The sequence below is a fragment of the Callionymus lyra genome, chromosome 10, assembly GCF_982586985.1.
Source record: "Callionymus lyra chromosome 10, fCalLyr1.hap1.1, whole genome shotgun sequence".
In the NCBI taxonomy this organism is placed as follows: Eukaryota; Metazoa; Chordata; class Actinopteri; order Syngnathiformes; family Callionymidae; genus Callionymus; species Callionymus lyra.
In genome coordinates this window covers 1,552,192-1,624,280 of record NC_141827.1, presented here as the reverse complement: position 1 = coordinate 1,624,280, position 72,089 = coordinate 1,552,192, and the positions used below count along the sequence as shown (strand labels likewise).

At 37.3% G+C, this 72,089-nt stretch overlaps 4 protein-coding genes across 6 annotated transcripts; 1 reads left to right on the top strand and 3 right to left on the bottom strand.

Moving 5' to 3' along the window:
• Positions 1-3,547: 3,547 nt before the first annotated feature.
• On the bottom strand, positions 3,548-7,215 carry tada3l (transcriptional adaptor 3 (NGG1 homolog, yeast)-like). The gene is made up of 9 exons (XM_087800641.1): positions 7,107-7,215; positions 6,623-6,862; positions 6,305-6,546; positions 6,139-6,244; positions 5,534-5,669; positions 5,372-5,475; positions 5,203-5,309; positions 3,972-4,163; positions 3,548-3,908 (listed from the first exon to the last, which is right to left on the bottom strand). Exons 2-9 carry the CDS (start codon positions 6,830-6,832, stop codon positions 3,716-3,718), a joined length of 1,290 nt encoding a protein of 429 aa, XP_087656767.1. The 5' UTR covers positions 6,833-6,862; positions 7,107-7,215; the 3' UTR covers positions 3,548-3,715.
• A 390-nt stretch (positions 7,216-7,605) lies between these two features.
• On the top strand, positions 7,606-13,851 carry LOC148069863 (actin-related protein 2/3 complex subunit 4-like). Its single transcript, XM_087801037.1, has 6 exons — positions 7,606-7,685; positions 8,103-8,221; positions 11,282-11,393; positions 11,873-11,968; positions 12,044-12,214; positions 13,710-13,851. Exons 1-6 carry the CDS (start codon positions 7,683-7,685, stop codon positions 13,713-13,715), a joined length of 507 nt encoding a protein of 168 aa, XP_087657163.1. The 5' UTR covers positions 7,606-7,682; the 3' UTR covers positions 13,716-13,851.
• Positions 13,852-24,241: 10,390 nt separating this feature from the next.
• On the bottom strand, positions 24,242-35,770 carry LOC148069862 (6-phosphofructo-2-kinase/fructose-2,6-bisphosphatase 4-like). 2 transcript variants are annotated; one of them, XM_087800456.1, is made up of 14 exons: positions 35,643-35,770; positions 30,506-30,622; positions 30,342-30,438; positions 30,215-30,281; positions 30,060-30,134; positions 29,942-29,998; positions 27,671-27,792; positions 27,401-27,608; positions 27,198-27,344; positions 27,022-27,126; positions 25,476-25,605; positions 25,354-25,416; positions 24,649-24,713; positions 24,242-24,584 (listed from the first exon to the last, which is right to left on the bottom strand). In XM_087800456.1, exons 1-14 carry the CDS (start codon positions 35,677-35,679, stop codon positions 24,525-24,527), a joined length of 1,350 nt encoding a protein of 449 aa, XP_087656582.1. In that variant the 5' UTR covers positions 35,680-35,770; the 3' UTR covers positions 24,242-24,524. The 2 variants fall into 2 exon arrangements, with proteins under 2 accessions (XP_087656582.1, XP_087656581.1); XM_087800455.1 differs by lacking the exon at positions 35,643-35,770 and adding an exon at positions 31,668-31,827.
• An 8,258-nt stretch (positions 35,771-44,028) lies between these two features.
• On the bottom strand, positions 44,029-70,127 carry mapkapk3 (MAPK activated protein kinase 3). 2 transcript variants are annotated; one of them, XM_087800408.1, is made up of 10 exons: positions 69,802-70,127; positions 55,804-55,943; positions 53,022-53,086; positions 52,871-52,950; positions 52,691-52,817; positions 52,551-52,626; positions 48,550-48,674; positions 48,403-48,488; positions 48,266-48,346; positions 44,029-45,559 (listed from the first exon to the last, which is right to left on the bottom strand). In XM_087800408.1, the coding sequence occupies exons 1-10, from the start codon at positions 69,994-69,996 to the stop codon at positions 45,404-45,406; spliced, it is 1,131 nt and encodes a 376-aa protein (XP_087656534.1). In that variant the 5' UTR covers positions 69,997-70,127; the 3' UTR covers positions 44,029-45,403. The 2 variants fall into 2 exon arrangements, with proteins under 2 accessions (XP_087656534.1, XP_087656535.1); XM_087800409.1 differs by having other exon boundaries at positions 48,266-48,343.
• Positions 70,128-72,089: the final 1,962 nt, after the last annotated feature.

Genomic DNA, 72,089 nt, shown 5'->3' with positions numbered 1-72,089 from the left:
TTGAAGTGCTCACAACAAAAGTGAGTTTGTGACGGAGCAAGAAAAGTTACTCCATCGAGTACTTCCTGGAGGGACTTTTCCAAAGTACTAAACATCAACTGAACATCTCAGAGCATCTGGTCCAGCTCGGTCTCCTTGTCCTTGTTTCACAGAAGAGTTTTGAGTCAGATTTCGTCTGAATTTTCTTTAATTTTTTCTCCCCTGGTCGGTTGATATTTACAAACACCATCTCTTGTTTAGACTTCTGTGTATTAAATATTAACTTTTGTTTTAATTTGGTTTACACTTTGTGTTTTAATATATATTTTTGTATCATTTTATTTCTTTCTATTATCACATTTTTCCCTTTTTTAATGGAGAAACTCTTGTTAAAATAATATAAAGGAACTATATCCTGAATTTATTTAAAAGAATATTATTTTCAATACAATTGGACAATAAATATTTACAAAAACTGTTTAAAATAGGTATAAATAAAGTTACCTAACCTAACCTATAAAATAGATGTAACTACTATTGTAGGGGAAAGAAAGATACAAATAATAGATTGTACTTATAAAAGTAAAAATGTTCTAATGAATTAATTTCACATTATTAGAATGTTTATTCACCGTTTATTATAATAATAGAGACTAAATGAGTCGAATATGGATATAAAAAGACGTGTACAATTGTTGAAAACGATGCCTGAGGGTTGAAATCTCCTTGAATCAAAGTGAAACCATTCATGGTGGTCGACGGTGAAAAGGTGTTTGAGGAAAGAAAAGCACCTGCGCAGTGAAACACACCTGAATACAGATGTGCAAACAGCCGACGAGCATCATGCAGCGTCTGGACACAAAACCCACCTGCCCTTCAGTTTTGGACGAACGACAACAAACGCAACAAAAGGCCTGGTGTGTGTTACGCCCAACCTGGAGGGCCGTCGCCATTCAGCCCCTGGTTCACCTGCGGCGCTCAATGGATCTGCAGGTTATTAAAAGCCTCGTACGGACGAGATCACAGCTTTGTGGAGCAGACAAAACCCTGCAGCGAGGAAAGTGATTGGGCTTTTGTTGAGTCCAGAGTCTGGCTGGAAGGCACACAACAGTGTTTATCTACTGCACATACGATCGTGTCGTTCTCTGCAGGTTCAACACCGAAATGAAGCAGAAACGACTCAAATGTTTGACGTTAAAATAAAAATACTGAGAAGAAACAATGGTTTATATATTTAAATTTGATGTTATGTTATTTTTCAGCCTCAGATGAGCCACGACTAAATAATACTTTAGCATGTAACAACAACTCAAGCATTGGCCTTATCTGAGATGTAGCCATGGGTGATTAGCTCTCTAGCATGTAGCAACAACTTTTTAGCAAGTAAAGATCAATGACTTTTTTCTTTTTTTTTCAATGTATCCTGAGCTTAAAGCCCTTTTCATCCGAGATCTTTGAACATGTTTCAACACATATTACAGTAATAATATCTCTCTAGCATGTAGCCACAACTCGTAAATGTTTAGCATTTAGCTATGTAGCCATAGCTCTATAGCTATTGTGATGTAGCCATAATTGAATCGCTTTTTATAATGTAGCTAAAACAAAATACCACCTATGGCCACAATGTCGCTTTATCTGAGATTTAGCATGTAGCAATAGGGGAATAGCTCTTTAGCATGTAGCACAATCAAAGTTACATTTTAGCATGTTGCCATTGCTGTATAGCTATTGTGATCATTTCATATTATGGCTGTCTATAATGTAGCCATAACAAAATACCCTATGCTGAATACCTCTTTAGCATGTAGCTACATCTCATAAATGTTAGCATGTAGCCTTTTCTGAGTGTAGCCATGGATGATTCGCTCTCGAATATGTAGCAATAAAGACAAAACTAAATAGCCCTTTAGTATGTTACCAAACCAGGAATATGTTTTAGCATGTATAAGCTTTTTAGAATGTAGCTATAGCTGTGTACCGCTTTCACCATGTAGCCACACCTCACAACCATTGTCTGAAATTTAGCATGTAGCATTAAATGGTTAGCTGTTTAGCATGTAGCGACAGGTGAATAACTGTTTAGCTCCTTTATCTGAGAAGTGTTTGAAAATGTTGCAAATGTACAAATGATTATCTCTATAGCATGTAGCCATAGCAGGACCTCAATATCTATTTACAATGTAGCCAAGGCTAAATATCTCTTTAGCATGTTGCCTCAACTTACAAGTGTTAAGTATGTAGCAAAGTCAAAGATTTATTTTAGCATGTAGCCATGGATGATTTGTGCTAGCATGTAGCCATCGCTGTGTAACTATTGTGATGTAGCCAGAAATAAATAGCTATTTATAATGTAGTGAAAGCTGAACACCTATTAGCATGTAGCCACAACCCAAAAGTGTTGTTAGCATGTAGCCTTATCTGAGATGTAGCATGTGGCAATAGAGTGTTAGCTCTTTAGCATGTAGCGACAGGTGAATAGCTATATAGCATTTAGATAAACCTTTAATCTGAGAAGCGTTTTCAGCACACTGTAATTAAATAATATCTGTTTAGCATGTAGCCATAGCCAGACCTGATTAGCTATAGCATGTAGCCACATCTCTCAAGTGTTTATCATGTAGCACGATCAGATAGATTTGCTTATGATTATGACATGATTATGATTTGATATGATTAGCTCTCATGCAGTGACAAGTAAATAGCTGTTGAACATGAGCAACGATGGATGTTAAATGATCATTATTGGTATAGTTTAGATTATTTAAAAGAATAACAATATGTAGCTGAATGTGTTGCATCACATGTAGCTGTTAGCATTTTAGCAGGTGATGCTAGCATACATTTAGCTCCAACTTCAAGAAAGTTAGGTCGAATTAAGCTCATATCTTACACTCACGTTCTTCAGGTATAACAAGTAAAAGTAACAAAGGCGTGTTGTGGGAAACAACTGTACAAAGTCGTCGTTGTTTCTGTGGAAGTGAGAAAGTGCGTCGTTGATGATTAACTGGTGATACGATAGGCGTCCTTCACGCTGCCTGAGCTGGATCAACAAAGACTTTTTCAGGAAAAACTCCACAAATCACACAGATAATGGATGTGAAGCTGAAGCTGCTTCTCTAGAAATATTTTTAGAAAAGAAGAGAATGTGTATTTATTACGTTTTTTTTTCTTTTTAATGCGTCACGTGATCAGCTTAGAGTATACATGTCAACACAAGGTCAACGTAAACTCAAGCCTGACCTTTAACTTGACCTCTAAGCGTTAGTAACATATCGAGCCATACTATTTGATCATTTATGATCCAGAACCAAACCTTCAAGAATTTATCATGTTCTCGTTTACAACTCTTGAAGATAATTTGAAGTGACGTCACGACTATGTTGCGATCACACAAGGAGATGTACTGCCACCTGGCGGATGTCTTAGGAACGGCTTCAGGTCAGGTGAATAAAAAAGAAGAAACGCATCAAGAAATACTTGTAATGAAATTTAAATTCTTAACATAAACCTCACAGAATTATTTCTTTGAGTGACGGATTCAAAAGTAAAAGATGTAAACACTTGATACAACACCAGGTTTTAATAATGTTTGAAACACTGATACATAACAGGTTATTGAAAATAAAAAAGGATACACAGTGAATGTTACAGACGAGATGCCCATCACAACAGAGGGACCCTGATAGTCTTTGTTGAACACGTGGCACATGAATCACAGCATGATTGACACCTGTCATCCGTCCAGGAGCTTGAGGATGCTCTCTCGCTCCTTCAGAGCCTTCCAAGCCTGATCCTTCTCCTTCTTGGTGGGCGTGCGTTTCTTCTGCCGGGCGGCCATGATGCGGCGGAATCCTTCCATCACCTCGTTGTCGGACACTCGCACCCTCTGCCTCAGCTCCTGCTTGCGCATCTCCTCCCTGGCCAGCCTAGGAACCAGAACCAGAGTCGTCATTGTTGGGTCCAGGCCACGACCTGAAGATGTCGCTCACCGGAGAAGCTCCTGTTTACGCGCCCGGTTGTGAGCGCTCAGAGCCTTCAGCTCCGCCTGGCGCTTCTGCAGCTCGATCAGGATCTCGTCCTCCGAGTCGCCCCCTGGTCCTGGTCGCTCCTCCGAGTCCAGGAGACCTTGTGCCACCAGCTCCTCTTTGATCCGGGCTTCCAGAGAACGTGTGTGAGGAACACTGAAGGACAAATGATACAAATAAATACAATTAACTTAGTAACACTGAAACCCATCAGGTTCAAACTGACGTAGACATCGATTATAAAGAGATTTCCAACAAGAGCGTCGAAGGAAATGTATTTGATGGCGTTTGGTGAAAGACAGACAGAGATAAAGACATTTGAGATTGATCGAGTCCGACTACAATCAGTTTTAAACCTCCTATCACAGATAGTACCGTATTTTCCGCACTATTAGGTTCACCGGATTATAAGGCGCACCTTCAATGAATGGCTTATTTTAGAAGTGTTTTCATAAATAGTTTGCACCGGATTATAAGGCGCATAGAATAAAAGATACAGTCAAACGACTGGGGTTGTGTTATCATCCACTAGATGAAGCTGTGCTAAAGGGAATGTCAACAAAACAGTCGGATAAAGTCAAACTTGATTAAGAGTTCTGACAACTGCGTTCTCTCCCATGGTAACGATGTTCAAATGATGTTTAAAAGACTTCAAGCAGCAGCGCGTGATCTGGTGTTGTGAGCAGACAAATGTTGAGTGAGCAGCAGTGAAGTTGAGCGCGTGTATGACAGCTAGAGCACGAAGCAGAGTGATTTTGAGTGTACAACAACCACACACTCGCTCAAAACGGTGCAAGTAATCTTACTCCATAGACGTCAGCCATTATTTGACGTGAGTCATTAATCCCACCCGGTGATGACGCAACGATGTAATCCCGCCCACGGCTTGTCGGATCAGAGTCATGAAAGTGTTTGTAAACAAGTCACCCACCAGATAATGTACATATATAAAGTGCTCCTGATTATAAGGCGTATTGTCGTTTTTTGAGAATATTAAAGGCTTTTACGTGCGCCTTATAGTGCGGAAAATACGGTAAATGTAGATTTTGTTCAACCCACAAACTCCATTAAAACATTAAATCATTAAAAGATTTTCGGCCATTTTGTGATTTATTTGGACACATCTGGAAAACTGCGTCTAAAACTAATAAACTGGAGGAATTTGTGCACAAATACACAAGGTCACACTTCTTACCTGAAGGACTTTGCTTGACTTCTAGGTGACGTTCCGGCTCCATCGTTGGCATCTTTGCCGGAAATGTCTGGAATGGGAGAATCCTCCATGGGGGATATAATGTTCTCCTGCTCAGAGAGAGACAAACGTTACTATAAATACTGAAGGTTTACGTCAGCGGTGGACGGACCTCGACGAGCGCCTGCAGCAGACGCTGGGTGAGTGGACCGAAGGGACAACCGTCCTCTGGAGACTCGTGCTGGGACTCGGACTTCTTCAGCAAAGAATCGAAATCTGGGAGGACAAAATGAAGTCACGTCTCCTTCCACGACCAAGTCTGCACGGATTCTACCTTTGGCATCCAGTTCCGACAGCGGACCTCCCATCAGGCTCTTCTTCTTGTCGTTGGCTCGAGCTCCCTCCCTCTGCTCCTCCAGCAGATCCTCCTGAGCCCAGCGCTGAGAGTAGTGTTTGCCCAGAGCTGGAATCTGAAGATCATCATTTCAACATCAAATCTCAACCAATCCTGAATCAGAGGCTTTATACCCTGAGCACTTCTAGTAAGTAAGTGAGTAAGTAAGTAAGTAAAGGTTATTTGTGGTGCAGACAGTCGACTGGAAGCACTCGCAATAGTTACTTCCAGTCTGTATCGCTTATTATTCTTTAAACTTTACTATAAATGAGCGTAAAATATAGACTAATTTAAGTTTTTTCAGGAAAAATTCTTCATGTCTTCAACACAAGAGGGACGTTACAGACGAGCAGTCTGGAGGTATTTGGATGTTTTTAAGGGTCTTTTTTGGACGAAGACAACTGAACTCCAGTTGCTACATTAAAAGGAACAAACATTTTTGTCCATAACTCCAAAAAAACCTGATTACTTAATAATCCCAAGTCGACATGAAAAGAAAAGAAAGTATTCTGGGTAAAGTATGAGCTTTAATAGTAGCCACATACCTTGAAGTACTCCGTCTCATCCTCCGGTGCCTTCAGAAGATCCTCCAGTAATCGGACTTCTTCGTTGGTGATGTCGGCGCAGTACGGCTCCACCGACGCCCAGAATCTGAAACAAGAAACCTTAGTCGTCCAGAGAGTTCACCCGAGCAGACCAAGTGTCGCGGACCTGTTGGGGGCGTCGTTTTTGGGCGTGCGAGGAATGTCTTGCGGTTCTTCTGGGAACTCTTGGACTTTGGGCTGCAGGTTCTTAGACTTGGGTCTGCCGGGACCCGGACCAGGGACGTGGCTGACTTTGCCCTCTAGTTTGGGTTTTTTAGGTTTGGGACGAGGGGAGGCGGCGGGGTCCGGGTCTTTCCCCATCTTCAGGAACCGCTTGTCGCCTTTCTTGTCCTGCCAGTCGGTGAGGATCTGAAGCACAACAACAACAACAACAACACGTTTGTTTACGTTTCTAGAGATGACAGGAGTTTGTCTGCGCAGGAACCTGTCTCTGCTCCTCCAGGGCCCGGAGCCGGCGACTGGCCGACGACAGAAGGGTCTCCAGCTCCAGCTGCAGCGTGTCCAGCTCCTCGATGCCGATGCCATCGTCCTCCGAGCGGCCGAGCACCGCCGTGTACCTGGGACACACCTTCAGGTGCTCCACAGGCTTGAAGTCATAGTACTTCAGAGGCGGGCAGTCCTTCAGCTCGTTCATGGTTCACGAACAGCTGCTTTAATACTCGAGCTGCAGCACAAGAAGATCAACACAAACCAGACTCAATTAATAACATAAATTAAACCTGCTCGTGCATGTGCGCGCACACGCAAACAAACAATCAATGATACTGAGAACATCGTGCGACGTTAGCATCGACACATTGAATCTCGTGGTGTAGAAACAAGCACGTGGTATGAATGACCGAACGAATAAACAGCAGAACACGATTTAACGGCGACATTAATGCATATTAAAGAACAACGATATCTACCTTTAGTGAATGGCGGCCATGATGGAAGAGTCCATCTCGCTTGTAACGAGAACGAGATAATTCGGATGAGAGTGTTCCGCATTTAAGAGTAAAATAGCATCCATTAACGAAACAAATGTAGTGTTCTTCAAAAATATAAAATAAACAACACGCGCGGATGTTTTATTAACGGTGTTCGTTGCTGCGTCGACACAGGAATGGTACGCTCCAGGAATCAACCAACATGTTTATTTGTCGAAACTCGAATCCAAGTCCTTCATGTTTATGAATAAAATAATTAATCCGTCACAATAATACAAAAAGATGGAATGGAAAAAAATGAAAGATGACAAATCAAACATATTTAATAATCACACCCCTACGAAGTCGACGAAGTGGTATGCGCTGTGTAGCGCTCTATTTCTTTTACCTTTACATCTAGCGTGGGCGGTTCCATCAGAAACACGGTCCATGCATACTAACTAAGCTCTATTTTGAGTAAAAACAAGCGCGCCCTCTCTTTCGCAGACGGCGCAGGATTTGCGGAAGAGGAAGACCAGGCGTGGCTGTGACACTTCCGTCTTTAGCAGCGCAAAAATGGTGAGTTCCCTGCTCAGAATCTACGATTTACCCTTAAATTCACGTTCGTAAATGAATCATTCGGGTTTATAGACGTAAGAACTGTGTCTTTCTTGAGCTGTTTAGTTTCTCCTGGACGTGTTTTGTCAGTAAAATGAAACATATTCGACCTCGTTTGTTTCTCTTCCTTCTTCTCTCTCCGTTTAATTATTTTTAACATGAAATTGTTGTGTCTGTAAAATACAACTGTTTATTCTATATATGATGTTTCTAGACGAGTTTTGTTGTAGAAACACGCACAGCAGTGATGCTTCATTTTATTACTGTATGTTTCTTACACTGGAAATGACGTGAAAATGGTCGCGTGTGTTTGTCCAAGTGTCTCCTGAGGACTTGTTGTTCCTTCATGTCCACCTGAGAACTTCTCTGCTCCCTCAGACAGCGACTCTGCGTCCGTACCTGAACGCCGTGAGAGCGACCCTGCAGGCGGCCTTGTGTCTGGAGAACTTCTCCTCTCAGGTGGTGGAGAGACATAACAAGCCGGAGGTGGAAGTCAGGTATGTTCCTCAGCAGATGTTAGGTATGTTCCTCTCAGCAGATGTTAGGTATGTTCCTCTCAGCAGATGTTAGGTATGTTCCTCTCAGCAGATGTTAGGTATGTTCCTCTCAGCAGATGTCAGGCATGTTCCTCTCAGCAGATGTCAGGCATGTTCCTCTCAGCAGATGTCAGGCATGTTCCTTCTCTGCTCCTCTAAACTTAGGAAAATGTTGTCACAACATGATCTGGATCTTCATGCGTTTGTATCTTCTCGCTTGGACTATTGCAACAGTTTATTTTCATGTCTTAACAAGAAGGATGTGTCTCGCCTGCAGTTGATTCAAAACTCTGCAGCGAGAATTCTAACCCGCTCCAGTAGAAGAACTCACATCTCTCCGGTCCTTAAAACTCTTCACTGGCTTCAAGTTTCTTTCAGGATCATTTTAAAATTCTGGTTCTTACTTTCATATCTATTCATGGTCAGACTTTCCATCAGTGATCTGATCCAGACTTACACCCCAGCTCGGGCTCTGAGGTCTGTGGATCAGAATCTACTGATTGTTCCTGAACTTCAGGACCAGAGGAGAGAAATCCTTCCAGACTGTTGCTCCTAAGCTTTGGAACCATCTCTGTGTTTGATGATCTACTGACTCCTTCAAGAAACATGTGTGTTTGATGATCTACTGACTCCTTCAAGAAACATCTGTGTTTGATGATCTACTGACTCCTTCAAGAAACATCTGTGTTTGATGATCTACTGACTCCTTCAAGAAACATCTTAAGACTTTTTAATTTGTTCAGGCTTTTCCTTGATTTTCTGGAACTCCTGTTGTGTTATCAGTTTTATCTTGACCTTCAAAGTATATACTTTATTGAATATTATTTTGATTGTTTAAGCGCCTTGTGACCTTGGTCTGGAAAAGCGCTATATAAATACAAATAACTTACTTACTTACTCTCAGCAGATGTCAGGTATGTTCCTCTCTTTGCTCCTCTCAGCAGATGTTTGACGAGTCTGGACTCGTGATGGAACGAGAGACACGAGCGTGGACACGATCCAGGAGCTTATCATTCTTGCAAAACAACATTTAGATATTCAAGGGTTTAATTTTATGTTTGCATCTTATCTAAATGTATCTTCTCATGTTTTAACATCTACCCTTGAACTACTTTAGTATCAGATAATAATAATACTTATTTATATCATAAGTGCTTTACATTTATAAGAGCAGAATTAAAAACAAACAGGATTCATTAAAAAAAAACTGCATTTAATAACCGCATTGAACATTATTTTTTTTAAATAAAAACGATGATTGATTCTACGAGGTATTAAAATGGCCCTGTATGATGAAATATAATATTATAATAAAATATAGTAAGTAAGTAATAGTCACTAGTAAAGATCTTTCTAGACCAGGGCCACAAAGCTCTTGAACAATCAAAACAATACACAGTTAAAATACATACTTTAAAAGACAATATAGATACAAACACAGATGTTTCTTGAAGGAGTCAGTAGATCATCAAACACAGATGTTTCTTGAAGGAGTCATTAGATCATCAAACACAGATGTTTCTTGAAGGAGTCAGTAGATCATCAAACACAGATGTTTCTTGAAGGAGTCAGTAGATCATCAAACACAGATGTTTCTTGAAGGAGTCAGTAGATCATCAAACACAGATGTTTCTTGAAGGAGTCAGTAGATCATCAAACACAGATGTTTCTTGAAGGAGTCAGTAGATCATCAAACACAGATGTTTCTTGAAGGAGTCAGTAGATCATCAAACACAGATGTTTCTTGAAGGAGTCAGTAGATCATCAAACACAGATGTTTCTTGAAGGAGTCAGTAGATCATCAAACACAGATGTTTCTTGAAAGAGTCAGTAGATCATCAAACACAGATGTTTCTTGAAGGAGTCAGTAGATCATCAAACACAGATGTTTCTTGAAGGAGTCAGTAGATCATCAAACACACATGTTTCTTGAAGGAGTCAGTAGATCATCAAACACAGATGTTTCTTGAAAGAGTCAGTAGATCATCAAACACAGATGTTTCTTGAAGGAGTCAGTAGATCATCAAACACAGATGTTTCTTGAAGGAGTCAGTAGATCATCAAACACACATGTTTCTTGAAGGAGTCAGTAGATCATCAAACACAGATGTTTCTTGAAAGAGTCAGTAGATCATCAAACACAGATGTTTTTTGAAGGAGTCAGTAGATCATCAAACACAGAGATGGTTCCAAAGCTTAGGAGCAACAGTCTGGAAGGATTTCTCTCCTCTGGTCCTGAAGTTCAGGAACCAACAGTAGATTCTGATCCACAGACCTCAGAGCCCGAGCTGGGGTGTAAGTCTGGATCAGACCATGAAGGTCTGACCATGAATAGATCTGAAAGTAAGAACCAGAATTTTAAAATGATCCTGAAAGAAACTGACAGCCAGTGAAGAGTTTGAAGGAGAAATGTGAGTTCTTCTACTAGAGCGGCTCAGAATGGATTCCACGATGTATTAAAAAGGCACGGTAGTAAAAATACATTACGTTAAAAACCAGTGACAAAAAGATAGATGAAGATTCCAGTCACAGCAGCCGACAGAACAAAAAAGTCCAAACGGATCAATTGGAGCAAACAGAAGAAATGAATACAATGAAAAAGAATATTAAGTGATGTTTGTAACACAATCTCATTCTTTAGAACTGAGAAACTAAATTGTTTCATTACAAGTAGCTTGAGATCTCTTGGAAAAGGTGGATCATTGCAACTCATTTGTTCACATAGTCTTTAATAATCATATATTTAAATAATGTCACATTAGCACCAGAAGATAGTGATCTGGTTCATTATTTTTACAATTCTATGTTCTCGTCACACGTTATTACACTTTATCTCACGGTATTAGATCATTTCTTTGAGTAACAGACAGTTGAGAACATGATGAACATCATGATCAGATGTTTATCATCTAATACTATCAACCCGTGGATCCATAGAAACTTTGTACAAGAAGCTGCTGAAGATCCAGAGAAGGTCGTGTGTCAGCAGACGACATGACGTCCACGTGTTTGTGTTCTCAGGAGCAGCAAAGAGTTGCTTCTTCAGCCCGTGGTCATCAGCCGCAATGACAAGGAGAAGGTTCTGATCGAGGGTTCCATCAACTCTGTCCGAGTCAGCATCGCTGTGAAGCAGGTGAGCGAAGATCTTCTATATGTGGATGTGAGAAGAAGATCTTCTACGTGTGGATGTTGATGGTGAGTGAAGATCTTCTATATGTGGATGTTTAAATGAGACGAAGATCTTCTATATGTAGATGTGAGAAGAAGATCTTCTACGTGTGGATGTTGATGGTGAGTGAAGATCTTCTATATGTGGATGTTTAAATGAGACGAAGATCTTCTACGTGTGGATGTTGATGTGAGACGAAGATCTTCTACGTGTGGATATTGATGGTGAGTGAAGATCTTCTATATGTGGATGTTTAAATGAGACGAAGATCTTCTATATGTAGATGTGAGAAGAAGATCTTCTACGTGTGGATGTTGATGGTGAGTGAAGATCTTCTATATGTGGATGTTTAAATGAGACGAAGATCTTCTACGTGTGGATGTTGATGTGAGACAAAGATCTTCTACGTGTGGATGTTTTACTTGAGTTTTACTTGTGCTCAGGCTGACGAGATCGAGAAGATCTTGTGTCACAAGTTCATGCGCTTCATGATGATGAGAGCCGAGAACTTCTTCATCCTGAGGAGGAAGCCAGTGGAGGTGAGTGAAGGAACCACAGAGGTCACCTGGTGTGTGTGTGTGCATGACTCACCTGTGTGTGTGTCTCTGATGCAGGGATACGACATCAGCTTCCTGATCACCAACTTCCACACAGAGCAGATGTACAAACACAAGCTGGTGGACTTTGTCATTCACTTCATGGAGGAGATCGACAAAGAGATCAGCGAGATGAAGCTGTCCGTCAACGCCAGAGCTCGCATCGTGGCCGAGGAGTTCCTCAGGAATGTAAGAACCTCACACGGAAGTCAGAGCTTCTCTGTTTCTGTGAGGAACGTCTCGGTTCTTCTTTCACTGCGTCAGTGATGTACAGTTCGTAGATCTAAGACACGCCTCCTCAGGACCTCTGGTCTGCAGCTACAAATGACACGAAGCAAAGTCATCAGTTTTTCTCAGGAAGCGTTTCTTCCTCTTTTAGTTGCAGTAAAACGTCCTGCCACTAGATGGCAGCAGTCACTCTTTCCTGCAGATAAAGGTAGAATCAAATCCTGGGATATCCCTGCGATGACTGAGGACGAGAGGATACAGTGAGTCCAGCAGTTTTTAAAGCTGATGTTTGGACATATTTAAGTTTGAAAACGAATGAAAGCAGTTCCTACACTATCACGATATACATCACTATATATATCACTATATGTCGCTTCTTAAGATTCATCAGATTCTCAACGATACAAACTTATTCAACAAGCTTTGATTAATCCATCCATGAACCTGGAGAAAGCAACTATCAAATACAATCATCTTTCATCCGCTCATGGAATCAACGCCTGCAGCAGGTTGTTTCTACTCTAAACACGTGTTTGTGGTGCAACAAGTTTTCACGAACATTCATTTGTGTTCGTGTCGTAAACATGTTTCCTGCTGTTCAGAGAAGAAGAGGCTTTGAAATGGATTGTGTCGCACATTTCTCAAGAATCATGTGATATCATGTGTAACGATTACAGGATCAACAATATGATATATATTAATATATAATATAGTAACAAGTATATAGGTGTAGTATTGTCCAGTACTTGACTCTGGTGTTGTGATAGTGTAGTAACAAGTATATATGTGTAGTATTGTCCAGTACTTGACTCTGGTGTTGTGATAGTGTAGTAACAAGTATATATGTGTAGTATTGTCCAGTACTTGACTCTGGTGTTGTGATAGTGTAGTAACAAGAATATATGTGTAGTATTGTCCAGTACTTGACTCTAGTGTTGTGATAGTGTAGTAACAAGTATATATGTGTAGTATTGTCCAGTACTTGACTCTGGTGTTGTGATAGTGTAGTAACAAGTATATATGTGTAGTATTGTCCAGTACTTGAATCTGGTGTTGTGATAGTGTAGTAACAAGTATATATGTGTAGTATTGTCGATTACTTGACTCTGGTGTTGTAGAATTTACATATTTGTTTTCAAACATCAGCTTTAAAAGCTGCTGGACTTACTGTATCCTCTCATCCTCAGTCATCTCCAGGATCTTGCAGGATGTAATTCGTAGTTTTAGCTGTGGAGGATGTAATGACTGCTGCCATCTAGAGGCTGGAAGTTTAATTGGAACACTAAAATGTACAAATGCCGTTAATATTTGAATTCTAAAAAAATACAGTGATGTTGATAAAGTATCGTAGAAAAAAGAACACATAAAAAATACGACTTAACACGAGTCTGAAATCTATTTTACTGCCTGTACTTTAATAACTAGTACATTTAAAATGATCTTCTCTTCCTCTCAGTTCTGAAGACCTCAGGAAGCAAAACGTTGTCGTGGCCAATCAGGACTGGAGGACCGCGAGAGTTAACAGCCAATCAGAGAAAAGAAGTGGAGAACGTGACCAACCAGGGGCGACGACGTCTCAAGTATTTCTGCCGTGGCGAGCACGGATGTATATAACGGATGATTCACCAGATATTTCTGCCTCGTATGACAAGCCTGGTCGAGGCGGGTCCTTAGAGTATTAACGAGGCTGGTCGCCATGACGACGGGCGTCTTGAGACCGATCTGTCGCGAGTAACAGCATTTTTGTACGAGTGTGCGTCTGTCACTGTTGTCAACACCAAAAGTTACACAAATAACCCCCCATGAAAGATGCCAAACATTTCTTGAAATGAACAGGAAATAAAAAAAGTGGTTTTTACATGTTTGTGGACTTTTGTTCTGGAAGAAAGATATCTTCCACTAGATGGCGCCCTTTCTTTTAAACTTCGATCTATTCATCTTTTTGAAAGCAAGAGCGCCCCCTACAACTGACAGGTCTTTATTTAATTCATTATTGAACTGCAGCGAAAGAATAATAATTCATAATATTTATTTTGCTTTAATTATTGTCAAAAAGTGGTTTTATTTTGGTAATAAAGGGTCTTGTGTTCTGAGATGTTTTACGCACAAAAAAACGTTCTGAGACACTTTTTACGTCAAAGTCCACATCAATACTGAAGCGTTAAAAACTTCGTAGGTCGCACCAGTCGTAGTTCATTCACCAAATTGATGATCTGTATTTATTGAGACAACATCGATCATTTTATGATTAATATTTTAATCCACTATTTTATGCTTTTGAGAAAGAAAATGAAAGGAATTATTATCATCATTTTCATCATCAATACTCTAAGTTACTCATTTACACTTTTATTCTCGTTAAACTAATTTTGAGACGTTTCAAATAAGCCCCTGATCATTTATAACTGTATTTAAAATATAAACATTTACACCCGAGTAAAGTTTACTAATAAAGCAAGTCTTTAAACTAGCGATAATTTGTAAAACAAAAACACCGCTTCGCTATTGGTTTATCCTCGAGGCCCCGCCTCGTCTCTGAGAAAGCTAGATGAACTCCCCACCCAGCAGGGGGCAGGCCACTTCCTATAAAGGCAAAGGGAAACACCCACCAACTGAAAACTCAGCGAGAACGGCGGCTGCTGGGTGACGAGGTTAGAGGGCTTCGAACCAATTCGTAGAACCTGAGATTATGAAGATAACTCAGGGGTTCTACTTCATATTGGTGCTCCGCCCTCTAACCGCTTCGCTATAAGTTTAAACCCAAGGCGAAGCCCGACGGGATCAATGTACCCCCAGATAGACGCCGCTCCTGACAGCAGCATCTCTAGGGCCCCGCTGGCCGTGTATCCAAATCCATTGGGGCCGCGGGCCTCTGGGGAATGGAATTGCTTAAAAAACAGTATGAGCTACTGATCCTGTCGCCATGTCGAGGCTCTAGCGAAGGCTGAGGTGGACGCACAAGAGGCTCCCAAGACAACACCCCGTGAAAGAGCCACTGAGGCTGCCACACCACGGGTGAACTGTGCCCCTGATTCGCCTGCTGACATCACATGACGTCAAGCTTCCAGCAACTGTGTTGTCAACCGGACTAATGGAGAGAGCACAAGGCTCGCTCGCTTTCTTCGTGGAAGTCTGTACCAGAAGGAGCGAGCCTCAAACAAAATGTCCAATGGGACTTGGTCAAGAGGCTCAAATTTCAGGTCTGCGAGAGAATCCAGCACCAGCTGGAGATCCTGCCGAGGGCTGGAAGGCCTCACAGGAGGTCCAAGCCTGTAGGCCCCGGTAAGAAAAGCACCACTAGAGGGTAGGTACGCGCCGAAGCACCAGACATGCCTTGTTGCTATGGCTGATGTGAAAACTCAGTGTCGCCACAGTCCGTCTGTTATCCAGCAATGCTGCAGGAAAATAACAGGACAGCAGAGACCAATCAGGAGCTGTGGTCCAGGGACCTGTCTGCATTCCAGTGAGAGAACATCCCTCATTTGGAGGCATAAGCCTACGTGTAGACGGGGGGCCAGAGTCCCGCTCAGCTTGTTCTATGCAAGAGCCACACTTTTGACTGGACCCTGGCGATTCACGTACGCCATGGCGGTGGAGCTGTCCGATAGCAGTAGGATGTGGGACTATGACAGTTGGGGAGAGAGAGGTGAAGCAGGACGTTGTGAATTGCTTTCAACACTAGCCAGTTGAAGTACACCGGTCTGTTCCAGACACTGCTGGCGTAGGTCTGACCCGAGGTGCCTCCCCAACCTGTTAGGGATGCGTCTGTGAACACCCAAGTGTAATGAAGGACGCTACCTAATGGAACTCTCCTTCTGAGGTTGGTTAGAGGGTTCCAAAAAACTTGATGTCCTGCAAAACCAAAGCTGGAGGCTCACTTTTCGACCTCGGTCCCGCTCAGGGTCTAGCTTGAGACGACCAAACCATCTCTGGAGATCCCTCATATGCAGCAAGCCCAGCCGCACTGCTGTGTAAGCTGCTGCCATGAGCCCCAGGAGGAACATATCAGCGCCTGCTGCCGTCCTTCTTTCTTCTTTTTACATGACGGCGAGCTTCCAGCAACTGTGTTGTCAGTTGGAGAATGGGCTGGATACTCGTGTCCGGGAGGCACGCATATCCTTCCTCCCTGTTCAGCAGTACCCCCAGGTAAACTAACTGCTGGACTGGAGTCAGAGCGCTCTTGCTGAGGTTCACCATGAACCCCAGGTTGGCAATTTGGCTCAACATGTCGCCAAATAGGTCAGATCCTCACCCATTTGCTCTCATTGGTTCCAGTGCTGCCTCCACACACTTGGTGAAGGTCCTGGGTGCCAGAGAGTAGCCGAACGGGAGCTGAGTGTATTGACACACTCGATCCTCGAGGGCGAGACGCAAGTACTTCTGATGTCTCTCGACTATCAGAATGTGAAAGTACGCGTCGGTCAGGTCGATAGATGTCATCCAATCTCCTGGACTTACATCTACGAAACGGGCGGGTGGCCATAAACCTGTTCAAATAGCTGACCCACTCCCTGTTCCGCCACTCGTGTCCACAGACAAACGCAGGCTTGACGGTTAACTGGAGCGCATAGCCTCGCCTGATTACTTCTCTCTGCAATCTGGAATGAAGTAAAACCAGGCAACTCCAAGCCGAATATGTTCCGTCAGAACCGCAGCCCTGACGAACTTTGGGTTGTCCTCCGGCCCTCCCCCGCCATTGTCACAGGGTGGGCCGTTGACGAAAGGGCATCACAAGAGTCGCATCTCCATCTCCTGAACCAACAGCATGTACTCAAGCTGGATTCACTAGAACCCCCACTCTCGTACATAAAATCCGGCTCTGTGGGAGAAACGCGCAAGAAACCTCAGATGCGTCCTGCATGTACCCTCTTCCACCTGGAAGTCTCCCCAGCTCCCCGAGCACTCCTTAGTGTCACTGGAGCTGACGAAACCCGATATGTGGAGGGATGTGCTGGAGAATTTACCCAGAGCTGATGTGAGTTCAGAACAGATGACGCGTACATCGGCACCGCATCACTCACCGCATCCAGTACATTCTCAAGCTCTGCTGGCTGTCCTGACTGCACCCAGCTGGGTGGCGAGTTCATAAGCTTTCTCAGAGACGAGGCGGTGCCTCGAGGATAAACCAATAGCGAAGCGGTTAGAGGGCAGAGCACCAATATGAAGTAGAACTTACGAACCATGTTGTTGCAGAGAAACCAGACCAGGGATCTTGAGTCAGTCTTATGCTGACAAGAAGTCGGATCTTGTTTTTTAATCTGAAATCTTAATTTGTAAAGATGAATTCATCTGGTTTGTGATGTAAATACATACGAGGTCTCATGATTTAAACATTTACAAGAATATTTTAACGTTGAAGGAACATCAGTCGTCAAAACAAAATGTAATACAGGTTTAAAAAAATACAATTGAGATGATTCCTGGATTAAAAAAGCAGAATATATGTTGATTAAAATATGTATAACTGGATTAAACAGTTACTTTATTGTTCATAATAAGAGGAAGATGATGAAGACGCAAGAAGAAGTTAATGGTTGGAATTAAAAAAAATTCTAAAAAAGATGAAATGAAATCAATTCTGTCCATCACATGTCAAGGTCGCAGGCGCAGCAGTTTAGATAAAAAGTCCCAGAATTCCCTCTGTCTCCTTCCCACGAGTGTCTACACTGATGACCCTTTATGTCACTACACAAACATCAACACAACTTTAGACACGAAGTGACACAAACAATTGTGTGTAAAAAAAATAACGTCTTTATTTTATTGAATTTGAATCACAACACACTGTCATTTCTACAAGTGGTTTTAAATATAGATATAAAGTCACGGATCTGTTACACAACGTTTCACCCTGAAATAATGTAGTAGCTTCACTGGACTGCGGAGGTTTTTCAACCTTTCTATTGCACATTGAACACAACATTTAAAACTTTATCGATCGAACACATTTGGTTCAAGTGCGGATTGTCAAACACCAAAGAATCTTCTTCATAATCCTAACTGTAGGAACGCTGGAGAACCCAGAGGAGGAAGAACTTCACGAGAGACACGAGAAGACGAGGCACTTTCAAACAGACCAGACTAGTCGTGCAAATGTTGGGGGGATTAGCAGTGAGGGGGGACGGTCTGCAGGGCGTCCAGAGCGCTGCGGTGGATGGTGACGTTCTGGAAAGAGACACAGATTAGATCCTGTGTTGATCCCACTCCAGTGTTTGACACTTGATTGATGAGCTGCTCGTTAATGTTTGTGTCTCAGTGAGGGTTGTGTTGATAAAGTTATTTTACAGATATCAACCTTTTATTATCATAAACTGGTTATTATTCGACAAATGTCAACCTTTTATTATCATAAACTAGTTATTATTCGACAAATGTCAACCTTTTATTATCATAAACTGGTTATTATTCGACAAATGTCAACCTTTTATTATCATAAACTAGTTATTATTCGACAAATATCAACCTTTTATTATCATAAACTAGTTATTATTCGACAAATATCAACCTTTTATAATCATTAACTAGTTATTATTCGACAAATATCAACCTTTTATTATCATAAACTAGTTATTATTCGACTAATATCAACCTTTTATCATAAACTAGTTATTATTCGACAAATATAAACCTTTTATTATCATAAACTAGTTATTATTCGACAAATATCAACCTTTTATCATAAACTAGTTATTATTTGACAAATATCAACCTTTTATTATCATAAACTAGTTAATATTCGACAAATATCAACCTTTTATTATCATAAACTAGTTATTATTCGACTAATATCAACCTTTTATCATAAACTAGTTATTATTCGACAAATATCAACCTTTTATTATCATAAACTAGTTATTATTCGACAAATATCAACCTTTTATCATAAACTAGTTATTATTTGACAAATATCAACCTTTTATTATCATAAACTAGTTATTATTCGACAAATATCAACCTTTTATCATAAACTAGTTATTATTCGACAAATATCAACCTTTTATTATCATAAACTAGTTATTATTCGACAAATATCAACTTTTATTATCATAAACTAGTTATTATTCGACAAATATCAACCTTTTATCATAAACTAGTTATTATTCGACAAATATCAACCTTTTATCATAAACTAGTTATTATTCGACAAATATCAACCTTTTATCATAAACTAGTTATTATTCGACAAATATAAACCTTTTATTATCATAAACTAGTTATTATTCGACAAATATCAACCTTTTATTATCATAAACTAGTTATTATTCGACTAATATCAACCTTTTATCATAAACTAGTTATTATTCGACAAATATCAACCTTTTATTATCATAAACTAGTTATTATTCGACAAATATCAACCTTTTATCATAAACTAGTTATTATTTGACAAATATCAACCTTTTATTATCATAAACTAGCTATTATTCAACTAATATCAACCTTTTATAATCATAAACTAGTTATTATTCGACAAATATCTACCTTTTATAATCATAAACTAGTTATTATTCGACAAATATCTACCTTTTATTATCATAAACTAGTTATTATTCGACTAATATCAACCTTTTATTATCATAAACTAGTTATTATTCGACTAATATCAACCTTTTATTATCATAAACTAGTTATTATTCGACAAATATCTACCTTTTATAATCATAAACTAGTTATTATTCGACTAATATCAACCTTTTATTATCATAAACTAGTTATTATTCGACAAATATCAACCTTTTATAATCATAAACTAGTTATTATTCGACTAATATCAACCTTTTATAATCATAAACTAGTTATTATTCGACAAATATCAACCTTTTATAATCATAAACTAGTTATTATTCGACAAATATCAACCTTTTATTATCATAAACTAGTTATTATTCGACAAATATCAACCTTTTATTATCATAAACTAGTTATTATTCGACTAATATCAACCTTTTATTATCATAAACTAGTTATTATTCGACTAATATCAACCTTTTATTATCATAAACTAGTTATTATTCGACAAATATCTACCTTTTATAATCATAAACTAGTTATTATTCGACTAATATCAACCTTTTATTATCATAAACTAGTTATTATTCGACAAATATCAACCTTTTATAATCATAAACTAGTTATTATTCGACTAATATCAACCTTTTATAATCATAAACTAGTTATTATTCGACAAATATCAACCTTTTATAATCATAAACTAGTTATTATTCGACAAATATCAACCTTTTATTATCATAAACTAGTTATTATTCGACAAATATCAACCTTTTATTATCATAAACTAGTTATTATTCGACAAATATCAACCTTTTATCATAAACTAGTTATTATTTGACAAATATCAACCTTTTATCATAAACTAGTTATTATTCGACAAATATCAACCTTTTATAATCATAAACTAGTTATTATTCGACTAATATCAACCTTTTATAATCATAAACTAGTTATTATTCGACAAATATCAACCTTTTATTATCATAAACTAGTTATTATTCGACAAATATCAACCTTTTATTATCATAAACTAGTTATTATTCGACAAATATCAACCTTTTATTATCATAAAGTAGTTATTATTCGACAAATATCAACCTTTTATCATAAACTAGTTATTATTCGACAAATATCAACCTTTTATAATCATAAACTAGTTATTATTCGACAAATATCAACCTTTTATAATCATAAACTAGTTATTATTCGACTAATATCAACCTTTTATTATCATAAACTAGTTATTATTCGAAAAATATCAACCTTTTATAATCATAAACTAGTTATTATTCGACAAATATCAACCTTTTATCATAAACTAGTTATTATTTGACAAATATCAACCTTTTATCATAAACTAGTTATTATTCGACAAATATCAACCTTTTATTATCATAAACTAGTTATTATTCGACAAATATCAACCTTTTATAATCATAAACTAGTTATTATTCGACAAATATCAACCTTTTATTATCATAAACTAGTTATTATTCGACTAATATCAACCTTTTATAATCATAAACTAGTTATTATTCGACTGATATCAACCTTTTATCATCATAAACTAGTTATTATTCGACTAATATCAACCTTTTATTATCATAAACTAGTTATTATTCGACAAATATCAACCTTTTATTATCATAAACTAGTTACTATTCGACAAATATCTACCTTTTATAATCATAAACTAGTTATTATTCGACTAATATCAACCTTTTATTATCATAAACTAGTTATTATTCGACAAATATCTACCTTTTATAATCATAAACTAGTTATTATTCGACTAATATCAACCTTTTATTATCATAAACTAGTTATTATTCGACTAATATCAACCTTTTATTATCATAAACTAGTTATTATTCGACAAATATCAACCTTTTATTATCATAAACTAGTTATTATTCGACAAATATCTACCTTTTATAATCATAAACTAGTTATTATTCGACTAATATCAACCTTTTATTATCATAAACTAGTTATTATTTGACAAATATCTACCTTTTATAATCATAAACTAGTTATTATTCGACTAATATCAACCTTTTATTATCATAAACTAGTTATTATTCGACTAATATCAACCTTTTATTATCATAAACTAGTTATTATTCGACAAATATCAACCTTTTATTATCATAAACTAGTTATTATTCGACTAATATTAACCTTTTATTATCATAAACTAGTTATTATTCGACTAATATCAACCTTTTATTATCATAAACTAGTTATTATTCGACAAATATCAACCTTTTATTATCATAAACTAGTTATTATTCGACTAATATCAACCTTTTATTATCATAAACTAGTTATTATTCGACAAATATCTACCTTTTATAATCATAAACTAGTTATTATTCGACTAATATCTACCTTTTATTATCATAAACTAGTTATTATTCGACAAATATCAACCTTTTATTATCATAAACTAGTTATTATTCGACTAATATCAACCTTTTATTATCATAAACTAGTTATTATTCGACAAATATCTACCTTTTATAATCATAAACTAGTTATTATTCGACTAATATCTACCTTTTATTATCATAAACTAGTTATTATTCGACAAATATCAACCTTTTATTATCATAAACTAGTTATTATTCGACTAATATCAACCTTTTATTATCATAAACTAGTTATTATTCGACAAATATCTACCTTTTATTATCATAAACTAGTTATTATTCGACAAATATCAACCTTTTATTATCATAAACTAGTTATTATTCGACTAATATCAACCTTTTATTATCATAAACTAGTTATTATTCGACAAATATCTACCTTTTATAATCATAAACTAGTTATTATTCGACAAATATCTACCTTTTATAATCATAAACTAGTTATTATTCGACTAATATCAACCTTTTATCATAAACTAGTTATTATTCGACAAATATCTACCTTTTATAATCATAAACTAGTTATTATTCGACTAATATCAACCTTTTATTATCATAAACTAGTTATTATTCGACTAATATCAACCTTTTATTATCATAAACTAGTTATTATTCGACTAATATCAACCTTTTATTATCATAAACTAGTTATTATTCGACAAATATCTACCTTTTATAATCATAAACTAGTTATTATTCGACAAATATCAACCTTTTATTATCATAAACTAGTTATTATTCGACTAATATCAACCTTTTATTATCATAAACTAGTTATTATTCTACAAATATCTACCTTTTATAATCATAAACTAGTTATTATTCGACTAATATCAACCTTTTATCATAAACTAGTTATTATTCGACAAATATCTACCTTTTATAATCATAAACTAGTTATTATTCGACTAATATCAACCTTTTATTATCATAAACTAGTTATTATTCTACAAATATCTACCTTTTATAATCATAAACTAGTTATTATTCGACTAATATCAACCTTTTATTATCATAAACTAGTTATTATTCGACTAATATCAACCTTTTATTATCATAAACTAGTTATTATTCGACAAATATCTACCTTTTATAATCATAAACTAGTTATTATTCGACTAATATCAACCTTTTATTATCATAAACTAGTTATTATTCAACAAATATCTACCTTTTATAATCATAAACTAGTTATTATTCGACAAATATCAACCTTTTATTATCATAAACTAGTTATTATTCGACTAATATCAACCTTTTATTATCATAAACTAGTTATTATTCTACAAATATCTACCTTTTATAATCATAAACTAGTTATTATTCGACTAATATCAACCTTTTATTATCATAAACTAGTTATTATTCGACTAATATCAACCTTTTATTATCATAAACTAGTTATTATTCGACAAATATCTACCTTTTATTATCATAAACTAGTTATTATTCGACTAATATCAACCTTTTATTATCATAAACTAGTTATTATTCGACTAATATCAACCTTTTATTATCATAAACTAGTTATTATTCGACAAATATCTACCTTTTATAATCATAAACTAGTTATTATTCGACTAATATCAACCTTTTATTATCATAAACTAGTTATTATTCGACTAATATCAACCTTTTATTAATTATAAACTAGTTATTATTCGACAAATATCTACCTTTTATAATCATAAACTAGTTATTATTCGACTAATATCAACCTTTTATTATCATAAACTAGTTATTATTCGACTAATATCAACCTTTTATTATCATAAACTAGTTATTATTCGACTAATATCAACCTTTTATTAATTATAAACTAGTTATTATTCGACAAATATCTACCTTATATAATCATAAACTAGTTATTATTCGACTAATATCAACCTTTTATTATCATAAACTAGTTATTATTCGACTAATATCAATCTTTCATTATCATAAACTAGTTATTATTCGACTAATATCAATCTTTCATTATCATAAACTAGTTATTATTCGACTAATATCAACTTGTCATGATCACAAAGAGGAAAATAACTGATGAAATACAGCAGGTTTGGTTGAGTCGAGTTTATTTTCACACAAAAACATTCGTTTACGGACGGAGTCGTCGACATGTTGATTCGAGGACATTAATAAACTGTGCAAAGGTAAGAATTGTCGAGGTTCTGGTAAAACAAACAAATAAAAAGGTGCTGATAGTTCGTCTTCATCGTTTAAAAAAAGAAGATATTTTTCTCCTCAAAGCGGAGAAAGTGCAACGACTGCATGATCTAAAGTGATCAACTGGATTCCAGTTCACCGGAGGATCTAAGGGTCGGGGGTCACTGGTGAGCTGGCACCGTTAGCAGAGCCTCCTCTGACATCCGCGAGACCTCAACGTTCTGTCCAATGAAACACAGGCATGGGTGGTTGGCCAGGTGACCTTCATAACGTGGTGATACATACCTCTGGTTTCTCGCGGTGCGTGTTCACGGCCTCCACGTTCAGACTGATGGACTCGACCTTACAGCCTGAGGACGACATGACAGGTGAGGGGTCAAGAGGTCGTCGCCATGGAAGTGAATGATCACTTTTAAATATCCATGGAACTTTTTTTAAAGCATTGATTAGTCTTTTAAAAATAATTGAATACATTTATATTTGTATTGTGGAATGTTAGGTTTGTTTTTCTTTATTCAAATGTTTTACATTTCAAATACTGTATATATTATTATATTTTTTACACAGTTTGATTTTCTAATTCCATTAATTCAAAAATAAAAGTTTTAAATTCAATTTTTTTTTTTAAATCATAGTCTTTTAAATTCAATATAAAATGTTGGGATGATTGTGTCGCCAGACTAAAGCAACAGAGCGCCGAGCTCCTCGATCAAACCATCAGCCAATCGTGCGACGAGTAGACGATCATGTGACGACGCAGAAGCTCTGGTTCGATTCCAAAGCGACAGTAAAATAACAAACATTTACAACTAAATGTAAACGTTAGAGCGAGTGACTCGTCTGGTAAGATGGAACTATTATATCAACAATTTTATATTGAATTAAAAAGATTACGAATAAATGAATAGTTAATTTAGCAAATGTATTTTTGAATGACTGGAACAACAACATCAAACTATATATGTTTATATTCTTCTCAGAAGGTCGTACCGTAGGCCACCGGCGTGAGCTTCAGGACGGTGTGAAGAGCACACTTCAGGTACGGCAGCTCCTCTGCAGACACACTCGTCAGGTGATGCTCGTCAGCACAGGTGCGCGAGTCGAACTCTCACCTGCCGTCTTGTCCAGGAAGTACGCGAGGAGGCAGCGCATGACGGCCTGGTGACAGACGACCAGAACGTTCTCCTGCCGCTCCAGCTCCATGATGACCGGCTCCAGGCGCTGGACCAGGTCTTCGTACGACTGAGGAGGTCGAACAGAAGCGTTAGTATCAGCTGCACTTAACCCTTGTGTTCTCTTAGGGTCAAGGTGACCCACAGTATTACTTCACCAGAGTATTACTATCAAGCCTCACGGACAATTACTACGAAGCCTCACGGACAATTACTACACAGAATAATTCCCAAGAAGCCTCGCGGACAATTACTACGAAGCCTCGCAGACAATTACTACGAAGCCTCACGGACAATTACTACACAGAATAATTCCTACGAAGCCTCGCGGACAATTACTACGAAGCCTCGCAGACAATTACTACGAAGCCTCATGGACAATTACTACACAGAATAATTCTTACGAAGCCTCGCGGACAATTACTACGAAGCCTCGCAGACAATTACTACGAAGCCTCGCAGACAATTACTACGAAGCCTCATGGACAATTACTACACAGAATAATTCTTACGAAGCCTCGCGGACAATTACTACGAAGCCTCGCAGACAATTACTATGAAGCCTCGCAGACAATTACTACGAAGCCTCACGGACAATTACTACGAAGCCTCATGGACAATTACTACACAGAATAATTCTTACGAAGCCTCGCGGACAATTACTACGAAGCCTCGCAGACAATTACTATGAAGCCTCGCAGACAATTACTACGAAGCCTCACGGACAATTACTACACAGAATAATTATTACGAAGCCTCGCGGACAATTACTACGAAGCCTCGCAGACAATTACTATGAAGCCTCGCAGACAATTACTACGAAGCCTCGCGGACAATTACTACGAAGCCTCGCAGACAATTACTATGAAGCCTCGCAGACAATTACTACGAAGCCTCATGGACAATTACTACGAAGCCTCATGGACAATTACTACACAGAATAATTCTTACGAAGCCTCGCGGACAATTACTACGAAGCCTCGCAGACAATTACTATGAAGCCTCGCAGACAATTACTACGAAGCCTCACGGACAATTACTACACAGAATAATTATTACGAAGCCACGCGGACAATTACTACGAAGCCTTGCAGACAATTACTATGAAGCCTCGCAGACAATTACTACGAAGCCTCGCGGACAATTACTACGAAGCCTCGCAGACAATTACTATGTAGCCTCGCAGACAATTACTACGAAGCCTCATGGACAATTACTACACAGAATAATTCCTACGAAGCCTCGCGGACAATTACTATGAAGCCTCTCAGACAATTACTACGAAGCCTCACGGACAATTACTACACAGAATAATTACTACGAAGTCTCACTGACAATCACTATGAAGCCTCGCAGACAATTACTACGAAGCCGCAAAGATAAATACTACAAAGACTCGCGAGTAATACTACGAAGCCTCTTATAGTTAAGAGAAGAACAGAACAGGCTGATGAAGAACAAATACAATACTGAGGGGTTCACTGACCTCTCCTTTAGGGTACCGGTAACGATATTTGTCCTGGTCCCTCAGTGCAAACTCCAGAGGATAGTGGTCCTGGATCTCTTCGTACATCATCTCCTCACATTCTCCCTGAAGAGGAACTCGTGGTCACATGAAAACCATCTTTGATCTGAGATGCTGAGACGAGCGAGGAAACGTACTGCGTCGATCTCATTCAGAACCTTCCACTGTTCATACGGAACATTCAGAGCTTCTGCCGTCTGGATGGTCCTCTTCATCTGGCTGGTCCACACCTTCAGGTCGCTGATGCCCTGCTGCTGGATGAACTGGCTCAGCTTCTTGGCGAACTGAGGAGACCAGAGTTTTAAAGATGTTTCTACAGAGTCAACAGATCCACGAGCACCTCTTTCCCTCGAGGCGTGAGTCCGGAGTCTCCGCCGATGCAGCCCTTCACGTTCAGCTCGCTCTCGCCGTGACGACACAAGTAGATGCAGCGCGGCGTGATGTGGATGTTCATGAGGTAGTAGACGATGCGACTCTGCACGTGGTCCAGCACCCGGTTGACCAGGAAGCGCTGACCCACGTCCATGATCTTGATGTAGGAGAGATCCCTGAACGGAAGCAAGTCTTCAACGCGGCCACTCGTGAGGAAACACAAACATCTCCATCTCACCGGTCCAACACCTCGTCCAGGGTCTCGTAGGAGTTTTCATAGCACTTTATTCTCTTCATGAAATCTTCCACGGCTTCCTCCGTGTTGCAGTTGGTGTAGTCGGGACTTTCCAGCTTGACTTGCTGCAGAAACAAATGTTTGATACAAGTTCAGGTTAAACACTTTGTAGTAGAAATAATTTCTCACTTTAACGTCACAATTTTTTTCCTCCAAACTCATTGCATATCGGGTGTTATCCCTTTTACTAATGGTGACCTAATCAGCTCCCGTAATGCTTGGCCGCCCAGTCAACAAAAAAAAGCCTTTGATAACTTTTGACACAACAATATAAAGCATAACTTTAATACTGTAATGTAGCGAACATTAGATATAGAATATTATTGATCCGTCAGGTGGTCTCCTTCGGGAGATTGTTGGTATGTTATTGTTGAATTGTTGTCATCAATCAGCCATCACTAAATCCAACTGTGTGTGTAGAAAGGCATCATGGGAGTTCACTTTTTTGTTGGCATCATAAATAAGGTACGTGGTAATTAGAGTCTGGCACTAAGTCTAGTTCTGTGGTAGAAGTTTATTTGTTGCTCAAATAAATCACATGTTTGTAACAGAGACAACAAACTGTAGTGTCATACAATGTCATATCATGATGCAACACTAATAGACTCAGGGACTCGTGATATTTGATTTTACGATTCTGAATTTTGGGGGCAGGAGTGAAGCGAAAGTATAAAGTATCATGACATTATATTCTATGTTAATCTTTGTATCCTCTGTCTTTGATCTATGTTCTTTATCTTTAGACTTAGATTCTGTCATCTTGTACTTTCTTTTTGTAGAAACTTTGTTCATGTTCTTATTTTTTTAATGAATTTTCGTCTGTATTGCTGTGTGTAATTAGAACAACAATTTCCTGAAGGAGATCAATAAAGTTCTATCTATGATCTCACTGTGAAAGATGAATTGTCTTGAGTTTTACGAGTTAATTTTAATCATTTAATGTGAAGATTTGAAAGTTTGACAAGTCAGTATTGTTCACAGGAGTTTTCTAAACACAAATTAACGTAAAAACTACGGCTGCACGATATTGTAAATATGTGCGATATTCGATATTGGTATTGAGATATCGATATTAATGCGATATTTTTTCTTTCAAGGCAGAGAGGAGCTGCGGGCGCGTCGTGATGTCATCAAATCAATAATAAATCCTTGTACACGCACACATAACACTTTATAAATGACGCTAACAACTTAGCTCGTTAGCATACGGTGAAGACGCACACATAACACTTTATAAATGACGCTAACAACTTAGTTGTTAGCATACGGTGAAGACGCACACATAACACTTTATAAATGACGCTAACAACTTAGCTCGTTAGCATACGGTGAAGACGCACACATAACACTTTATAAATGACGCTAACAACTTAGCTCGTTAGCATACGGTGAAGACGCACACATAACACTTTATAAATGACGCTAACAACTTAGCTCGTTAGCATACGGTGAAGACGGACAGGTTTGTTTGGAAGTTCACGATCTTCTAAGAAAACAACTGAGACGAGATGAAAAGTTCTTACGATGTTGCTTTAACAAAGGAGGTTGAAAGAGACGAGTGACTGGATCACTAGTGTTTGACTAGATCATAAGTTAGTATTACTTCACTGGATCACTAGTGTTTGACTAGATCATAAGTTAGTATTACTTCACTGGATCACTAGTGTTTGACTAGATCATAAGTTAGTATTACTTCACTGGATCACTAGTGTTTGACTAGATCATAAGTTAGTATTACTTCACTGGATCACTAGTGTTTGACTAGATCATAAGTTAGTATTACTTCACTGGATCACTAGTGTTTGACTAGATCATAAGTTAGTATTACTTCCGTGTATATACTGAGCTAAGTCAGCGCCGGCAAGGGTGTCGCCATAGCAATCGAGCCTAACAAGCTGCACAGTTCACAGACAGACGGAGACGTAAACAACAACGAGACATAGAAGTACAAATTGACAACTTTACAGAAAGTGACAATGATTGATTGAAGAAATGTTTGATTTAAACAATCCTTTTTTTAAATTATCGCACCTTTTCCATGCATACCGCATGTGCAAATATCGCGATATCGATATTTTTTTGATATATCGTGCCGCCCTAGTAATAACTAATCAATTTTATTATAATTCGGACCTATTTAAGATCAATTAATGTTTAATCTTTTCTTTTGAACAGCTGTAATAAAGTTACTAGTTTCACGTGCAGCAAACTCACCACAATGTTTCCTTTGATGACGTCTGGATCTTCACACACAGACTCCACAAAGAAAACCTGAAGAAGGATCAGAATATATTCAATATTTACGGTTAATATCTATAACAAGGCAAGTTACCTTGAATCCGTTCTGCTCAGCAAACTGGATGATAGTTTCTCTCCTCTCTCTGGTGGTGTTTGTGGCATCGAAGACCTTTTTTTTAACAACAGAATCATTCTTGTTAAATCTGCGTCTCATGACCGACACATGACTGTCAATCACTCGCGACATACCGCGACCTGACCGCCTTCCTCCGTGAGGTACTGTCGGACATCGTTGAGCGCCGCTGAGGCACACTGTCTGTGGAGAGATGACTTTAATGATGTTTTCTTCTTGTGTATTTGTAATGTTGTCGAGTACCTTCTGATCTTCAATCCTTCTTCATTGTCTGGACGGAAGAACTCAAAGGACTTGTAGATCTTCACAAACTCTCGCCTGTACTGCCCGACGTTGAACTCTGCACGAGAAAGAATTCCAGGGTCAAGGATTGTTGTGTCTCCGTGGGAAGATAAAGCGCGACAAACCTCTGGTGGGAACTCCGATCCAGTTGAGGTAGCGGGTCAACTTTTTGGAGATGTAAGTCTTCCCTCTGGCCGGGAGGCCCACGGTCACGATCAGGGTCGGACAGTTGGTCATACACACTGCGACGAGAGGTCAGATTTGTGTTAGAACTCACAACACAACATGTGAAACACAAAAGGGTCTGAGATAGTGTTGGTACAGACGACTGGGTCAGAGTTTACAACCTTTTCACTTCAAGCATGAATTCTCTGGGGAACATAAAAACTAGCGTCGCACAAAAACATTGACACATGATATTACTTAATATTATTTACGCAAGAAAGTGGCTTATGATTACAATTTTTATTTATGACTGAGGATGAGAGGATACAGTGAGTCAACACCACAGTCCAGTACTGGACAATACTACACATATATACTTGTTACTACACTATCACAACACCACAGTCCAGTACTGGACAATACTACACATATATACTTGTTACTACACTATCACAACACCAGAGTCAAGTACTGGACAATACTACACATATATACTTGTTACTACACTATCACAACACCAGACTCAAGTACTGGACAATACTACACATATATACTTGTTACTACACTATCACAACACCAGAGTCAAGTACTGGACAATACTACACATATATACTTGTTACTACACTATCACAACACCAGACTCAAGTACTGGACAATACTACACATATATACTTGTTACTACACTATCACAACACCAGAGTCAAGTACTGGACAATACTACACATATATACTTGTTACTACTGTATCACAATATATCGTATCGTTGACACTGTATCATGATACAAATCGTATCAACTGATTCTTGTCAATACACACTCCTATACTATACACTTTTGGATGAATAGCATTTACATTTTTAACGTTTTCTTATGCGTAACGCGTATCTTTGCAGCTTGATAACTTTAGATACCATTTCCTCAAACTTAAGATAATATTTTAACATGAATATGCTGTAAATGTTCTCTTCAGGAAGAGAGTGTTTGGTAAAACCCTTCAGCTTTAAACAAATACTTTACGTAACAAGTGGAAACATAAATATGCGCATTATTTGAAGCTAGTTGAAGTAGCAACAGCGATGCTAACGCTCTGTAGCTCCTGTTGACGCCACGTCGTCATACCGACCCTTCCTGTGAGAAATGTGCTTCTCCGGGAGACCGTTTTTACACGGCATCCAGATCTTCTTCAGCGGGTTCTGCGTGAGTTCCCGCGGCTTCGACGGCGTCTTCGCCTCCATGCCGAGCGGAGGAGGACGGCTGGCGGCGCAGCTGAGCCTCGCCGGGATGATGCTGAAGGTGACCGGTGTCTAGAGGCTGAGTCACGTGGTCGCTCACGCGGGACACAAACTGACCGTAAACACCGCTGTAGGCGCGCAGCGGAATTGTTTTGAGGCATGCGCAGCCAGAAAAGACAATCGATTATTTTCAAACGTTCAACTTAAAATACTGAATTATTGTTCATAAATATTTAGTAAATATAAAAATAAATTAAAAAAAAGTTATAAACAAAAATAAATAACACGAAACATATTTTCGAATTTTTCGAGCTTTTATATCAAATGTTTTCTTGAAATGTCAAACATTTGACCTAAAGGTCAAAGTTACTCTCATAACCAGTGTCAGTCTGAGAATATTATTAGATTATTTAGACACTATGCGTCAAACCCGAGGCCAAATCCAGACCCACCATTTTTATGTAGATTGAAAAATATTTAATAATATTTTGTTGGTCAAAACGATAATTGAAATGTAAAATAAAGTGTATTAAAAGAAGATCTCAAGTGTGTATTTATTCAAGCTTTTCCCATCAAAGTAAGTTAAGATCGTACTTAAACTTCACTTTTAAAACCCTATTGTAGTCAGACTGTAGACGAACCACAGAAATGCTTTATGCTAAAATCAAGTAATAAAAATCAAGATTGAAATTATTTTCTCTATATTTTCTTTTAAATGAGGGTAAAATACCTATTTTAATGCGCAGAAAATGTGTTTGTTCTCTAGTCTTTTAGACATAACCAGGATAACAAACTATGTCTTTATCATCATTTAAATGCAGCAAAAACTAACAGTAAACTTCATAAAGACACATTTTTAATACAGACTTTATTAGTATGTTGTTGGTACCATTACTTCTTATCTGTGTAGTGATTATTCTGATGCAAATATAAATACCCGGTCATAAAATATGTATCTATTAAAAATTTACCTTTTATATTTAAACAATCAATCAACCACTAGAGAGATAACTTTTAACTTTTAATTATTTATAAAGTTAGAATGAACTGAAAGGTTTGATTTGTTGTGATTCATTAAAACAATTTCCCGAAGGAGACCTCCTGAGGGATCAATAAAGTTTTACCTTACCTTACCTTACCTTACAATATTCATTGTGTAAAAAAACACAACAAAAAACTATTAAAATAATATTTATACATTTATTCATTCATTTATTATTCCACTCTTTACATGTTATTTTATGTTTCCATCACAAAAAATTTAAATAAAAGTTTTTTGATTCTACAACATTTGGAAGGATTAGACGTGATCCTGCAGTACCTCTTCCATCCACTTGAGGTCACGATAAACACACGTCAACTCCGAGCACGTGAAAGATGACGTCACTTCTCAAAAAGACAAAAGATAAAATACTTCTTTGTATCTCACTGAGCATCTCAGAGGTTTGTATCATTTCATCTTTATTTCTTTTCATCTTTTAAATCGCAATAATGCTCACATATGTATTACAATAATTTAACAACACGAGCGACACAAGAACCGAAGTTTGGACTCAAAGAGACCAGAACGAGGATGAAACAAGTATATTTAAACAATACTTCTTCCGGCTTCCTTTTCAAAAACTGCATCTGATTTAAAAACCGCTACTAATTAAACACGTTCAGTTTCGTCCTGTCTGTCACTCAACGCTCGAGGCTGTTCTGAGCAACACTGACGTTTTATTTACCAGGAAGTTTTGATGCAACGAGTCATGAATCACGTAATTCACTGTACTTTACACCTGGTTTACTGTGGACTGAGGACGAGAGGATACAGTGAGTCCAGCAGCTTTTAAAGCTGATGTTTGGACATATTTTGGTTTGAAAACAAATGAAAGTAGTAACGACTTCGTCAAGAGTCATGTGGTCTGTAAATACTACAACACCAGAGTCAAGTACTAGACAATAACACACATATATATATACTTGTTACTACACTCTCACAACACCAGAGTCAAGTAAGTAAGTAAGTCATTTTTATTTGTATAGCGCTTTTCAGACCAGGGTCTGGACAATACTACACATATATACCTTTTACTACACTATCACAACACCAGAGTCAAGTACTGGACAATACTACACATATATACCTTTTACTACACTATCACAACACCAGAGTCAAGTACTGGACAATACTACACATATATACTTGTTACTACACTATCACAACACCAGAGTCAAGTACTGGACAATACTAAACATATATCCTTGTTACTACTCTATCACAACACCAGAGTCAAGTACTGGACAATACTACACATATATACTTGTTAGTACACTATCACAACACCAGAGTCAAGTACTGGACAATACTACACATATATACTTGTTACTACACTATCACAACACCAGAGTCAAGTACTGGACAATACTAAACATATATCCTTGTTACTACTCTATCACAACACCAGAGTCAAGTACTGGACAATACTACACATATATACTTGTTACTACACTATCTCAACACCAGAGTCAAGTACTGGACAATACTACACATATATACTTGTTACTACACTATCACAACACCAGAGTCAAGTACTGGACAATACTACACATATATACTTGTTACTACACTATCACAACACCAGAGTCAAGTACTGGACAATACTACACATATATACTTGTTACTACACTATCACAACACCAGAGTCAAGTACTGGACAATACTACACATATATACTTGTTACTACACTATCACAACACTAGAGTCAAGTACTGGACAATACTACACATATATACTTGTTACTACACTATCACAACACTAGAGTCTAGTACTGGACAATACTACACATATATACTTGTTACTACACTATCACAACACCAGAGTCAAGTACTGGACAATACTACACATACATACTTGTTACTACACTATCACAACACTAGAGTCAAGTGCTGGACAATACTACACATATATACTTGTTACTACACTATCACAACACCAGAGTCAAGTGCTGGACAATACTACACATATATACTTGTTACTACACTATCACAACACCAGAGTCAAGTGCTGGACAATACTACTACTAGGTGACACTATTGTCCTGCAACTACAAAGACAGTCACTGATGACGTTGTGTTGAGTTCAGTCACTACTGTCTATCCTCAGATACGCCACAGTTCATTGTTTCTCGGTGTTATGTGTGTAATTAACGTGTGTTTAGCTAATGTTGTTAGCATTGATCTCCAACACATTACAAAAGTAAGTGGTTTCTTCTCCGTGAACATCTTCCTCCTGCTTTACGTTCAGAACCAGCATTAACTAGTTTAACTCACGCAGATATGGGTCGACCTGGTTTATCTTCCGATGGACAATCAATGGTTCTCACGTGAAAAAGGATGAAACAAACACATTCTTAGAGCTGACCTTTGACCTACATCTGAGTCACTTTTCTAATGAGCTCTGGATCTTCTGGTCCAACAAAAGAATCCATGTCAGGATCTGGATCTCCACGAATACATGACACACTGACTCTCGACACTCGCGGCCTGGAGAGAACATTCCTGCAGATCCTCGTGCGACAAGAAGAAGAAACACAAACACAAGGTGCAGACGACACTTAGAAGAATAATAATAGATCATAATAATAGATAATAACAGATAATAATAGATAAGAGAGAAGAATAGAGTCGGCGGCGACACAACAGGAGCAGCCAGACGTGAATGTGATCTAAAATAAGCTCGTTGTTATTTAGGTGAAAGGTCTCGCTGACTCTGTTGTTTACGTCCTCACACACACATGCTGACACACACACAGATGCTGACGCACACACAGATGCTGACGCACACACACAGACACACACTCACACACACAGGTGGATCTTACCTGTCTGGTTCTGTCTGCCTCTGCTGGAGCCTCTCATCTCAGACTCTGAAGCTTCTCATCCACGACTGAGGGACTGAAGACCTGCAGCAGCAGAGAGTCATAGCTGGACTCAAGCTACCTGCCCCCCCCACACTCTACACCACACCCACCTGCCCCCCCACACTCTACACCACACCCACCTGCCCCCCCCACACTCTACACCACACCCACCTGCCCCCCCCACACTCTACACCACACCCACCTGCCCCCCCACACTCTACACCACACCCACCTGCCCCCCCCACACTCTACACCACACCTGCCCCCCCCCACACTCTACACCACACCCACCTGCCCCCCCCCACACTCTACACCACACCCACCTGCCCCCCCCCACACTCTACACCACACCTGCCCCCCCCACACTCTACACCACACCTGCCCCCCCCACACTCTACACCACACCTGCCCCCCCCACACTCTACACCACACCTGCCCCCCCCACACCTTTTACTTCAAATTAAAACATACAAAAATTGTCACAAGACTCACATGTTTCTGATGTATATCAAGTATTTCTTAGTTTAATCATTTATTTGTAGTTTCTTATCTAAACTCTTATTTTTACTTCAGTATTTCGATGATTGTTTTCAATATATTCCAGTTTATTGATGATAAAACTCACACAAATATATATTTAGCTTCGGATCTTAAAGTCGTTCTTTCCTGACGACAAGTTTTCAAGCTTCAGTCGAACCTGTGCGACGAGTTTTAGGAACTTTTGAAATGTTTTGATTGAGATCATGTTTGTGTTTCTCCAGACGAGAGAATATAAACAGATCTTTAGCAAACAAACACTAAATCATTATAAAAAAACTGATGAAACGACACTAAACAAAATTAAATAGTTACAGAGATTTGTTTCTTTATTATTCCATCAAAGTTCATTTCATTAAATAACGTTTTCTTCAATAAAAAAGATTCTTTAATTAAATATTTCAATAAAAAAAAGTTTCTTCAATAAAATAAAGTTTCTTCAATAAAATAAAGTAGCTTAATAAAGGTTTTTAAAAAAACTGATTTACTTAGAAGAAAATATATTTTTTAATTTAAAACGTTTCTTCATTTAAAAATAAAAAATAAATGTTCCTTTAGTAAAAATTACTATTACAATTATTGCTTTAATTAAAAGAAAAAGAAAAATGCTTAAATAAAAAAAAAGTTTCAATAAATGTTTTTTTTTTATGAACAAAGAAACTTTTTTAAACGTCAAACTAAAGATCAAATCATCAACTAGAAACAAAATTCTATATAATTGATTTATTTTAAATTTCCGTCGAGATATGAAATCAAAACTCAAACATGTGAGACGAGACTCTTGAATAATCAGGAAATAAAAGCGATTTTTGCAACAACGTGCAACGGTTTCCTCGTCAAACAACGTTATCCAGAGTTTAGGCCAGACACAAAGAAAGGTCAAAGGTCAGAGAAAAGTGGCAGCTGTGTGTGTCTAATCTGGTCGACACGTCTCATGCAACACAAACACCGCACACGTCTGTGGACACAACACAACCCGTGACCTTTGTCCGTCTCACACCTGACGGAGGTGAAGAGAGAGAGAGAGAGAGAGAGAGATGAAGAGAGAGAGAGAAATGAAGAGAGAGAGAGAGAGAGAGAGAGAGAGATGAAGAGAGAGAGAGAGAAATGAAGAGAGAGAGAAGAGTGAGAGAAGCGAAGGATCTTCCTGAAGGACGACATGGAAACTCACCCGTGACCGTGTCCCGCACAAACACGCGGCGTCACATTCCAGAACATGGAGGCGATGGTCACGCTTCGACCTCTTGACCAGAGCTGGCGTCACATTTATACACTTGAAATACACCTGATGCTGTTGATGACATGTTTTTAAATCTTATACCATGTCATCATTTCAAGAGTAGCAGGCGTGGAGCTGTCAATCAGAGGCCAGGTGTCAATCAGAGGCCTGGTGTCAATCAGAGGTCAGCTGTCAATCAGAGGTCCGGTGTCAATCAGAGGTCAGATGTCAATCAGAGGTCAGGTGTCAATCAGAGGTCAGATGTCAATCAGAGATCAGGTGTCAATCAGAGGCCAGGTGTCAATCAGAGGTCAGGTGTCAATCAGATGCCAGGTGTCAATCAGAGGTCAGGTGTCAATCAGAGGTCAGCTGTCAATCAGAGGCCAGGTGTCAATCAGAGGCCAGGTGTCAATCAGAGGTCAGCTGTCAATCAGAGGCCAGGTGTCAATCAGAGGCCAGGTGTCAATCAGAGGTCAGGTGTCAATCAGATGCCAGGTGTCAATCAGAGGCCAGGTGTCAATCAGAGGTCAGCTGTCAATCAGAGGCCAGGTGTCAATCAGAGGCCAGGTGTCAATCAGAGGTCAGCTGTCAATCAGAGGCCAGGTGTCAATCAGAGGCCAGGTGTCAATCAGAGGCAAGGTGTCAATCAGAGGTCAGGTGTCAATCAGAGGCCAGGTGTCAATCAGAGGTCAGCTGTCAATCAGAGGCCAGGTGTCAATCAGAGGCCAGGTGTCAATCAGAGGCCAGGTGTCAATCAGAGGTCAGGTGTCAATCAGAGGCCAGGTGTCAATCAGAGGTCCGGTGTCAATCAGAGGTCAGGTGTCAATCAGAGGTCAGCTGTCAATCGGAGGTCAGGTGTCAATCAGAGGTCAGATGTCAATCAGAGATCAGGTGTCAATCAGAGGTCAGGTGTCAATCAGAGATCAGGTGTCAATCAGAGGTCTGGTGTCAATCAGAGGTTAGATGTCAATCAGAGGTCAGATGTCAATCAGAGGTCAGGTGTCAATCAGAGATCAGGTGTCAATCAGAGGTCAGGTGTCAATCAGAGGTCAGATGTCAATCAGAGGTCAGGTGTCAATCAGAGGTCAGATGTCAATCAGAGGTCAGATGTCAATCAGAGGTCAGGTGTCAATCAGAGGTCAGATGTCAATCAGAGGTCAGGTGTCAATCAGAGGTCAGGTGTCAATCAGAGGTCAGATGTCAATCAGAGGTCAGGTGTCAATCAGAGGTCAGATGTCAATCAGAGGTCAGATGTCAGTCAGAGGTCAGGTGTCAATCAGAGGTCAGATGTCAATCAGAGGTCAGGTGTCAATCAGAGGTCAGATGTCAATCAGAGGTCAGATGTCAGTCAGAGGTCAGATGTCAGTCAGAGGTCAGGTGTCAATCAGAGGTCAGGTGTCAATCAGAGGTCAGGTGTCAATCAGAGATCAGGTGTCAATCAGAGGTCAGGTGTCAATCAGAGGGCAGATGTCAAAACCTGTCACAGACAAATGATGGTTTCCTTGACAACCGTGTGAGGAATGTCCATTCAGTCACTAAATGTCGCTTTCGTGCAAAATATTTCGCTGTAAAACCTTCAAAGGAGTTAAATTTAACGACGTGTTTATTTGATCTTCATAGAGTGAAAAACAAGTGGCGTCAGGAGTGGGATGACGAGTCGTGACAGATGACGAGTCGTGACAGATGACGAGTCGTGACAGATGACGAGTCGTGACAGATGACGAGTCGTGACAGATGACGAGTCGTGACAGATGACGAGTCGTGACAGATGACGAGTCGTGACAGATGACGAGTCGTGACAGATGACGAGTCGTGACAGATGACGAGTCGTGACAGATGACGAGCGTCTGAATCACTTCACGTTTCATCAGAGAAACAAGTCGTTGATCCACAAATGTTGAAACTTTGAATTGATCAACTTTATTTTACCGATGTTTCAATATTGAATTTAAAAGTTGAAATAAAAAAACGATTGAATTTATGTTTTTCTGAATAATTGGAATTAAAATGTCAAACTCTATGATTGATTGTTGAAAATCAATCATTAAAAACACAAAACATATAAAAATGATTGAATTCAACAACAAAGAAACTTTGAAAATAGAAATGATGGAAATTTTATTATAAAAAATTAAATGTTTAAAAAAACGTGAAACTTTGAAAACGTACAATATTTAAAATTAAATTAAACAATTATTTTAAAATATAGAAATGATTAAATAAAAATAAAAAATCAATGCAAACTGAACAAAAAAATAAAAAATCAACATTTCAATAAAAAAAACAAGTTTCATTCATTCATTCATTTTTTACGCTTTATCCCTTATAGGGGTCGCGGGGTCACTGGAGTCTATCCCAGTTTCATAGGGCGAGAGGCAGGGGACACCCTGGACAGGAAGCCAGTCTGTCTCAGGACACACACAGACACACAACCATTCACACACACACTCATACCTACGGACAGTTTCCTCAAGTTCTCAATCAACCTCCGTTTGTTTTTGGACTGTGGGAGGAAACCGGAGTGTCCGGAGTAAACCCACGTAAACACGGAGAGAACATACTAACTACACACAGAAAGATCACAGGTTGGCCTGATATATATGTATATCAGTTAATAAGTATCAGTGTCATCAGAATATTGAGGAATTGAATTCAACATTCATAAATGTTGACACAGAAAAAGGTTGCTGGTTCAGTTCCAGGCCAACCTGTGTGTAGTTAGTATGTTCTCTCCGTGTTTACGTGGGTTTACTCCGGACACTCCGGTTTCCTATATATATATATATATATATATATATATATATATATATATATATATATATATGTATATATAATTATATATATATATATAATGTTATATATATGTATATATAACATTATATATATATATATATGTCATTAAATAAGTATCAGTGTCATATATATATATATTAGATATATTAGATTAGATATTAGATTAGTTCTATTAGAAAGTTGAGAACATTTTGAATCTCTGTTCATTGTGTGTTTACACAAATAAAAAGGTCACACGAGGAAACTTCTGACTGACTTTTAAAAGATAAAAAACATCTTAAAAATCATTTTCCGGTTCATTCTTTCGATACGTTTGATGGAAAAGAACGGATGACGTTGAGCAACATTCTTGTGAAAACCTTCAGTGATGAAGTCGTCGTTCAGGTCTGGACTCTATAGCTGCGCTGCTCTCAAGACTCTTGATAACAATCATAATAATCATAATAATCATAATACTTGGTTTTATATAGTTTTACAAAGACACAGAACAAGAAGGATACAGAGGGACAATACAGTACATACAATACACACATGTATACACACATGTATACACACACGTATACACACATGTATACACACATGTATACACACGTATACACACATGTATACACACATGTATACACACATGTATACACACATGTATACACACATGTATACACACATGTATACACACATGTATACACACATGTATACACACATGTATACACACACGTATACACACATGTATACACACATGTATACACACATGTATACACACATGTATACACACATGTATACACACATGTATACACACATGTATACACACATGTATACACACACGTATACACACATGTATACACACATGTATACACACATGTATACACACATGTATACACACATGTATACACATGTATACACACACGTATACACACATGTATACACACATGTATACACACACGTATACACACACGTATACACACATGTATACACACATGTATACACACATGTATACACATGTATACACACACGTATACACACATGTATACACACATGTATACACACATGTATACACACATGTATACACGTGTATACACACACGTATACACACATGTATACACACATGTATACACACATGTATACACACATGTATACACACATGTATACACACATGTATACACACATGTATACACACATGTATACACACATGTATACACACATGTATACACACATGTATACACACATGTATACACACATGTATATACATGTATACACACATGTATACACACATGTATACACACGTATACAGACAGATATGCAAAAAGAACAATACAAATAGAGATAAGAGGGCAGATTGCTCTTCAGCACTGAAGGTAAACATGGATGTGGGTCACGATCGACCCGTATTTCCAGACCTGGAGATGATGCTGTAAACACTGAGGACCACGTGATGGAAACGAGGGGAAAGTTCTTCACTCATGACTCGACATACTAGACCTTATCGAGTGAAGGTCGAGCGTCTCTTCATCACAGCTATATTGGTCCAATTGTATCACTGCCTGAGACACACACACACACACACACACTCACACACACCCTCACACACACACAACACTCACACACACACACACACGCACGCACACACACACACACACACGCACGCACACACACCCTCACACACACACACTCACACTCACACACCCTCACACATACACAACACTCACACACACACACACACACACACACACACACTCACACACACACACACACACACACACTCACACACACACACCCTCACACCCTCACACACACAACACTCACACACACACACACACACACTCACACACACACACACTCACACACACACACCCTCACACCCCCACACACACACACACTCACACACGTGTGAATACATGTCAGTGTCAAAGGTCGAATTTGTTTTCATTGAATAACAGAATAAACAAATAAACATCTTTAAAATCAACAATGTTTTTTTTTTAACACAGTTTTATATACTTATGCTAATGATTACATTTTGGAATCTGGGAAAATGAATTTAAGTACTTGACTCTGGTGTTGTGATAGTGTAGTAACAAGTATATATGTGTAGTATTGTCCAGTACTTGACTCTGGTGTTGTGATAGTGTAGTAACAAGTATATATGTGTAGTATTGTCCAGTACTTGACTCTGGTGTTGTGATAGTGTAGTAACAAGTATATATGTGTAGTATTGTCCAGTACTTGACTCTGGTGTTGTGATAGTGTAGTAACAAGTATATATGTGTAGTATTGTCCAGTACTTGACTCTGGTGTTGTGATAGTGTAGTAACAAGTATATATGTGTAGTATTGACCAGTACTTGACTCTGGTGTTGTGATAGTGTAGTAACAAGTATATATGTGTAGTATTGTCCAGTACTTGACTCTGGTGTTGTGATAGTGTAGTAACAAGTATATATGTGTAGTATTGTCCAGTACTTGCCTCTGGTGTTGTGATAGTGTAGTAACAAGTATATATGTGTAGTATTGTCCAGTACTTGACTCTGGTGTTGTGATAGTGTAGTAACAAGTATATATGTGTAGTATTGTCCAGTACTTGACTCTGGTGTTGTGATAGTGTAGTAACAAGTATATATGTGTAGTATTGTCCAGTACTTGACTCTAGTGTTGTGATAGTGTAGTAACAAGTATATATGTGTAGTATTGTCCAGTACTTGACTCTGGTGTTGTGATAGTGTAGTAACAAGTATATATGTGTAGTATTGTCCAGTACTTGACTTTGGTGTTGTGATAGTGTAGTAACAAGTATATATGTGTAGTATTGTCCAGTACTTGACTCTGGTGTTGTGATAGTGTAGTAACAAGTATATATGTGTAGTATTGTCCAGTACTTGACTCTGGTGTTGTGATAGTGTAGTAACAAGTATATATGTGTAGTATTGTCCTGTACTTGACTCTGGTGTTGTGATAGTGTAGTAACAAGTATATATGTGTAGTATTGTCCAGTACTTGACTCTGGTGTTGTGATAGTGTAGTAACAAGTATATATGTGTAGTATTGTCCTGTACTTGACTCTGGTGTTGTGATAGTGTAGTAACAAGTATATATGTATAGTATTGTCCAGTACTTTGTCCAGTACTTGACTCTGGTGTTGTGATAGTGTAGTAACAAGTATATATGTGTAGTATTGTCCAGTACTTGACTCTGGTGTTGTGATAGTGTAGTAACAAGTATATATGTGTAGTATCGTCCTGTACTTGACTCTGGTGTTGTGATAGTGTAGTAACAAGTATATATGTGTAGTATTGTCCTGTACTTGACTCTGGTGTTGTGATAGTGTAGTAACAAGTATATATGTGTAGTATTGTCCAGTACTTGACTCTGGTGTTGTGATAGTGTAGTAACAAGTATATATGTGTAGTATTGTCCTGTACTTGACTCTGGTGTTGTGATAGTGTAGTAACAAGTATATATGTGTAGTATTGTCCAGTACTTGACTCTGGTGTTGTAGTATTTTCAGACCACATGACTCTTGAAGTCGTAACTACTTTCATTTGTTTTCAAACCAAAATATGTCCAAATGTCAGCTTTAAAAGCTGCTGGATTCACTGTATCCTCTCATCCCCAGTCATCTCATTACATTCATCCTTTAGCTGCGGAGGGTGTAACGACTGCTTCCATCTAGTGGCAAAAAGTTTAATTGCAAAAAAAGAAAAAAACAACTCATGTTAATTAAAAATATAATAATGGATTATTATTTTACACACTTTATTGAACAAAAAAACATAAAACAAATATTGTACAAAAAATATTTTTGAATAAAAAGAACAAACTTTTATGCTTTTATTGTGTTTTTTTTAATGGATACACGGGTGTCAAATATTGAGTCAGTACATTGGAAAACAATATACCGACATCAACATTTTATATTTAATTTTAAAAGGCCTTGAATTCAGATGATTGTAAATAGAATATCAAACTCTATGTTTTAAATAAATACATTTATTTTGAAATTATTCACATCTTTTATTCATTTATTAAAAAACAGGTCAAAGCTGAAAAACATTTCCATGTACTTTGTACTTTGTTACAAAAGTTTCCTCCGGACGTGACTTCATGAGTTTCATCAACTTCTATCAACACACGTTTCTCAAGATCAAGTCCAGAAACTTTCCCAACAGTAGCTTTTGAAAGACGAGTTGCAGCTTCAGAACCAAAGTCACGCCGAGGTTTAGTTTCAGGACAAAGTTTGCCTCAGAAATCTTCAAAAAGGCAAAACACAAGATATTTGGAGACTTCAATGTTTTTGACTCGAACACATTATTAACAAACATTATTGAAGCACAAATGTTTAGTTTCACCTTCGACACTTGACTCTGCTGCAGGTCGTCATGTCACATGATTAACAGTCATGTGACATGATTAACAGTCATGTGACATTATTAACAGTCATGTCACATGATTAACAGTCATGTTACATGATTAACAGTCATGTTACATGATTAACAGTCATGTGACATTATTAACTGAGTCATGTGACATGATGACCAGAGTCATGTGACATTATTAACTGAGTCATGTGACATGATAACCAGAGTCATGTGACATGATGACCAGTCATGTGACATGATGACCAGTCATGTGACATGATGACCAGTCATGTGACATGATGACCAGTCATGTGACATGATGAACTGAGTCATGTCACATGATGAACAGTCATGTGACACGATGAACAGTCATGTTACATTATTAACTGAGTCATGTGACACGATGAACAGTCATGTGACACGATGAACAGTCATGTGACACGATGAACAGTCATGTGACATGATGACCAGTCATGTGACACAATGACCAGTCATGTGACATGATGACCAGTCATGTGACATGATGACCAGTCATGTGACATGATGAACTGAGTCATGTCACATGATGAACAGTCATGTGACACGATGAACAGTCATGTTACATTATTAACTGAGTCATGTGACACGATGAACAGTCATGTGACACGATGAACAGTCATGTGACACGATGAACAGTCATGTGACATGATGACCAGTCATGTGACACAATGACCAGTCATGTGACATGATGACCAGTCATGTGACACAATGACCAGTCATGTGACACGATGACCAGTCATGTGACATGATGACCAGTCACGTGACTCAAGTCATGACATATATTCCCTGTCACTGGGCCTGACACACTGAGGAGACGCCCTTCGCTCCCGCAGCAGCTTTCTTGCGCCTCTTGTTCAGCAGAGGGTTGCTGGACGTGTCCAAGTCCTTGATCTTCACCTGGTCGTAGTCGACACGCATGGTGGCCAACGCACTGGTCATCTCGTCCTGAGTCCAGACGACAACATTTTAGATGATTCCCAGCTTCAGTCTGAGTCAAGTGTATTGTTGTAGAAATATTAAGAATTATTAATAATATTAAATATATTTTTGTTTAATATTTTTAACAATACTATTTTGTTTGATTTATTATGATACATAATTCCTTTTTATTATTACGTATATTACTGTTTTTGTTATTATTGTTTTTAATATGTGTTGAAATATGTTTATGTACTGCTTAAACAACTCAAATGTCCCCAATGTGTGAAGAATAAAATTGATTATAATATAATATATAATATATAGAATAGAAAAATATCCATCAATCAATCAAACATGTGTTACTGACAAGATGTTAAAAGTGTTTGGAGAAGATATTTTATAGCACTTGAGTTGATATGTGGAAGAACATCGAAATAAAACTAATTTTTAATGCATTATTGCATTGTTTGTATATATTAGTTTCATTAAAAATGATTAATCAGGAAAATCATGCAATTAATCAAAATTTAAAAAAGTAAATCGTTGCCCATCAGGATATTTTAATTTCGTTTTTCAAGTGGGTCTTTAATTCAATAAAATGGTCACATAGTGTTGTACAAACAAACATTTGTGTATCTTTGTGAGTATGTTTACATGTGTATTATACCAAGATCTGTCTATGAACTTTTACTGCCAATTTTGTAAACAAAAACACAATATTTAAATAATTAAATAATATCAATAAGATCAAATTAGATTAATAAAACAAAATAAAACAATTTCAAATAAACAAGAGGCATTACAATAAAGTGACATATAAATAAAAATATGATAAGTAATTATTTCACGAGTGTTATGCTTAACGAAAGATATACATAAAAAACATGCGAATAAACTCTACATAACAGGCTTAATATTTAAAATATAATGGCCAGGATTTAACTCTATCAACCGTCGTTTCATGAAGTGAAGAGAGCCTCCAGCCACCAGGTGGCAGTGTGAGGATCTCAGGCGCACAGAGGTGATCGAGGAAGAAGGTATTGACAGGTTAGTATCAAAGTTTTCTTCAAACTTGATAAATAGTTGAAAAATGATACATTTTCTTTTTGTTCATGAGTCTATTTGTGTCTTTGTGTACTCAACAACATTCTTATCAGATTTTTAAACGTGTTTTTATTGTAAAAAAAGTTACATTATATTTATTTGACTTGAATAATTGGATCTGTTATTGAGTATAATCGAGTGTGTTTGACTGACAGTTGCTTTAAATCAAGAGAAGACGTGGTTTGATAAAGTCATTGAATTATTATTTATATAACGAAGTAGTAGAACAAGTAGAATTAGTAGTAGAAGTATAATCATTAAAAGCAGTCGTACAATGAGTACTAGAAGCAGAAGTAGAATTAGTACTAGAAGTAGTGGTAGAAGTATTAGTAGAAATATAATTATTAAAAGCAGTCGTAGAATTAGTACTAGAAGTAGAAGTAGTAGTAATATTAGTAGTACAAGAAGTAGTGGTAGAAGTATTATTAGTAGTAGTGGGTAGATAAGTGTGTTTTTAAAGTAGAATGAAGTTTCTAGGTGTGAGTCGATGAAAGTACCTAAAGGTCAAAGAGTTTTATCGTTCAAGTGAATGGAGAAAAAAAGTGTAGAAAAAGAGGAATAGAAGAAAGAGTTGAAGAGATAAAAGAAAGATAGAACATAGCTCCCATTTTAGAAACCAACCGAATTAATAAAAATATGTGTATGTTCATTTCTTATCTTAAATATAAATACTTTAAATAGTTAACAGCCAGTAACGAGGAAGAGAGAAGTTCCAAGAAAAAGTACAAAAATAGAAACTAGATTAAGAACTTGTGTGAATCAAAATAACCTGAGTTAAGAGAAGTAAGTTATTTATATTTATAGAGCGCTTTTCGTAAGAGAAGAATGAAGTATTTATTCTTGAATTACTCTTTTTTTCTTTAAACCTGCTTCACTTTATCAAAACCAGCTCAAGATGTTTGTGTTTATCTTTCTGTTTGCCTTCGTCACTCCATCTGTTAAAGCTCAGAACATATCAAAAGCAATAAATGGATCTGACACATCATCGCCATGGTAACCAGTCGTGATGTGAGTCTGAAGAATCAGTGTTTATGTAATTCTTAGAGGTTTTTTAAGTAAAAAAAAGGTTGTGTTTCTGCTTTTTTAAATGTCGCAAACGTTACACAAGTACAGCTTTTGTGTTGCTGAACAGAACAGTGTGTCTTATCGACGTGTGTGTGTGTCTGTGACGAAATGCATTTCTTAGTCAACGAGGAGGAAACACTTGATTATTTAAAGTCAAAGATTAACTTTCCTGGCTTCCTAGACCATTATCAGTGCTGCCCCCTGGTGGCCATTTATGATGACTTCTCAATAAAATCATTTGTTTAAAAGAAAATTAAATAAATGTTGTTGGTTTTGGTTTAATTTTTAAAACATGTAAGCATTTAATTCATAAGAATACTGTTGTAGTTGTCAAAATAACTCTTATTATCCTAAATTAAATGTCGAATTATCTTTCTTAAATTACCGAGTATCTCTTATTGAATAATTAAATTGCTTAAATTCTTTTATACATTTCTGGTGAGCGATCACAACAAAACAAACTTATTTCTAATGATGGAATCTAAGAAGTCCAACTCAAGTGTTCAGTGGGTGTAACACCCAGTGTTACCCGCTAGAGGGCGGTGTCGCTGTGCGCCGTACCTTCACGTCGTCCCACAGCTCTCGCTCCTCCGTCAGGACCCTGCTGGTGTGCAGGGGGGTGCAGGGCACGACCGTGGACTGCTGTGGAGACGAACACGCGTCAACAGGCGTCAACACTCAGGATCAGGAGAACTCACGCTGATCCAGGGATGCTTCATGAACTGAGCGATGGTCATCCTCTCGTTGGGGTCCGTCTTCAGCAGCTGGTGGATCAGGTCTTTACCTGGAGGGTCAGAGCAGTCGACGTCCGTGGATGGATTCGTCTCCACGCTTTCGTGCCTCACCTTCCTGAGAGACGTCGGCCCACTCCGGGTCGGGGAATTCGTACTGACCCATCCTGATCCTCCTCTTCATGCCCGGAGAGATGGCCTGGCCCGTTTTGGAGTAGAACGGGGGGTACCCACAGAGTCTGGAGCAGGAGGATTCATCAATACTAATAATCTCACACACACTAGGACCTGTCAACACTCGTGATACAACGATCAGTTAATTCTAGCTCTTAGACGTGTTCAGAAGAACCGTTTGATACGTGTCACGATAGTGTCGACAAATGTGATCCTGAAGTAAAAAACATATATTGAGTTCATTCTTTCACTGGAGCTGCACGATATTGGAAATAAGCGCGATATTAGATATTGTTGTCTTGAATTGCGATTTTGATATTAATGCGATATTTTTTCTTTCACCTAAAAATCTTGCCGCAAGTGCAGGAGCGAGTGCTGTAGTGAAGGTCCGGGGGTTTAATGAAGGAAAACGATGATATTTCCCTTTCGTTTATTTCAACACTTCTGTGTCGACATGATGGTATAAAAATATCTCTTCTAACGCTCAGTCTCGCGGGACTTGCATCGGTTTCCTGTGAAACTGAGCGACATCAGAGAGGAGCCGCCGGCGCGTCGTGATGTCACCAAATCAATAATAAATCCTTGTACACGCACACATAACACTTTATAAATGATGCTAACAACTTAGCTCGTTAGCATACGGTGAAGACGCACACATAACACTTTATAAATGATGCTAACAACTTAGCTCGTTAGCATACGGTGAAGACGCACACATAACACTTTATAAATGACGCTAACAACTTAGCTCGTTAGCATACGGTGAAGACGCACACATAACACTTTATAAATGACGCTAACAACTTAGCTCGTTAGCATACAGTGAAGACGCACACATAACACTTTATAAATGACGCTAACAACTTAGCTCGTTAGCATACGGTGAAGACGCACACATAACACTTTATAAATGACGCTAACAACTTAGCTCGTTAGCATACGGTGAAGACGGACAGGTTTGTTTGGAAGTTCACGATCTTCTAAGAAAACAACTGAGACGAGATGAAAAGTTCGTACAATATGTTGCTTTAACAAAGGAGGTTGAAAGAGACGAGTGACTCGATCACTAGTGTTTGACTAGATCATAAGTTAGTATTACTTCACTGGATCACTAGTGTTTGACTAGATCACAAGTTAGTATTACTTCACTGGATCACTAGTGTTTGACTAGATCATAAGTTAGTATTACTTCACTGGATCACTAGTGTTTGACTAGATCATAAGTTAGTATTACTTCACTGGATCACTAGTGTTTGACTAGATCATAAGTTAGTATTACTTCACTGGATCACTAGTGTTTGACTAGATCATAAGTTAGTATTACTTCACTGGATCACTAGTGTTTGACTAGATCATAAGTTAGTATTACTTCACTGGATCACTAGTGTTTGACTAGATCACAAGTTAGTATTACTTCACTGGATCACTAGTGTTTGACTAGATCACAAGTTAGTATTACTTCACTGGATCACTAGTGTTTGACTAGATCATAAGTTAGTATTACTTCACTGGATCACTAGTGTTTGACTAGATCATAAGTTAGTATTACTTCACTGGATCACTAGTGTTTGACTAGATCACAAGTTAGTATTACTTCACTGGATCACTAGTGTTTGACTAGATCACAAGTTAGTATTACTTCACTGGATCACTAGTGTTTGACTAGATCACAAGTTAGTATTACTTCACTGGATCACTAGTGTTTGACTAGATCATAAGTTAGTATTACTTCACTGGATCACTAGTGTTTGACTAGATCATAAGTTAGTATTACTTCACTGGATCACTAGTGTTTGACTAGATCACAAGTTAGTATTACTTCACTGGATCACTAGTGTTTGACTAGATCATAAGTTAGTATTACTTCACTGGATCACTAGTGTTTGACTAGATCATAAGTTAGTATTACTTCACTGGATCATTAGTGTTTGACTAGATCATAAGTTAGTATTACTTCACTGGATCACTAGTGTTTGACTAGATCATAAGTTAGTATTACTTCACTGGATCACTAGTGTTTGACTAGATCATAAGTTAGTATTACTTCACTGGATCACTAGTGTTTGACTAGATCATAAGTTAGTATTACTTCACTGGATCACTAGTGTTTGACTAGATCATAAGTTAGTATTACTTCACTGGATCACTAGTGTTTGACTAGATCATAAGTTAGTATTACTTCACTGGATCACTAGTGTTTGACTAGATCATAAGTTAGTATTACTTCACTGGATCACTAGTGTTTGACTAGATCATAAGTTAGTATTACTTCACTGGATCACTAGTGTTTGACTAGATCATAAGTTAGTATTACTTCACTGGATCATTAGTGTTTGACTAGATCATAAGTTAGTATTACTTCACTGGATCACTAGTGTTTGACTAGATCATAAGTTAGTATTACTTCACTGGATCACTAGTGTTTGACTAGATCATAAGTTAGTATTACTTCACTGGATCACTAGTGTTTGACTAGATCATAAGTTAGTATTACTTCACTGGATCACTAGTGTTTGACTAGATCATAAGTTAGTATTACTTCACTGGATATACTGAGCCAAGAGGCGTCGCCATAGCAACCGAGCCTAACACAGTTCACAGACAGACGAAGACGTAAACAACAACAACATAGAAGTACAAATTGACAACTTTACAGAATGTGACACTGATTGGTCGAAGTTCGCATTTAAGTAATGCTTGATTTATACAAATTGCACATGTTTTCGATGCATATCGCACGTGACAATAGCGCGATATCAATATGTTTTCGATGTATCGTGCAGTCCTAGTTTAATTGCACGAAAACTTACGAAAACTTAATTAATAAACACACAATGTTGTCAACACTATATTTGAATTCAACAATTAAATATATTTACTGTTGAGTTTTGATACGGTATCATATCATCATATCGTATCATCGGTCACCATCAATAAAGTTTTACCTTACCTTACCTTACCTTACCTTATCACCAAGAAAACACTGTCTAATGTCTAAGTGTATAGTAGTTTCTAACACTTCTCTACTAGCGTTGCTTCAGGCCTGCGAGGCCCCCTTGCTTTCTGGGACCAAATATTCAATATTGAGTCACAGACACTGAGAAATGACTCTTGAACAAACACACCTTTAGACTCGTTCATTTCTCCTTTTCATTTAACTTCATACAAGTTCTAGTATAAGTCGACTTTATTTGTGAATCCATGAATCCACAAAAAAGAAAAACTACTACGTACAGAAGATTTGTCGCAAAACCTTGAGGTGTTTTGTGGTCGAGAGTTATTTACACACTTAATGACTTAAATACATATTTTGAATTCTCCAAAAAAAAACACTTAATCAAGCCTCTTGAAGAACAAATCTGTGTTTATAAACAATATTATTTATCTCGTTAATCCATAGCATTTAACAACCAAATGATCAATAAAAAAACACCTCAACAACATCTTTGTCAGTAATACTTGTGTTTAAATATCCAGGTTTATAATAAAATACAGTCAAATATCTCTCTTCTAGTGACCATTTTAACTAAAGTAGTACATTCTTTGGCATAAACTTATACGACGCCAGTAAACGTCTCTGACAGACTTTGAAACACAGCTGTGAGTGAACACGAGTGTTGACTTGAAGGTAAATACAATCACGGCCGACGAGCGACTGGTGGTTAAGATGTTCACGCGATCAAATACATTCTTATGTATCTCCATGTTCAGGCAAAATGAACCAGAAATACAGTTTAACCAGTTAAAGATCCGTTAAGATTGACGAATAACAAACTAAATGTTTTTAAAAGATAACAAACACATCATTTATATACGAGTCTCTTCTTTTAGAGACGTTTTCCTGATGTGTGAGAAAGTTTGTGTTGTAGGATTATTTATGTCATAAAAAATCAACTTATAAACATGTTATTTAATGCCACGAGGTCAGACCTCATACTCACAGAATGTACATGATGACGCCCAGAGACCACATGTCACAGGACTTGTCGTACTTCTCCGGACCTAAAACTTCCGGAGCTTCGCACAGAAGAAGAAGAGGCGAGTGAGAGGTTAAAGGTCAGGACGCTGGACACCGACGTACCGACGTAATAAGGCGTGAAACAGGGCGTCTGGAGCGGGTTGTGCGTCGTGGTCTCTTTGGCGAAGCCGAAGTCTGTGAGCTTGAGGACGGCGTGACGCTGCTGCGTCGTGTACAGCAGGTTCTCTGGCTTCAGGAATCAAACCGTCAACCACCAGAGTCAGCGCGACGGCGTCGACTCACCTTGATGTCTCGATGTGCGATGTTGAGGTGGTGAAGATACTCTGTGGCCGTGCCGATGTCTCGCATGATCTCTGACGCCTCTGGGATGAAGAGGAAACAAAGTGTCTCTTGAACCTGATTCACAAGTTGAATTATTATTGTTTCTTCTCACCTTTCTCAGTGAAGGCCTGGTCGCCTCGAGCCTGGATCCGACTGAACAGTTCTCCGCCCTCCATGCTGCAATCATTGTTACTGTAGTCATTCTTTTTATTATTGTTACTATTATTGTTATTTCTATCATTATTTTTGTTACTTTTATTATAATGAACATTTTTACTATTATTATTAATGTTATTTTTCTTATTAGTATAACCTATATTATTGTTATTGTTACTTACCATCATTGTTATTTTAATCATTATTATTGTTGTAACCATTATATGATTGTTATTTTAATTATTATTGTTAGTGTTTTATATATTGTTACCTTTATTATTAGCATTACTTATATTATTGTTGTTGTTACTAATATTACGATTTTTTATTTATATTTATTATATTATTATCGTTAGTTTTATTATTGTGATTATTATTTTATTTGTATTTATATTATTATAACAATTACTATTATCATTATTGTTACTTTTATTATATTATAATTATTATTATTGTTAGTAATATATATGTATATGTATTGTTACTTTAGTATTACTTATATTATTATTACCGTTGTTGTTACTATCATTCTATTATTATTGTAACAATTATTATTATAACTTGTATTATTATAATTATTATTATTATTATTTTTTCTCTACTTCTTCTTATTGCTGTTGTTGTTACTATTATAATTCATAATAATCATTTGCTTTTATTATTACTTAATACTTTAATTATTATTTGTTCAATTAAAGGAAAAAAATGTTGCTTAAAAAATATGATGAAAAATATTTTGTAAATTATTTTCTACAAAATGTCAAAGTGAAAATCCAACTTCTGATGCTTATTTTTCTCAGGTTTAGATCTTGAACTATAGTCAACATTTATGGTCTTTTCTGTTTTTAATGACTTTCATTTAAATCTTAAGACCCTGAAGACGCTCGACTCATGTTTGTACATCTGTGTACTTCAACTAAAATACCTTTTACTGTTTATTTTACTGTTGAATTTTAAATGAATCGCGCCTCTTAAGAAAAAGAACGTCATGTGATCTTTTAGGTTCATTTCCACTGATGTTCTTTAATTCAAAGAAGATATTTCTGTTGTTTATTGAAATTGATTGATTGATTGATTGATTGATTTGAAGTTGAAACAGAGAAGCTTCGCTCTGAGTCTCTGGAGGACGTCAGAGCTGCTTGTATTCACCGTTGATGATAAGATGGTATATTATAACATATATTTATACACATGACATACATTACTCTCTCGAGTCGAGAGCTTTTCTCATCCTGTTCCATCAAGAGAGTATTTATGTGTTTCTGTCCGAGTGTGAGTTCTGACGACTGACGTGTGTTTCTGTTGGACGTCGAACCGACAAACATCTCAAACAGGAAACACACCAAAGAGCAGTTTTTGTGTTTATTTAATCATGTTTTTTTTACTTAAGTTTTCCAGTGAAGAGAGAAGTTAAAACAAAGTTTACTTTAATGACATCTATTCAGTTTGAAAGTCAAATTCTATTATAATATCAAAGATGTTCTCACGTCCAGGAACATATTTTCTCACGGATGGAATCTCTTTATCTCGTTATCAGTTCAGACGTCTTTATCTCGTCACGTTGTTGACCTTTAACCCGTCTATGAATGTGGTTCGTGTCTCATCTTCTCACACATTCTCCGACAACTCTTTACCGTCAGTCGCTGCATGTGATTTGTTACATTTTAAAGATAAACCTTGAATTAACTACTAACTTACTAATGTTGACACGTGGTTGGTTTTGTTGTCATGTTTCAAAGAAATATTTTCAATGATTATCTTTTGATCTTGAAGCTAGTTTACAACTTTGACTAATAACCCTGGTGTGATTTTTGGCCGTGGGAGGAATCCAGATCACAGAGTTGAACCTTTTTTAACTAGACTTGTATCTTATCTACTCCCATTAACATGTATTACTTCATCACATGTATTACTTTTATCATAGTTGAACTTCCAGGTCCTTCCATGGTTTCAATCCACAATAAAGTTATTTAAGTATTGAACCACCTTTCTGACACTCACTGTTATTTAATCAAGTACAAGTTCTAGTGTTATACTCTGAATTCCCCCCAAAAAACACTACAATGGAGTTTTTTGGAAGGTTTTTAGGTTCAAGTGTATTTTAAAACCTGCTGAACTCAGTGAAATTCATATTTTAAATGGTTTAAGAGACACTTCATCAGGCCTCAGTTGTGTTTGAATGAATTAAATGATTGATTTCAAACTTTTTTCAAGCAAAAAATGTGTAAATTATTTGTAAATACAAATCAAAAAAACACTAATCAAACAAAGAAGCCGAATAAAACACATAACAAAACCCTCTAAAGTACTTTTTAGTTTTAAATGTCCCCCTTTGTCTAATACATCTTAGAAAACTACTGAGTACGTTCTTTGGAATATTCTCTCTTTTGGTCAATAATATAAGAATATAAATAATGCTTAGACAAAAATATACAATGAGTCGTGAAGCGTTGTTAGCTGCGCCGATGAGATATCAGGAGATTATATTAGAACGAAAGATAAATTAAAGTGTTTATCGTTGATACAATTGTCTGAGACGTGAAGATAAAGTTCACGTTACAAACTCAAATCTTGGGACATTTGAAAATAGTTGATATAAAAGAGGAATTAATGAATTCCTGCACTTCTTTGCTAGCTCGTTGTTAGCTTCAGGACAGCTAGTTCACCGACACGAGTTAACTTATGATTGGTTATAGATCGATAGATTTGTGTGAGATTTGAGAGAGTTCTCTTCGTACCACTCCATGACGATGAGCAGACATTTCTTCCCATGATGCACGTTCTCGTAGAGGCTGAGGATGCGAACGATGTACGGACCTCCAGACACGCGCCAGTGCAGCTCCACCTCACGCCGCGCCTTCGGACTGTCGTACAAGATCTGGAGACGCAGGGTTTTGTTAGTAATTATTATTTATTCACTGTGTTCAGCTGTTAACACGGGATGAGAAACAATAACTTCATTTACTAATGCTTGAGTTATTCATTGGTTTATGAATTTAAATACTTTCATCATTTTAAAGGTGAAATAACACAAAGTACATGTTTATTTTCTTAGTGATGCGTTTGTTCATTTTTATCTAATTTCTTTTTTTAATCAGATTTTACCTTTGAATTAAAAACTAAACAATTTTGCCGTTAAATGAAGGAAATGTTATTTTTTTTAAAATATGAACACATGATAAGTTAGACTTTACGTTACTTTAAAAATCCCCAAATGTCTGGTAACATTTTTTTAAATGATAAAAGAAATGATGCACATGTTTGTTTCCAGCGGTCGCAGTCGAAACTGTCAGATGTTCGTCCGCGGTTCATGTTCCTCTTTGGTCAACAAGTGTAAACGTAACCAGGACTCTGTGTCTCAAAGTTTCTCTTCATGGTGGAAAGTGAGAGAACTTTTCTAAATCAGCACGATGGGAGTTTTTCTGTGTAGAAAAATGCTTATTTTTAAATAGTTTTTTGTTTTCACTTTATAGTGAAGTGGATCTTTTCATTGAAATATTGATATCAGAAAATGATCTTAAGCCACGCCCACTCTGCTGTGATTGGTCGAACATGGAGGTTTGTCACAGCGTGTCATCAATCCCGGGAGTCTCCACCTCCAAGGGACTCGTTGTATAAACAAAGCGGGGGCTGATTACAGCTGGAGGAGGAGTGAAGCCATTATTACATCATCATGGACTCTCGTAACCTCTCGTTCGTCCAGATTTCAGAGCAACTTTATAAAGTAATAAAGTGTAAAACAAGGTCATGATGAGAAGTTACTGAACCTTCACTACATGAGAGTTGATCAGTAGTTAATCTTTAATCTGTAATATTGATATATATAATACTTAATAACTAAAACTTCCTGTTATGGAATCAAATTCATTTTTAAAATCTATTGATTGATTGATTTTGATGCTCTGAGGTTTAAGGAACCATGTTTTTAAATTCATCTTCAGTCATTTATGTTTACATTTGTATTGACGTAAAATAAATAAATATACCTTTTATTAAATAATATTGAAATGTTCAGTTCAGTTTATTTATGTGACGGTACATTCAGCAGAAGTGAAGTTTTTAGTGGCAGATAATGTCAGAAGTGTGTAGAAGTTGTGTGACGTTCTGCGTGTGTGTGTGAAAGTGTCACACACACGACAACAGCTGGTCCACAGGTTTATTCCTGGAGATGATGACGCGTCGACCAGAGTTAGCCTCGCGCTGGAGCCTCGTCACGTTTGAGGAACATCATTTTCTGGTGAAGATGTTTGTTATCAGGAAGTGTGTGTCGCTGTGGCGCCTCATGAACGAGGAAATGTTGCTCTTGGTTTCGCGGCAGTCGTGCTGCGAAGCTTCCGGCGTCTGACGTGCGACACGTTTTCACTCTTTGCTCGGCGACACGTGAACGAGCTGAAGCTGCTTTTGTTTAAACTTCACAGTTTATAACTCGACGACCTGCAAACGTCAGTTCGTCCTCATTTCCTGCGAGATGTCGGATCAGAGTCAGCAGATGTTTCAGTTCTGATTACTGTAGATATTAAAACTGAATTCATATCATCTTCCTTCATTGATTGAACTAACAAGAGGCGTCGTTAATAAATGACAGTCAGACTAATCTCATCATCAAACAAATATTAAATACAGAAGCTCAGTTTTATTGCTTGTTATCTGGCCTTCCTGTGTTTGTGTTGTTCAGCACTTTACTAACTCTGTGCTTGTGTTGATTTTAATAAAGAGAGATTGTTACGTAAACACAACAAGTTTCCGCTCGACACGTCTCTGATGACAAACCATCGTCCGCTTGTTAGCTCGACTTCATAGATGCTATTCAAGGGAAACACGTTGTGTTTACAAACAGTTTGTCGAACTCTGTGAACACCTGTTGAGGTGTTTGTATTATCCCTTGTGTTGTTTCAGGGTCACTGCATATGTATTTATGGAAGCCAGGGAGGTCGTTGACCTTTGACCCTGAGATAACACAAGGGTTAACCATTTAAAACCATTTGAATGCTTGAGTTAAATAAGTTGGAACTAAAATAATAGATGTTTCATAAAATATTTCTCTTTAGTGTGTTTGTTGAGCGATTGTGTTTGTCTGTTAACGAAGTGTATTTGATCGTAAAATCACTTTTTCAGGACAAAATAGTTTTGAAATTATGATTTTTTTTCATGTTCAAGACTGAATTCAACCATTTTTATTGAAACCATTTATATAAACGATGGAAATGGTTCAAAGCTCCAGTACATTTAGATTAAATGTTATTAGTTTATTTGTTTTCACCCTAAATGACACAGTTGTCTCCCAAAGATAAAAGACCACGAGAGGCATCATTATGGAATAAAAAAGTTTCTCAGGTTTTATTAACATTTGAACACAAAATGATTCGTACCCGATGCAAACTGTCACATGGTGACACGCACTTCTGCACTTATACTCAATATTTTGAGTATACAAGTGCGTTCACGCTGAGCAGTGTGAAAAACATTGCCTCACTCACACACCAGGAAATTGAGTGTGTATCGATGGACACTTCCCACCGTCAACGGCAGCCATCTTAAGCAGTGTCTCAAATCGCGAGCTTCTCTAAGTGCACTGTTTTACAGTACACTGTAAGAACATTTACTTGTTCAGTGCTCAAATGTGGACAATGTAGTACTGTCTCAAATCAAACTCTGCTGCTACACACTTACAGTGTAGTACTGTCTCAAATCAAACTCTGCTGCTACACACTTACAGTGTAGTACTGTCTCAAATCAAACTCTGCTGCTACACACTTACAGTGTAGTGCTGTCTCAAATCAAACTCTGCTGCTACACACTTACAGTGTAGTACTGTCTCAAATCAAACTCTGCTGCTACACACGTACAGTGTAGTACTGTCTCAAATCAAACTCTGCTGCTACACACTTACAGTGTAGTACTGTCTCAAATCAAACTATGCTGCTACACACTTACAGTGTAGTACTGTCTCAAATCAAACTCTGCTGCTACACACTTACAGTGTAGTACTGTCTCAAATCAAACTCTGCTGCTACACACTTACAGTGTAGTACTGTCTCAAATCAAACTCTGCTGCTACACACTTACAGTGTAGTACTGTCTCAAATCAAACTCCGCTGCTACACACTTACAGTGTAGTACTGTCTCAAATCAAACTCTGCTGCTACACACTTACAGTGTAGTACTGTCTCAAATCAAACTGCTACACACTTACAGTGTAGTACTGTCTCAAATCAAACTCTGCTGCTACACACTTACAGTGTAGTACTGTCTCAAATCAAACTCTGCTGCTACACACTTACAGTGTAGTACTGTCTCAAATCAAACTCTGCTGCTACACACTTACAGTGTAGTACTGTCTCAAATCAAACTCCGCTGCTACACACTTACAGTGTAGTACTGTCTCAAATCAAACTCTGCTGCTACACACTTACAGTGTAGTACTGTCTCAAATCAAACTCTGCTGCTACACACTTACAGTGTAGTACTGTCTCAAATCAAACTCTGCTGCTACACACTTACAGTGTAGTACTGTCTCAAATCAAACTCCGCTGCTACACACTTGCAGTGTAGTACTGTCTCAAATCAAACTCTGCTGCTACACACTTACAGTGTAGTACTGTCTCAAATCAAACTCTGCTGCTACACACTTACAGTGTAGTACTGTCTCAAATCAAACTCTGCTGCTACACACTTACAGTGTAGTACTGTCTCAAATCAAACTCTGCTGCTACACACTTACAGTGTAGTACTGTCTCAAATCAAACTCTGCTGCTACACACTTACAGTGTAGTACTGTCTCAAATCAAACTCTGCTGCTACACACTAACAGGAAATGACTCGACAGTTTCTTCTTCTACTACTTTTTAACAGTGATTGTAACCAGTCGTTGAAACACTATCATCGACACTTGACACTTTTCACCAATTAAAACAAGTTTTTAAGTTGTGTTTCATCGTGTTATTACTGTTGTTGTGTTGATTTGTGGTCCGAAGACGTGTCGTCAGTGACGTAGCTTCAGTTTAGCTTCAGTTTAGCTTCAGTTTAGCTTCAGTTTAGCTTCAGTTTAGCTTCATCTACGTCACTAAGATGGAGTCGTTGAGGGTGGAAAGTGTCCATCGATCCACACTCAATTTTCTGGCCAACTGAGTGCTCATTGTGCACTACATTTTCATACACTGCTTATTGAGACGCACTTGTGTACTCAAAATATTAAGTGTAAGTGCAGAAGTGCGTGATTAGGGACACACCCTTGACGTAGATGAAGCTACGTCAATAGCTATGATGCTAAACAGAAGGTACTTCGCTACTTTGAAGCAGATACCGGCGCGAGAAAATACTAATTATATCACAAAACAACACAACAATAATATTAACACAAGGAAACTAAAGGACCTCTGAGGACCTGTGGATACACAAGTCTACAAGGACGTAACTTAATATTTTCAAGTTCCAGAGGCCAGAGTGCAAAGTATTATTAAAGAGTACGAGACGTTCTCAGAGGATGTTCGCTCGGACGCTCTACTGTATGTATTTTTATTTCATTCTTTTTTTATACACATCCATCGACAAACCGCGATAAACATCTCGGTTAGATGAGTTTCACACATGTGGAGGAAACTTGGTAAACATTTGAATTGTTCGCTGGGACACTTAAGGTCAACAAACAAAGCAAACCTCTCCCACTTCCACTTCCAGTGATTGACCTCGAACCACTTTCACTGAATCACGAATAAATACATTAATGCATCGAACTATTAGAAGCAGCAGCAGCAGCAGCAGCAGCACTGTGAGCATGTTTGTTGAACTAAAGTGTGTGTGTGGATGTGTGTGTTGTTGTGATGTGTGACTCTATTGTATCATCAGTGTGTGTGTGTTGTTGTGATGTGTGACTCTATTGTAACATCAGTGTGTGTGTGTTGTTGTGATGTGTGACTCTATTGTATCATCAGTGTGTGTGTGTTGTTGTGATGTGTGACTCTATTGTATCATCAGTGTGTGTGTGTTGTTGTGATGTGTGACTCTATTGTAACATCAGTGTGTGTGTGTTGTTGTGATGTGTGACTCTATTGTATCATCAGTGTGTGTGTGTTGTTGTGATGTGTGACTCTATTGTATCATCAGTGTGTGTGTGTTGTTGTGATGTGTGACTCTATTGTATCATCAATGAAAATGATCTTACTTTTGTTTTTCTGGAGATTTTTGAACATAACCACACCCACTCTGCTGTGATTGGTCAAGCATGGAGGTTTGTCACTGCGCTTCATCAATGGTCTCCACCTCCAAGGGACTCATTGTATAAACAAAGCGTGATTACAGCTGGAGGAGGAGTGAAGCCATCATTAAGTCATCATGGACTCTCGTAACCTCTCGTTCGTCCAGATTTCAGAGCAACTTTATAAAGTAATAAAGTGTAAAACATGGTCATGATGAGAAGTTACTGCGTCTTGAAGAACATTCACTACATGACACCAGAGTTGATACTAGTTGATGTTTAATGACACCAGAGTTGATACTAGTTGATGTTTAATGACACCAGAGTTGATACTAGTTGATGTTTAATGACACCAGAGTTTATACTAGTTGATGTTTAATGACACCAGAGTTGATACTAGTTGATGTTTAATGACACCAGAGTTGATACTAGTTGATGTTTAATGACACCAGAGTTGATACTAGTTGATGTTTAATGACACCAGAGTTGATACTAGTTGATGTTTAATGACACCAGAGTTTATACTAGTTGATGTTTAATGACACCAGAGTTGATACTAGTTGATGTTTAATGACACCAGAGTTGATACTAGTTGATGTTTAATGACACCAGATTGATACTAGTTGATGTTTAATGACACCAGAGTTGATACTAGTTGATGTTTAATGACACCAGAGTTGATACTAGTTGATGTTTAATGACACCAGAGTTGACACTAGTTGATGTTTAATGACACCAGAGTTGATACTAGTTGATGTTTAATGACACCAAAGTTGATACTAGTTGATGTTTAATGACACCAGAGTTGATACTAGTTAATGTTTGATGACACCAGAGTTTATACTAGTTGATTTTTAATGACACCAGAGTTGATACTAGTTGATGTTTAATGACACCAGAGTTGATACTAGTTGATGTTTAATGACACCAGAGTTGATACTAGTTAATGTTTAATGACACCAGAGTTTATACTAGTTGATGTTTAATGACACCAGAGTTTATACTAGTTGATGTTTAATGACACCAGAGTTGATACTAGTTGATGTTTAATGACACCAGATTGATACTAGTTGATGTTTAATGACACCAGAGTTGATACTAGTTGATGTTTAATGACACCAGAGTTGATACTAGTTGATGTGTAATGACACCAGAGTTGATACTAGTTGATGTTTAATGACACCAGGGTTCATACTAGTTGATGTTTAATGACACCAGAGTTGATACTAGTTGATGTTTAATGACACCAGAGTTGATACTAGTTGATGTTTAATGACACCAGAGTTTATACTAGTTGATGTTTAATGACACCAGAGTTGATACTAGTTAATGTTTAATGACACCAGAGTTTATACTAGTTGATGTTTAATGACACCAGAGTTGATACTAGTTGATGTTTAATGACACCAGAGTTGATACTAGTTGATGTTTAATGACACCAGAGTTGATACTAGTTGATGTTTAATGACACCAGAGTTGATACTAGTTGATGTTTAATGACACCAGAGTTTATACTAGTTGATGTTTAATGACACCAGAGTTGATACTAGTTGATGTTTAATGACACCAGAGTTGATACTAGTTAATGTTAAATGACACCAGAGTTTATACTAGTTGATGTTTAATGACACCAGAGTTGATACTAGTTAATGTTTAATGACACCAGAGTTGATACTAGTTGATGTTTAATGACACCAGGGTTCATACTAGTTGATGTTTAATGACACCAGAGTTGATACTAGTTGATGTTTAATGACACCAGAGTTGATACTAGTTGATGTTTAATGACACCAGAGTTTATACTAGTTGATGTTTAATGACACCAGAGTTTATACTAGTTGATGTTTAATGACACCAGAGTTGATACTAGTTGATGTTTAATGACACCAGAGTTGATACTAGTTGATGTTTAATGACACCAGAGTTGATACTAGTTGATGTTTAATGACACCAGAGTTGATACTAGTTGATGTTTAATGACACCAGAGTTGATACTAGTTGATGTTTAATGACACCAGAGTTGATACTAGTTGATGTTTAATGACACCAGAGTTTATACTAGTTGATGTTTAATGACACCAGAGTTGATACTAGTTGATGTTTAATGACACCAGAGTTGATACTAGTTAATGTTAAATGACACCAGAGTTTATACTAGTTGATGTTTAATGACACCAGAGTTGATACTAGTTAATGTTTAATGACACCAGAGTTGATACTAGTTGATGTTTAATGACACCAGAGTTTATACTAGTTGATGTTTAATGACACCAGAGTTGATACTAGTTGATGTTTAATGACACCAGGGTTCATACTAGTTGATGTTTAATGACACCAGAGTTGATACTAGTTGATGTTTAATGACACCAGAGTTGATACTAGTTGATGTTTAATGAGACCAGAGTTGATACTAGTTGATGTTTAATGACACCAGAGTTGATACTAGTTAATGTTTAATGACACCAGAGTTTATACTAGTTGATGTTTAATGACACCAGAGTTGATACTAGTTGATGTTTAATGACACCAGAGTTGATACTAGTTGATGTTTAATGACACCAGAGTTGATACTAGTTGATGTTTAATGACACCAGAGTTGATACTAGTTGATGTTTAATGACACCAGAGTTGATACTAGTTAATGTTTAATGACACCAGAGTTGATACTAGTTGATGTTTAATGACACCAGAGTTGATACTAGTTGATGTTTAATGACACCAGAGTTGATACTAGTTAATGTTTAATGACACCAGAGTTGATACTAGTTGATGTTTAATGACACCAGAGTTGATACTAGTTGATGTTTAATGACACCAGAGTCGATACTAGTTGATGTTTAATGACACCAGAGTTGATACTAGTTGATGTTTAATGACACCAGAGTTGGTTTTTCTATTGTCATGAAAACACTTCATATTCTTCAGTAGATAATGAAATAAGTTACAAAAGTATAGAAACAAAAATGACTTAACGGGAAACATTTTTAAATGAATAACCCTTGTGTTATCTCAGGGTCAAGGTGACCCGAAGTATTTATGGAAGCAAGGGAGGTTGCTGACCTTTGACCCTGAGATACCACAAGGGATACCACAAACATTTGTGTTCGGACCTTCGGGTCACCTTGACCCTGAGAGGACAAAAGCTTTTCATGACTGTGTTTAGTTAATCGTGACAAATCGATATTGAGAAAAAATAAATAGTCAAACGTTTATTTAAAAGACACAATAAATAACATTCAATTAAGACTAAAGAAACTCAATGATGATCATAGTTGTTGATAATATCACTGTCACTCACGCCTTTCTTTTGTCGTAAATATTATTAGTCTTACTGGGTTCTTCTGAATCTTAACGTGGTTCTTCTGAGTCTTAACGTGGTTCTTCTGAATCTTAACGTGGTTCTTCTGAGTCTTAACATGGTTCTTCTGAATCTTAACGTGGTTCTTCTGAATCTTAACGTGGTTCTTCTGAGTCTTAATGTGGTTCTTCTGAATCTTAACGTGGTTCTTCTGAGTCTTAACGTGGTTCTTCTGAATCTTAATGTGGTTCTTCTGAACCAAACATTGTTCTTCTGAATCTTAACGTGGTTCTTCTGAATCTTAACGTGGTTCTTCTGAGTCTTAACGTGGTTCTTCTGAGTCTTAACGTGGTTCTTCTGAATCTTAACGTGGTTCTTCTGAGTCTTAACGTGGTTCTTCTGAGTCTTAACGTGGTTCTTCTGAATCTAAATATGGTTCTTCTGAGTCTTAACGTGGTTCTTCTGAATCTTAACGTGGTTCTTATGAATCTTAACGTGGTTCTTCTGAGTCTTAACGTGGTTCTTCTGAATCTTAACGTGGTTCTTCTGAATCTTAAAGTGGTTCTTCTGAATCTTAACGTGGTTCTTCTGAATCTTAATGTGGTTCTTCTGAATCTAAATATGGTTCTTCTGAATCTTAACGTGGTTCTTCTGAATCTTAACGTGGTTCTTCTGAGTCTTAACGTGGTTCTTCTGAGTCTTAACGTGGTTCTTCTGAATCTTAACGTGGTTCTTCTGAGTCTTAACGTGGTTCTTCTGAGTCTTAACGTGGTTCTTCTGAATCTTAACGTGGTTCTTCTGAGTCTTAACGTGGTTCTTCTGAATCTTAACGTGGTTCTTATGAATCTTAACGTGGTTCTTCTGAGTCTTAACGTGGTTCTTCTGAATCTTAACGTGGTTCTTCTGAATCTTAAAGTGGTTCTTCTGAATCTTAACGTGGTTCTTCTGAATCTTAATGTGGTTCTTCTGAATCTAAATATGGTTCTTCTGAATCTAAACATGGTTCTTCTGAATCTAAACATGGTTCTTCTGAATCTAAATATGGTTCTTCTGAATCTAAACATGGTTCTTCTGAATCTAAATATGGTTCTTCTGAATCTAAACATGGTTCTTCTGAATCTAAACATGGTTCTTCTGAATCTTAACATGGTTCGTCTGAATCTAAACATGGTTCTTCTGAATCTTAACATGGTTCTTCTGAATCTAAATATGGTTCTTCTGAATCTTAACATTGTTCTTCTGAATCTAAATATGGTTCTTCTGAATCTAAATATGGTTCTTCTGAATCTAAACATGGTTCTTCTGAATCTTAACATGGTTCTTCTGAATCTAATCATGGTTCTTCTGAATCTTAACATGGTTCTTCTGAATCTAAATATGTTTCTTCTGAATCTTAACATTGTTCTTCTGAATCTAAATATGGTTCTTCTGAATCTAAACATGGTTCTTCTGAATCTAAATATGGTTCTTCTGAATCTAAACATGGTTCTTCTGAATCTAAATATGGTTCTTCTGAATCTAAACATGGTTCTTCTGAATCTAAATATGGTTCTTCTGAATCTAAACATGGTTCTTCTGAATCTTAACATGGTTCTTCTGAATCTAAACATGGTTCTTCTGAATCTTAACATGGTTCTTCTGAATCTAAATATGGTTCTTCTGAATCTTAACATTGTTCTTCTGAATCTAAATATGGCTCTTCTGAATCTAAACATGGTTCTTCTGAATCTAAACATGGTTCTTCTGAATCTTAACATGGTTCTTCTGAATCTAAACATGGTTCTTCTGAATCTTAACATTGTTCTTCTGAATCTAAATATGGTTCTTCTGAATCTAAATATGGTTCTTCTGAATCTAAACATGGTTCTTCTGAATCTTAACATGGTTCTTCTGAATCTAAACATGGTTCTTCTGAATCTTAACATGGTTCTTCTGAATCTAAACATGGTTCTTCTGAATCTTAACGTTGTTCTTCTGAATCTAAACATGGTTCTTCTGAATCTAAATATGGTTCTTCTGAATCTAAACATGGTTCTTCTGAATCTAAATATGGTTCTTCTGAATCTAAACATGGTTCTTCTGAATCTAAATATGGTTCTTCTGAATCTAAACATGGTTCTTCTGAATCTTAACATGGTTCTTCTGAATCTAAACATGGTTCTTCTGAATCTTAACATGGTTCTTCTGAATCTAAATATGGTTCTTCTGAATCTTAACATTGTTCTTCTGAATCTAAATATGGCTCTTCTGAATCTAAACATGGTTCTTCTGAATCTAAACATGGTTCTTCTGAATCTTAACATGGTTCTTCTGAATCTAAACATGGTTCTTCTGAATCTTAACATTGTTCTTCTGAATCTAAATATGGTTCTTCTGAATCTAAATATGGTTCTTCTGAATCTAAACATGGTTCTTCTGAATCTTAACATGGTTCTTCTGAATCTAAACATGGTTCTTCTGAATCTTAACGTTGTTCTTCTGAATCTAAACATGGTTCTTCTGAATCTTAACATTGTTCTTCTGAATCTAAATATGGTTCTTCTGAATCTAAATATGGTTCTTCTGAATCTAAACATGGTTCTTCTGAATCTTAACATGGTTCTTCTGAATCTAAACATGGTTCTTCTGAATCTTAACATGGTTCTTCTGAATCTAAACATGGTTCTTCTGAATCTTAACATGGTTCTTCTGAATCTAAATATGGTTCTTCTGAATCTTAACATTGTTCTTCTGAATCTAAATATGGTTCTTCTGAATCTAAATATGGTTCTTCTGAATCTAAACATGGTTCTTCTGAATCTTAACATGGTTCTTCTGAATCTTAACATGGTTCTTCTGAATCTTAACATGGTTCTTCTGAATCTAAATATGGTTCTTCTGAATCTTAACATTGTTCTTCTGAATCTTAACATGGTTCTTCTGAATCTTAACATGGTTCTTCTGAATCTTAACATGGTTCTTCTGAATCTTAACATGGTTCTTCTGAATCTTAACATGGTTCTTCTGAATCTAAACATGGTTCTTCTGAATCTTAACATGGTTCTTCTGAATCTTAACATGGTTCTTCTGAATCTAAATATGGTTCTTCTGAATCTTAACATTGTTCTTCTGAATCTTAACATGGTTCTTCTGAATCTAAATATGGTTCTTCTGAATCTTAACATGGTTCTTCTGAATCTTAACATGGTTCTTCTGAATCTAAATATGGTTCTTCTGAATCTTAACATTGTTCTTCTGAATCTTAACATGGTTCTTCTGAATCTTAACATGGTTCTTCTGAATCTAAATATGGTTCTTCTGAATCTTAACATGGTTCTTCTGAATCTTAACATGGTTCTTCTGAATCTTAACATGGTTCTTCTGAATCTAAATATGGTTCTTCTGAATCTTAACATGGTTCTTCTGAATCTAAATATGGTTCTTCTGAATCTTAACATTGTTCTTCTGAATCTAAATATGGTTCTTCTGAATCTAAATATGATTCTTCTGAATCTAAACATGGTTCTTCTGAATCTAAATATGATTCTTCTGAATCTAAACATGGTTCTTCTGAATCTTAACATGGTTCTTCTGAATCTAAACATGGTTCTTCTGAATCTTAACATGGTTCTTCTGAATCTAAATATGGTTCTTCTGAATCTTAACATGGTTCTTCTGAATCTAAATATGGTTCTTCTGAATCTAAATATGGTTCTTCTGAATCTAAACATGGTTCTTCTGAATCTAATCATGGTTCTTCCACCGGCAACAAGAGCTATTTTCAACATTATCTTCTCAACTCTGCCGACTCATCCTTCCTTCCCGCTCAACTTTCCTCCCCCGGTGTCACTGCTGTCGACCCGGATGGATTACCAGCAGATACTGACTGTGACGAGTGTGATGACAGGTGACGTCGTGGTCGTGATCCTGCCTCGTCAGGTTCCATCGTAAAGATGGCGTCACTCTTCAAGTCTAAGTGTGACTTTAAGACTAAATATACACAGTTTACACTGAGGATAGAGTAAGAATATCAACACGTGTCATTAGAACAACCTCAAAACTAAAGAGTATATCATTCCAAGTTTATTTTGATTTCTAGATATTTCCAAAAAATATACAATATCAAGAAACTTAAAATAAAATGAAAGAAGAAGAACATTTTTAAGGTAGAAAGAAAAAAAAATTAATATGAATATTAAGACCTAAAAAATAAGTTTTATTTTGTGTTGAACATGTCAAGAATAATTATTATTAATTATTTTCTAAATGAGCGACTCTTTGCCGAGATATATTCCACTTGTTGACTCGAGGAGGTCAAAGTTCTCCGGCTTATCTTCAAAGAAAACCTCGGAGTCACTTCCTCAAAGAATTTCTACACGTTTTATGACGTTTCTCTGTGTTTTAATCCAGAGATTTGATTGTTTCTGTGTCTCGTTTATAGTTTCTTGAGCGAACCAGAGATAAAGATGAAACTTCTTTAATGATGTTTGATAACAGAGTATTTTTAGAAGTTTATTTCTAAAGACTTTCTTACTTTTCTTTGTTGTCGTGGCAGATGTTTGATCACTTCTGTAGTTTTTACTTCTTCACCTCCTCGACCTCTCGCTCTCTCAACTCTTGACTTGATTCACTTGATGAGCTTCATCTCTAGACCTCAGTTCATCGGTGAGACAGAAATCATTGACCGGATCTTAACCAGGTCACTTTATCTTCCCATGAATCTTCAAACGATTTATGACTACAAACGAGACTTGTTGTGTTCCATGAATTAAACGTGTTTTCTCATCCAGTCTTAAGGATTATAAATGTTCCCAGAAGAGGTAAAACCACTGCCAAGCAACGTGACTGTGGTGACAAATGTGTTGCTATTTTTAGGTTATTTATAGGTTATTTATTTGACTTTAAACTAAGTTAATTGACGGAGGTTTTTTGGGTTATTTTCCAAAATCATTTTTAAATGTTTATATTGAAAGTGATTATGAAATAAACTCTTTTTCCCTTTTAGTCATGGTTTCCCTTTTAAAAACGATTAATCTTTGTTATTGTAAAATACACAAAACATCCTTTAAATGTGTTTAAAACACATTGTGTTTTTAAATGTTCAAACCTGGACATGATTGTGTGAGTGAAGGAAACACCAGGACGATCTGCTTTATACTAAACTTGTATTTTTAAACGTGTTTTAAGAAGTAAAAGGTCATTCAAGAGAACAAACGGATGGTTATGATGGTTATTCTCATCGGTGCGCGTGCGCGTGACTCGTACCTTCAGCGCGCACTTCTCTCCGCTCTTCTTGTTGAAACACTGCAGGACCTTCCCGTTGATCCCTAATCCCAGGACCTGGTTGGACACCTTGTAGTCGTCCGTCACCGCGTGTCTCTGGATGTCCAGCTTGAGTGTGTGTTGAGGCAGCGGGAAGTGTGTGTGTTCATCCCCGCCGGGCTTCGGGAGCGCGTTCATGACCTCAGGTCAGCAGATGGACTCCTGTCCACTGCAGTCACGTGATGCTCACTCGAGTCAGCAGAGAGAACAACAACAAAAACTAAATCAATAATAATAATCTTCCTTCCTTAGATCCAGATCCTCGACTGAGAAACTTGTGACGTGAAGTTTCAGTTAAGTGTTTCACATGTTCCTGTGTGTGTGTGTGTGTGTGTGTGTGTGTGTGTGTGTGTGAAGCTCCTCCCCCTGCAGTCAGTGCTTCAGTGGATACTTATACACACACACACACACACCTCCACACACCCACACGCACACACACACACACACACCCACACGCACACACACACACACACACACACACACACACACACACACACACATATATAGGCACACAAACACACACACACACACACACACACACACACACACTGGGTCGACCACAGGAAGTGGTATCAGCATCTTTGATGAACTTCAAATACACAATATTTTGGCTCATATACGTCAAACACACGCAGTTAATGTTACTTTAGAGTCGCTGACGTTTCACCAAAGAAACGTGTTTTATTTATTTATTTATTTTTAATATTCATCTTAGTTCATTACAACACTATTTAAGACCATATTTTAATTAATACTAAATTAAAGATATTAACTTATATATACTGTATATATATATATATATATATACTTTACATTTTATAAAAACATGTGGGAACTTGAGTTCTGTAGACCTCGGCTCCTTCAAGACTTTCATCGGCTGTTTGTGATGTCGCTTAAAAAAACAGATTCTCTGTAAAAGCCAGAACATGTTATTGATATGAGGTTGTATTTAACAGTTTTAACAGTAGAAAAAAATCTACTTTTATTCTAAATAAACATATAGTAGACGATCAATGACATTATTTTGACGTCAATAAAATTTGAAATATTGATTATTTATATCTAGGTAAATCTATGGGTTCACAATTGTGTTTTTTATGTATTATTGTATCATAAATCGAGATCCTGTCTTTTCGACTGTGATTCTTCTCCCAGTGAACCAGGAACTCTCTTCACTTCTAGATTCTTCAGTGGACGTTAAGTTAGTGAGTCATTGTTTTTAGCTGGAAAAACTCAGTTACAGTTATTTAAGACTCAGAGCAAAAGAATGAGATGATTCATCCTGCAGTGGTCAGTGGCTGCGAGCGCTTCTCTTATCGAGGATGAGAGGATGTCATTTGTGGGAGGAGATGAATGACGAAGAGAAACCGTGTCACTCTGGGTGAGAAACGTTCCTCATTCACGTCTGAAGGAAATAGATAATGTCTGGAATTCCCCCGAAAATATCTAGAAATCAGTTGCAGCTGATGAAACGTATTTTAGGTCGAGATCTTTTCCAGTACATTCCCCCCGTCCTGTATATTACCTGTCAATCAACACATTAATAGTAAGTAAGTAAAGGTTAATTGTAAAACGCCTTTAATCTTATCACTTTAAGTAAGTAAGTTATTTATATTTATAGAGCTTTTCTAGACCAGGGTCACAAAGAACTTAAACAATCAAAAAGTCATAATACTTAAAAGGTCAAGATAACACTGAGAAAAACACAGGAGTTCCAGAAAATCAGGTAAAAGCCTGAACAAATAAAAGTGTTGAGATGTTTCTTGAAGGAGTCAGTAGATCATCAAACACAGATGTTTCTTGAAGGAGTCAGTAGATCATCAAACACAGATGTTTCTTGAAGGAGTCAGTAGATCATCAAACACAGATGTTTCTTGAAGGAGTCAGTAGATCATCAAACACAGATGTTTCTTGAAGGAGTCAGTAGATCATCAAACACAGATGTTTCTTGAAGGAGTCAGTAGATCATCAAACACAGATGTTTCTTGAAGGAGTCAGTAGATCATCAAACACAGATGTTTCTTGAAGGAGTCAGTAGATCATCAAACACACATGTTTCTTGAAGGAGTCAGTAGATCATCAAACACACATGTTTCTTGAAGGAGTCAGTAGATCATCAAACACAGATGTTTCTTGAAGGAGTCAGTAGATCATCAAACACAGATGTTTCTTGAAGGAGTCAGTAGATCATCAAACACAGATGTTTCTTGAAGGAGTCAGTAGATCATCAA

What these genes read in the sequence shown, in the direction of transcription:
- tada3l (XM_087800641.1), bottom strand. Translation starts at nt 6,832, where the DNA reads ATGAACGAGCTGAAGGACTGCCCGCCTCTGAAGTACTATGACTTCAAG. An exon ending in AAAAACGACGCCCCCAACAG is followed by an intron (nt 6,245 to 6,304) that starts GTCCGCGACACT and finishes TTCTTGTTTCAG; the next exon opens with ATTCTGGGCGTCGGTGGAGC. An exon ending in AGTCAAGCAAAGTCCTTCAG is followed by an intron (nt 4,164 to 5,202) that starts GTAAGAAGTGTG and finishes TTTGTCCTTCAG; the next exon opens with TGTTCCTCACACACGTTCTC.
- LOC148069863 (XM_087801037.1), top strand. An exon ending in AAGCCGGAGGTGGAAGTCAG is followed by an intron (nt 8,222 to 11,281) that starts GTATGTTCCTCA and finishes TTGTGTTCTCAG; the next exon opens with GAGCAGCAAAGAGTTGCTTC. An exon ending in TGAGGAGGAAGCCAGTGGAG is followed by an intron (nt 11,969 to 12,043) that starts GTGAGTGAAGGA and finishes TCTCTGATGCAG; the next exon opens with GGATACGACATCAGCTTCCT.
- LOC148069862 (XM_087800455.1), bottom strand. Translation starts at nt 31,779, where the DNA reads ATGGAGGCGAAGACGCCGTCGAAGCCGCGGGAACTCACGCAGAACCCG. An exon ending in GATCGGAGTTCCCACCAGAG is followed by an intron (nt 30,439 to 30,505) that starts GTTTGTCGCGCT and finishes TTTCTCGTGCAG; the next exon opens with AGTTCAACGTCGGGCAGTAC. An exon ending in CTTCCTGGACAAGACGGCAG is followed by an intron (nt 25,417 to 25,475) that starts GTGAGAGTTCGA and finishes GTGTGTCTGCAG; the next exon opens with AGGAGCTGCCGTACCTGAAG.
- mapkapk3 (XM_087800408.1), bottom strand. Translation starts at nt 69,996, where the DNA reads ATGAACGCGCTCCCGAAGCCCGGCGGGGATGAACACACACACTTCCCG. An exon ending in GAGAGAAGTGCGCGCTGAAG is followed by an intron (nt 55,944 to 69,801) that starts GTACGAGTCACG and finishes CTGCGTCTCCAG; the next exon opens with ATCTTGTACGACAGTCCGAA. An exon ending in TTTCACGCCTTATTACGTCG is followed by an intron (nt 52,627 to 52,690) that starts GTACGTCGGTGT and finishes TTCTGTGCGAAG; the next exon opens with CTCCGGAAGTTTTAGGTCCG.